Consider the following 72,089-nt stretch of genomic DNA (forward strand, 5'->3'; position numbering starts at 1 on the left):
GAGCTCACGAGCTCCTGCTTGTAAGTTCAGCAGCGAGAGCAAAAAAAAAAAAAATAATATGAAAAAAAAGTAAAAACAAAAAAAGAAAAAGAAAAAGAAAAAAAAATGGGTGCTCTGAGATGCCATCCCATCTGTCTTCTTAAAAGGAGAAAAATAAGAAACCACACATTCTTCTACTGACATGATTGAAAACGGCCCCATCAGCACTACCTATGACCAAAATCAGTATAAAAAAAAGAAAAAAAAAGAGTAGGGTGTTCTCAGTTGCCATCCCATCTGTCTCCTTATAAAAAGAAAAAGAAGAAAACCACACATTCTTCCACTGCCATGAATGAAAACGGCACCATTAGAACTACCTATGACCAAAATCAGTATCAAGAAAAAGAAGAAAAAAAAAGAGTAGAGGGTTCTGAGTTGCCATCCCATCTGTCTTCTTAAAAAAAGAAAAAAGAAGAAAACTACACATTCTCCTACTGACATGAATGAAAACGGCACTATCAGCAGTACCTATTACCGAAGTCAGTATCATCAGAACCACCCGAGCTTCGCCCCAATCAACATCATTCACCGCGTGGAGATGCGGTAATTTTTTTATTTATACCCTTCAATGCCCAAAGGCATTACATAACAGGCATTATCATAATGATGAAAAACAAGTAAAGATTATTTAAATGGTTATTTGTATATATATATATATATATATATATATATATATATCGTGCTTTTAAATCATAATAGTTTTACTATGGTGATTTGAATTAAATTGTTCACAAACAGGAAAAAAACCCGAAAATAGCTTATATTTACGGTTTGATATTTTTTTATGCTTTCTATGCGCATTCGGCTTGTAATAAAATAAATAAATCATAAAAAGGAAAGATTTATGTCAGGCTGAACACAAGCAAAAAGCAAAGCTCAGCTCAGCAAATCTAAACTTTGATATTTTTTTTCTGTTTTCCACTTTGTTAGGTAGATACGTAACGTTTGATTGAAAATCAACCAGAACGTGAAAGAAAAACAAAAAGAACAAATTATGCTTTATTCCAAGCAAATCAGAAGGCAAAAAGCAATAAAAAATATAGTTACTAGTTAGCCTAAATTTAAAAACTCTGTGTTCTAGCATGGCTGGTGTTATAACAGTAAAAAGGTTAAGTAAACTGTACTTTAATGTTACAGAACATTTTTTTTCTTCCGCATTGTTTTTAATGATCCGACAAATTGATTTTCAGTCTGGCATGTTTTAAAACATATGTAGCTACAAAAATTCACTTTTTTCTTGCCTACAGTGAATATAACCATATTCATTCGATTTATATGATTGCCATTTAAATCAAATAAATACCATGTAAAACATGCACTTTTAATTTATTTGTATCGTGATTTTTCTAACCATGGCCGTGGCCTTCGTGGCTTCCAAGTTGATATGCGCCACAGTGATCTGGGCCCCTTTGCTGGCGAGCACGCTGTGCGTGGACTTTACAATGCCGATACCACACCTGTACCTACAGCAGAGTGGCCGGAAAAAGGCAGAGGAGAGCAATCACGGTGTCGGTGGCAGCGATCTCGCAGCGACAATGCCCAACCTGTGCGACTGCGGATGTTTCGGATGACGACCGCAGCTGTCAAAGTAGAGGTCGCCGCCATGGAGTAGGTGTGAGCTAACGACACCGGCTGAAGCGCCATTTTGATGTCACCTGTACCTCGTAAGTCATGAAGGGGAGGGAGCCCACGTGGGCGCCACATGGACTAAGTGAACTGGGGTAGCATTTAAAATGCACCCGTGGGTACCGCGTCGGTGTGATGTTGGCATGCCTACTTCGGCCTGCTCGTTCAATATCCCCGGGGTCCAGCCTCGACTCTGCGAGAGCAAAGTTACCGCGGTTGTGGGCAAAGGGATGTCAAGCAGACTTGGACTGCCGAGAAGTACCCCCCTGGGCCTCACTTAGGCTACACGTGGGCATTCCCTATTTGGGCGGCCCTCGTATTGCCCCCGTGGGTTCCACCTGGGCTATCGGCGACATAAGTAACGCAGAGATGGGGTTTTAGGTGCATGCCCAACGTGGGCTGCCCGTGCAATGCACCCGTGCGTCCCACGTTGGCTGTAGAGGGGAACAGTTAGCGCAGATGCGTGCTCCAGACTGCCATGCCCACTTGGGCTACGCCCGCAATTACCACTTGGGCTACCCCTGCAATGCCCCTGTGGGCCCTACATCGGTTAAACGAGGACAAGCTTAGCACAAAGGTGGGTTTCAAGGGCATGCTCAACTTAAGCTGCCCAGGCGATGCTCCCGTGGGTGTGACGTCGGCTATACGGGGGCAAGCTTAGCATAGACGTGGGCTCCAAGGGGGCAAAGCGTGGGCGTGCCCAACTTGGACTCTATGTGCAACTTCAAAAAATACCCTTTCCGCTGATACTGAGCGTATTTACTGCGAGCTCTGGAAAATCCACGTTGGAGATCGGTTTATTCGGTATTACATTATCAAACACTGTAACGTCAAGAGGGAAAAAAATTGTAGGCTTGCAAAACTTTATTACTACCTTGCTAGTCAGCCTGTACGTTCAGAACTTTGTTTTGCATGGGGTTAAAAGTTTTCGGGACAGTATTTATTGCAAGGGTGAATTTCAAATACGCTCAATACTTATTTATTTGTTTTAAGATAGTAGTAATTTCTTCCGGGACCAAGATAGGAGTAGGACGGAAAATTGAGGTTAACACGGTATCTCTAACAGTCCAAGAATCGCAGTCCGCGCTGCCCTGCACAGCAACAAGCACCACACATTGATCAAACAGCTTCAATGCCCACAATATTAAGACATCCCTTACCGCTATCAAAAGTTAAAAAAAGATAACTGCAAATTCTCGGCTCCGTGCATTTACAACATTTCCTGCTAATAAATTCAAATACCTTGATGTCGACAAAATAAAAAAAATGTACCTTTTTTCTTTCACATTTCTTCCGTGCTTATTCCTCGTTATTCATGGCATGGTTCAGTTACATAGTGGTGCTCCTTAACAACAACCAAATTGTTAAAAAAAGTGAAAGCCGTTTACAACTCCCTGTAACGCCGAATGGGAGCGCAGCTCTTGAGGAGGAGGAGTGAGGGGGACTTAGGGGAGGGTAGACCCCTCCTCCTCCTCCTCCTCCCCTGATTCTTTAATATGCTCCGGGGGGGTCACGTGACCTAGGGGGGGGGGGTGTCACGCGACTTCGGGGAGGGGGGCTAACGTGACCTCGGGGAGGCGTGACCTGGGGGGTCACGTGACCTCGGGGATCACATGACCTCGGGGGGGTCACGTGACCAGGGGGTCACGTGGGGGTAACGTGACATTGGGGTGACCTTGGGGTCATGTGGGGGTCACGTGACCTTGAGGTGACTTTGGGAGGGGTCACCCTTGAGATGATTTTCGTTACGCCGACGGCGACGCCGCTCAAGCCGGAAACGGGCGCCTAAGAGCTGCGCTCTAAAAAGCTATAAAGAAATTCAGCTTTTTCTGTTTTTCGCGCAGTTGGAGCATCGGTAAATCGGCTTTGCTCATCAGGGGTGAAGTCGATTCCTGTATCCGAAACCGAGAGTATGTCAAAAGCAATACCCGTCGTTGCGCACTTTCCGATTTTCACTCGAGTTTTTTTACGTACCGACCCCAGAATTTCCACGCGTATTGCATTATTGGGCGCACTAACATATTGTATGCAATAACCTTGGTTTCCTCTGAAGCAAGCTTGAGCGTTCGTTTAATAAATCCTAATCTTTGGTTGGCGTTGCCAATAACATTATCAACATGCTTTATCTATTTTGATCTGAAGTTCTAGTGAAGAAAAGACACTCATGTTTAGTAACATTGGTTAAATTAACTCCCTGCAGCGTGTAGTTTAATCCCAAAGGCTGATACTTGTGATTTACGGTCATTCATACTGTTTATTGCGTGTTTAGCGACATTTGTCATTTTGGAAACCAATTATTAATGTTAGACAAATACGCATTTAGCCTAATCTGACCGAGGAGCGATATTACTACGATATGAATAATAGAGTCATCTGCAAATGATTTGGCTTGAATATACGAAACAACTATAATATCACTACTTTACAGCAGAAACAATAATGGCCCACGTACCAAGCCTTGTGGTACACCGACTTAAGTTTCTTCAGACATACTTCAAACCTATTTTCTTCGTTGCTTACAAAATGCTCGCGCTTACTGAGAAATGTCTCTATCCACTTAAACATGTTCCTATGTCCTAAAACAATTTTAAATTTAATTATTATCTTTCCTCACTGATCCTATCAATTGCGTTCTTGAAGTATGCATGTCTGCATGTCTCCTAACCTCAAAGAGCTCACATAAATAATGCACACCTTCTACAAGCTGGGTCACTGTCGATAGGCCCTCATGAAACCCATGTTGGTAGTCGCTCCAAAACTTGTTACAAGAAAGAAAGCGCCTGACATGTTCGGAAACTGTAAGCTCCAAAGCAGAAGTCTCCAAACACAGTGGCTAAGATGCCGGATATGTATACGTCGGAGTCTTGAGGGTCGGAAAAAGAAAAATTATGAACAAACAAAATCGCAATAAATAAACAGATAAACATTTACACGCAGAAATAAAGGTTAGAGTAAGTTTTACAAATATCCTCATGCGGATGAGTCTATATGCTTCAACTTGAAATTCAATATTTAGATTATTACTACGTTACACGACAGTTGTGGTCAAGACAACTCCCCAGACGTAAATCAAAGGGCACAAAATTTAGCACATTCGCGCAGTGTGAACGGCTAAGGAGAATGATAAAACTAAGGCAGACTATGTACAATAGTTAAAAAAGACGACATTAAGCACATTCTATATGTTAATTGAAAGAAATTTTAACACAGTTAAACGAACATGAAGAATGAGACAAAGAATGTGGATGCTGGTGGAGACAATGTTCAATAAATAATTAGGCGAAGGGACCCGGGTTATGATACAGTTTCTATAGTTTTTTCTTGTATCTTTGTTTTCACATTTGAAGTGTTACGCGACGCCATTTTTTTAGGTGCACTTGTTGCTCCGGTAGCAGCGGGTCTGCAGGAACCGGGCCATGGGCCATGCTGCACTTGAAGAACCACGGCCAGCCGCAGACCGGTCGAAACACTCCCGCTGTACAAGGTTTGGATACCCCTGGTCTAGGGGGACGTTGGGCAGTTCAACAAAACGCTTTGATTTTCCAAACCTAATTTTCACCGAAAGCACAAAAAGTTCACAATGAGTACTCGGTGACTAGGATTCACGAAGCGCTTCAAAGTCGTCACATTTTAGGTGCGTTACACTCCAAGTATCATCAGATTTATACAAGGTGTTTGCGCCCCTTCCGGGTGCCATGACAGGGGAGAGTATTATTTCGGTTCGCCAATGTATAGCTTGGGTTGTGCACGACGACTCTTGGCTCTCTTGGGAGTCATCTCGCGTGAGATAACCTCTAGAAATGCTGTGTCGTCCTGTCACAAATAAAGTGCCAATGGAAAACTGTCACAAGTTTCTTCAATTATTTCGAGGCGAAGGACGCGACCGACGCTGTCGAACCTGCGTGATTGCAGGAGGATGGCAGAGCAGACGGTGCAAGCCTACTTCGATGTGCTGCAAACAGATTTTGCGGCGCTACAAACGTGAGGATACGGCACCAGTGGGGCCTCGTCCCACCATTTCCGTGCAGCGATAGCTTTTAACCGGACTATTTCGGCAGGTATAAATAAAAAACGGCATGGTGCTCCAGGAAAAGACCAAAAAACTTGGATACTAAAGGAAGCAAGTTAAAACACTAAAACAGAGGTTCTCAAATGGGGGTCCGCGGGCCTCTGTGGCCACCGAAAGCATTCTAGGGGTCCGCAAAGCCCAGCCTCCTCAGTCCAGCCCGGCAATAGAATTTGTCTTTTCTGAGATTGAGAAATAACATGCCATTTTTCGAGGGAGTATTTTCGTGTATATGTCAGTCATAAAAAGATACCTCAGTCTAGCCGTTAGTATATCCAATTATTAAATCACTATCATAATTCACCTGTAAATTCCTTTTCCCCATACCACGAGCGGGGTCCTCCACCATCTCTGCCGATCCATAAGGGATCCGCGAAACAACAATTGTTGAAAACCACTGCAGTAGAAAATTGTGCATTACAGAGACTCGCGTTGAACTGAAAAAAGCGTAATAATGATCTTACACAAGTTTGCCTGCTAAAGCCAAGACACGGTCCGGCGACACTAGACGGCAGATGCGTGAATTATTGTGCACGCGAGCATCCTGTTGCCACGCAAGCATGCGGCTGCCACGCGAGCTACCCCTTCTGGTCATCTAGCCATTCACTCCAGCAGATGACAGCGTAAGCCTGTGTTACATAGCATTAAGAAGTTCAGGAGGCATTCGAAACCCGAGACAAAGGAGCAGATTACATAAGTGAGATAACAATCGCTTTATCGAAATAGAGTTTCATCATATCAAACAAGCTTTGCACCGACTCGCTGATGACGGATAACATGATGAGGCCTATATTACACGTTTTTTTTTTCTTGGAACAAACAACAGTTGCAACAAAATGGTGAGTTGGGCCAGTTGGTTCATAATGGAAAAAGACAAGCGCCGAAAGACCAGGACAAGGTAAGAAGACGACGACACAAGGCGCACTCGCAACTGAAGCAGTTGCGAGTGCGCCTTGTGTCGTCGTCTTCTTACCTTGTCCTGGTCTTTCGGCGCTTGTCTTTTTCCAACAGTTGCAAGTTGTCCTTGTGTTGTCTTACTTCTTAGTGCGTGTTGGTTTCGGCAATTCTATATTTTTTATAAACAAACAACCAAAGGCATGAATTAACATATATTATACACAATATTGGTAGTGATTTTGTCCCACTAAATATATTTCGTTGGAAAGAACTTACAGATTACCACGGGGATCAACGTTTTTTTGTAATGAATGCACAGATAAAGGCGACGCCTTAAATTATCCAAGGAATATCTAAAGAAAATCTTAGCTTTGTTCAGCATACATCAATTCTATCAGAAGTGAAATATTTAAAACAGTGTTAAGCCGAAGAGCTGGAAAAATACCCTAATATTCTGAATATATATTTCTTCAGTCTGTAATACAGAAATATTTTAGTCGAATCGTACCTACACCCAATACCAATTTTTGGTAATGGTTTCAGAGGATGCGCATCCCAATATCTGAACGTAGACTTCCAATTTTAAAATGGAAGGAGTTAATAGCAAAATGGCAGCTTGCATTCTTAGTAGGTTTATTATGAAATGTATCGCAAACTGCCCTGGAATTGTGTTGTTACATGACACGCTCTTGGTTTAGCGCTAGTAAACTCCAGACATTTCTTCTCGAGCTGTGCTTCCAGATCTCTCCACTCATCCTCGCCCCCATTGGGAACAACCCTTCCCAGGGAGTTCTTTCAAGAAAATAGAGTTCCCCAGGGGAGGTGTCCTAAGCGTAACTCCTTTTATTCTAAAGATGAATTCGATTGTCCTTGCTATACCTCCTTCCGTGCAATATTCTGTATGTATAGATGTTATTAAAATTTCGGTCTCGTCCTGCAATCCTTCAATTGGTGAACGTCGGGTCCAACTGGCAATTAACAAGTTACAAAAATGCGTTGACAGAAACGGTTTTTAATTTTCGCCATAAAAACTGCCTCTGTGTGTTTTTCTCACCGCCGCGGAGTTATGCCAAGAAGCTCTTTTACAAAATATATAGAATACCAATAGCCACAAAAAGTAAACACAAGTTTCTGGGGCTCGAATTTGATACAAAATTGACTTTTCTTCGACGTATAAGGAACTTAAAACTTATATGTCTGAAATCACTCGATATACTTAAAGTTCTATCACATGTATCATGGGTCTCCGGTAGACTATGTTGCTTACACATATACGGGCCGGTTGTTCGCTCCAGGCTTGATTACGGGAGCATTGTGTATTGACACTGCCCGAGTATCAGTCCTAAAAATGTTGGACCCCATTCACCACCAGGGACTGCGATTGGCTACTGGAGCATTTCGCACCTCCCCATACTTAGTCTGTATGCAGAAGCTAATGAGCCATCCCTTGAAACCAGGAGGTTTGCTCCAGGTTTTATAAATTCTATTCGACTTGGCTCTGTCCCTCAGTACCCTACTTGTGGTAACCTCGAACACATCAGGTTCCAGAGTACGTTTGAAACTAAACCAGCCGTTGTTCCTCCTTTTGCAAATAGGAATATGAATTCTGCTGGGTCTATTGGATTAGATTCCAGGTGTCCACTAGTTCGATTCTTAACCACTAGTTCAAATAGTCCACTGGTTCAATTCTTGACCCGTGGGATTATCATATCATTAATTGCGATCTTACACTGACTAAACATTTTAAAAAAGATACACCAAATGAAGTCATGAAGCAGGAATTCTTTCAGCTCAAAAATTAATATAAACAGTACGTAGGTCTGTATACAGGTGGGACTAAAACGAACTCGGTGGTTGGCTGCGCAATGATAGGGCCATTTGTAAAGCAGGTACTGACAGCTGAGCTCTATGGTCGGCTGTTAGGTGTTGATTATGCAACGAGAAAAATTCTTCGCCACTCAATTGCTTGCAAAAATTCTTTAAGCTCATTGAGAACACTTACATCACTGAAGCTCGTTACAAATCCACTTGTTCTAGATTTTCAAATAACGCTATCACTGCCTCATTCAAGCAGATTGAGATCATTTTCTGCTGGATCCCAAGTCACGTAGGCATCCCAGGTAAAGAAAAGGCCGATAGTGCTGCAACTTCTGCAAATGAGAGACAAATATACCTACATAAAATACCAGACAAAGACTACCACATCCCTTTAAAGTGTTGCATTCGATCTAAGTGGCAATATGAGAGGAATAGTGAAAAATATAACTGCATGCTGTAAAACCTTTTTCTATGCCAGTGGGAGAGCGCCCGGCATCGGGAGCGCTTTTACGAGGTGGACGTGTGCCGGCTACGGATTGGTCATACGCGTCTCACCCATGGTATCTCTTGCGTGGAGAGGATGTCCCTGAGTGTGAACACTGCAACATTCCTTTAGCAATATCACACGTCCTACAGGAGTACCCCAAGTATGACCAAGATCGTTTTAAAAACTTTTCTCAGATATATAAAGAACATACCCCACTGCACTTAGTGATTTTACTTAGCGATAAGCCACTGATTCTGCACGCTTTTGTGTTTAATTTTCTTAAGGACATCGGTCTTATACACCGACTATGATTTTAATTAGTAATCTGAGCTCATATTCAACCTGTATACACTTATACAATCTCAGATACATAGTTTGATTACATCACCAGCTACTATAGCTTTTTCTTCTTCCAATCCCTTACTTATACAATAGTTCTCACTCTTGGCGCATTTTGGCCTCAGCAGCCCTTGCGTCATAAAACCTCAATCAATCAATCCTCGTCACCGCATTGATTCCACCCACTCGATCCTCTCTACCTTTTGACCCCTCTCCACCACACTGACACATTGAACTATTGACTTTCCGCGTCACCGGTCTGTGTCCACAGAGTATGGGGAATGACGGGTAGCGGGTGAACCGAATTTATGGGAGGTCAAGTGACGTGAATTTTCCCGCTAAATCTAGAGGGAAAACTAAATTTCTGTATTGCTCACGTGGCATAATGCCACATGACGTATATTTTCACGCTAAATTTAGTGTAGTAATTTAATTTGTGTATAGGTCACTTGACATGAAGTCATGCGAAAATATTTTACCCCGGTAAATTTAGCGGGGAAACCGAATTTGTGTTAAGGTCACATAACGGAAATGTTTCTGGTAAACCAAAAAGAGAAAGAGAAGCTGTGTATAAGTCACGTGACACGAAGTCATGTGATGTCATTTTTCTTGCTAAATTCAGCGGGGAAACTGAATTGGTGTATTGGCGAGGAGATCGAAGTGTAGGAAGGGCTGTTTTATTATCAACATAATTATTTATTTCCGTCGTGCCTCGGAACAAATTTAGGCTTTTAATGTCGTCGCACAAGATTTAAAATTTAAGAGACGCAATTCATATACTTTCACTGATGATAGAAAATGAAAGTGCCTCAGAAGAACCTTCCGGTTTTGATGTGGTTGCACAAGATTTAAAATTTAAGCGACGCAATTCATATACGTTCCCAGATGACTGAAAATAAAAAAGGTCGAGCTCATCAAGGGAAACTCATAAAAACTTGCACTAAGCGATCACTGTAGAAAACGTTCATGCTTCTTAGAAAATTAAAGATAGATATAATTAATCTTGAAATTTTCCCGACTATAAAATTGCCCCCCTTCCTTCCCCCCAAAAAAGGTCTATATCATTGAAAGAGTCTTAAGCATAGAGCTCACAATCTATATACACTGTAAAAAAATGCCCGTGCGCTTACTTTCCCGCACAACATTCGGAGAGCCAATCAGCGCAACTTACGGAATCAGCTCAGCGAATGACGATGCCGAAATATATGCTTAGACCGGCAGTTCAAGAACACCGGCAGTTCAAGAATGCCATAGCTATTATTGCATAACTAGGGGTCCGTTTACTGTACTAATATTAACTACATTTTTTACCTATACTAAATTTATTGTACCCACTTCCCTCTCTAAATATTTTGACGCTGGTGGTATATAAAATAAATAAATAAATAAACATATTGAAAAGCTACAGCTTTCTATTCGAAAAAGCACAGCCATTTTGAAAGAGACACAATTTATGCCTTACACCTTAGCTACTAATTTAACAAAATATTGGAGGCTTACTACGGCTTTCCGCTCTTTTCCAAGTTAAAACATAAAACAAAAAATACGCAATTTTTTGTTTTTAATTTTGTTAGGAAATGGTGTCCCTGTGGTATTTGAGTGCACTGCGTACATCCCATAAATACAAAATAGGAACGAATACAAACACTAAAAAGCACTAGCACCCAACACCTCAATCACAGTCCCTTTGACTGCTCCAGGGTTTTAATAGCCCACAGATTGAAGGAATTATTTGGCCGGTGACCACCTCAGAACTTATAAAGGTTCCAAGTATCTGATCGTCTTCTTTGAGTCTGTGAAAGGGAAACAGTGTTTCGAAGTTCGTGGACTCTATCTTTTACTAAAAGCATCGGTACAACTAATAATAACTCGGCGGCGGCGCTGAAACACTATCTACAAAAACGGCAACTAGAAGAAATGTTAGCGCTTCACTGCATGGAACCACTTAGGGCGAAGCGACTCAAAGCAGTTACTCCACTTTAAAATATGTATTTTTTATTTATATATTAGTTTAATAGTTTAATAGGGTCAATAAAAGAACCATACTTTCTTGCAAAGTGAAAACGGAAAGGCGTGTCTCGAACGCCCGGCTTCCAGCACGCGCCCCATGCCTTCCGTCGTGCTTTGACTAATAGCGCGCGCGCCCGAGGTGCGTGAGACGCCGAGGCGTGGTCAAGTGTAGAAAGCTCACTCTGGAGACGGGACAACTAAAGCTCCTCCCTACCGTTCTCTACTTGACAAAGACTCTTAAGAAACTTAGTGGGTTCTGACATCTTGTCAATATGTACTATGTTCAATAAGAAGTAAGCAGAATGTTTAGCTTTTCTATTAACACTGGGTACAAAGATTAAACTGAAGACTTTAGACACGAAATAGAGAGAAAGTCTGCAATCTTTCTGATGACACTGTCAATAGAAAGTAAGCAAAAATAGACAAGGTAATGTTAATAGAAGGTCAACAGCTCTTCTTTTGACGCAGGCTAAAGAAGGCATCAGAAAGGTTTCGGCACAAAATCATTAAAGTTGTTTTTGACTGCGTCCACAGCATGTCGAAGTATAAAGAAACTAATCAGAGCAAACAAAAAGTCAACACGTTTTTAATAAGAACTGCAGAAATCATATTACAGGGGTAGAAGGTACCATGCACGGCTTTCATTAAACTGCGCCGCCCGAAATATCTACAGCGGCCCCTGTCATAAATGAACTACCCTTTCCGCAAAGGAACTTGATCACCTCGGACACTTCCTCTGGGCGACCTATTCTTCCCTGAGGAATTCTGGCAGCAATTCTCGCCTTCTGATCGGGGTTCTCCGTAAAGACCGGCTGCACTAACGGCGTGTCAATGGTATTTGGCAAAACGACGTTGACTCGAATGCCCTGCGAGGCCAGTTCCTTAGCCGCGACCTTAGTCATTGCTACGACGGCAGCTTTGGTCGCGCTGTAGACACCGAATCGGGGTACACTCCATTTAGCCCTAATGCTCGCAACATTGACGATGCAACCGTCACGAATATTTCCAGTGATGATAGCTTGCGCTGCCGCTTGGGTGACAAGAAACGTGCCCTGAAACAGAAAAGTTCAACATTCATCCTACGTAGAAAAAACAAAAACGGTCATGCTCATGTAGTGAGATAGATTATAATTAGGGTTTCGTGTTTTCGATAAATACCTATAGATCCCGAAAATCGGAGTCGAAACTTCAGCGCAAGGGTTTTGTATCCGGGAGTGGTAAAAGGAAGCAAGCGGAGGGTTGGAAAGAGACAAAGGTGGGGACCTAATATCTTTCCTCACAAAAACCTACCCTAGTCACAACCTGAACTAAGAGCACCAACCACCCCACGCACTGAAGAATAATATTTAATTTTAAATCGCAAATTTCACGCGCTCCGATATCGCCCCTTTCGGAGCGCGCATTTTTCGCTGTCAAATGTGGCTCAAGCTGGCCATTTTCCGCGCGCGGATATGTGGCAGCACATTCTATGTGGAGCGCAACCAATCGCGCCACAACCGATTCGTCAAATCTTCTTTGACATAGACTCCGTGGCTCGGATAATGCGCTCGCCTTGTGTCGGGTTCTACTTCTGTTGCTGAGAAGCGACAGCAGTGACTGGTCGTCGGAGACTTCATTCTGCTCGTCAACATCGAGTTTGGGCAAGTTAGACAGTCGCTTGTCTATTTGGAGCGGCTGCCACGGAGCGGTTTTCCTCCTCCCTTGCAAAAGTTGAAAACCGATCCGGATCTGTCAGTGGAATACATCATAATAGTCATCCTCCCCAAACGCTACCCAAACTAAGCTGCCGCTTTCAAACGCGTCTAGGAGGATGACCACACATGCGACTATTTTCAGTTAGTAAATTGGAACGTATGGCATAATTAATATCTTGTGGGTATCATCAAAAATTACTAACTCAACTAATGTTAGATTGATTTAAATCATCTAATACATTTTACGGCGGTCAAAAAAAAAAAAAAGACCACGAAAAAAAATGGGGCAAATACATCCCTATTTGACCGCTTTTGGGGGTTTCGTTTTCCTTACGGAACCCATTTTTTCGCCAGCGCTCCTGAATCCCGTAGCAAATGCGTGCAGCTACCACCAACCTCCAAAGCCCCCCCCCCCCCCCCAACTCCCCCCGCCCCCCCCCCCCCCCCCCCGCCCCAAGTCGTAGAGAGGAAAGTGAGGCACTCGCCGGAGAAAAGGAAATATGGACTGTTCGAATGACATCGCAAGATTATGCTTTCATATTTGGGATCACCTCCGCCATGCAAAGCATGCGTAGCAGACCGCGCTAGTTATGCGCCTTGGCCACGGGATTGCAGGGCCGGTGGCGCGGAGAGGTCCTTTTTTGACGAAACCGAAACCCTTATTTGGAAAAAAATCGAATAATAAAACATGTACGGACGAAGACAGGCAGTAAAGTTCTTTGAACTAGCAACCGACATTTAATCATGGTTGTTATGACTCTAAAACGTCCCTGTGTCTGCTTTCCCACATAACAGCCCGAGAGCCAGTCACCGCAACTTTCGGAGGCAGCCCAGCGAATGAACATACCGAAAGATATGTTTAGAGCAGAAAAACGCATTCTGAGTTGTGACGTTAGGGAATGCAAGCGTGACGTTTTGCATTGCCTAATGTCAGAACTCAGACTGCGTTTTTTTTCCTGTAAACCTATGTTCAACATCGCCATTCGCTGAGCTGCCTTCGTGAGTTGCCGGGATTGGCTTTCCGAGTGTTGTGCGAGAAAGTAGACACACGGGCTTTTTTATTTCGAGTATAGTTGAATAAGTTCACCTTCGAAACCCTTAAACGCGCCCAAATAGAGTATTTCATTCAGAGCTTCGTAAACGTTTGTATTTATTTTATACTTTCCTGAGATTAGTTACTCTAGTGGTTTTCTACGATGTTCACGAAGTTTATAATTCAAACCATTCCTTTATACTTTCTAAGAGGTTATTACTCGAAAGTAATTAATACACTAAATATATTGAATGTTACCAATTTTCCCAAATAAGCAAATTCGCAAAGACCAATATGACATTAAGCTTGTTTTTCGCGCGATATGTGTTTTTTGTAAGAGAGATTTGGCTTATGTCGGCTAGAAACCTGTATACACTACCGTATTTACTCGAGTAATAGCCGCACTGTCTAGGAAGAAACCTGAGGGTTCGCTTTTCCGCGGAGCACGCGGCTTGCCAATCACTACTATTGACAGTATGATTCCAGCCGTTTACAGCACATAGATAATGTCTTCGTGCGAAGATACCATCCGTGGCGATTGCATCTGTATGAACAATCGTGTTCTCTATTTGGTTATTCGCTATTTTAATTATGCGCAACTCGACGATTGGCTGTATATGTGTTCTGTTGGAAAGTAGACGCAAGTGTTTTGTACATAAATAGTGCCGCTATTACTCGAGTAAATACGGTATTCAATCTAGTAGGGTAATTAAATATAATAACCGAGTATTAAGTTTCAGAAAAGGAGGAGCTAGGCGTTTGTGAAAATATCTATAATTTTGCCTACTTTGAGGGGGGGGGGGGGGGGGGGGTCGTTTCTGTTTGCACTGACTCTCAGTTCAGTGTTAGCACTCGTCCCGTCTGTTATTTTAGAAGTACGTGTATATTGTGCTCTCTTTTCATATAGGATTGTCGGTACCGACTGAGCTAAAAACAGCAGCTGCGCGAGGGGCGTAACTCAAACAGCAGATGAGTGGGGACAGTGCCCTACTTAGCAAACGAGGACGACAAGGATCCTCACCCGTCGGCGCAGATACGGGATTTTGCGGCTAAGCGCTCCAGTAAAAAAAAAAAAAAAAGTGTTATCTTGGGTCGACAACTCACCGCAACTGCTGTACCTCTGAACTGCTCTACGTGCATGGTAGTGGTTGCGAACCAACTGAAAATTGTAGCCTCTTCTGAATTGCCGTAATGTTCGTTCTAATGTCTTTGCACAAGCTTGATGGTGCTGGCAAAAACCGGGGAGTGCAGAATTTGTTGAGCGCAAAGATCGCATGACGAGTTTTGTATGAGGTCCGCTTTACTAACACCCTGTTACTCGAAATTATGGTGCCTGGAGCGCGTACCCCGAATGGTTGTTTACCACGTCATAAAAAATGTTCCCCCGATTTTGGCATTGAGACGTCACACCAGTGTCTTGCTGTCCTCCGTTGCAATTCTGGCGGCGCCCGAACAACGGTGGCTGATGAGGCAGACGCCTGCTCTACTGCCAACTGCTCTTCAGCTTGACTGCCCTCGGAAGCTTCAGACAACAGGAGTTGGTATCAACGTGGTGACAATTGTACACCCATGTTCGATCGTACTTTTTGCCGAGACTTTTAACACCAACCAACAGGCCCACGGCACCCGAAAGCACGGCACTCCGGCTTTTGAATGGCCTTTGTTGCCACTTTGGGATCACTTTCGATGTACGCGAGCGCTAAGACACCGAACGCACCAGTCGAAGACGCTTTTCTAGGCACCGCGCTCGTACACCAGACACACCTCCGCGGTTTTTGTTTTTTTTATGTTTACATGATCAAGCTTGTGTAATATTTTTCCGAAACCAAAGGGCATTTATTTATTTTAAAGTTCACCTCTTGATGACACCAAAAGGTGCTGTTCCGTAGTTACATAAAAGAACAATAGAACAGACTAATTTGGAAAACAAACTACTTCGAGGTGGTCTTTGATGGCTAATGTGGGGTGACACTGTTTCTAATTTATTCGTAGTTTTTTAACTTTCTACTTTACTATAAATATGATACATCTAAATATATAAAAAGTTAATAACCTTAAGATTTACTCGAACAACGTTGTCGAAGTCGTCTTCAGGTGTCTCTGTCAAATAGCGCCTCGCACCCATGATGCCTGCGCAGTTCACCACGATGCTCGGGGGAACTTTGCACTCCCGCCCGACAGTTTCGAAGAGCGCCTTCACCGACTGCGAGGACCCAACGTCTACCTGGATGGCCAAGTGCTGAGAGATCTCTGCGCAACAAAGTTTACATTCAAGTGAATTCATAAACATGATATGTGATGGATCACAGAACGAGCAGAACAAATTTTATTATTTGCTGCGTAGAATGCATTTCATAGAAAGAGCTGAATTTTAAGCAACTATTTAAGAATCTTTTTTTCATCAAAGTACGCAAATGTCAAGCGCGAATCGACCCTTTTAATCATGTTTTTAATGTATTATCTTAGAGCATCAAATGAAAAATGGGCAGCCAAATGATATATCGATACCTTTGACTTACAAAATTGCTTGCTTTGTGGTTTGCTTTGAGGCTACATCACGCTCGAGCCTCTAAGCGATTCTTACGAATACATGAAAAAATAAAACATTGACGACGTGAACGGAAACAAAACTAATTTCATTTAGCAACAAGATAGAATGACGCAAAATATAAAACCGGTTGCCGAGAGTTTCAGCGTTTCCAAAATGAGAAACAAAAACTGGTGAAGAAAAGAGAAATTTACTATAATCTTAAAGTTTAAAAAGCACTTGCATCACGACAAGATATCAGTAAATTAGGCGTCTCGGGGGTAAGTTGTAGAACTACGAGGGGTGATCAGAAAGTTTTCCAACTCGCATATAACAAAAACTACCAGGGCTTGTCAAAAAAAAAATTCAACGTATAATTTTTTTTTTTTTACTAATGCATTTCTTCCATATGCCTTAAAGGGATACTGAATCGAAATTTGGATTTCGCAAAGTAAGGCTGCAGAAGTGTTGAACGGGACTCTACGAACTCTAAAACATCCCTCTTACATCGATATCTCAAACGGATGGTCGTACTTTTGCAAGAGAAGGGAGCGATCAAGCGAGTCTTTGACGTAACTGTCCTCCGGGAGAATTTGAGAATGAGGAGAAGCAGCCTCGCTTGTCTCCTCCTCGCTTCGGTTCACCAGCTTGACGGGACGTAGCGAGGAGGATAGAGAATGGGAATCGTGACGTGCCTTGTCTTGTCGGCCTCGTCGGCCGGGTTCAATCGCGCACATTTTTTTCCGAAAAAATACGGCGTTCCGTAAGATATATCGCCGTACGAGTGATTTTTTTTGGTTTTGCAGCTTCCCGCCTATCCGCCCGGCCTTGTTTAGTGAGCTCGAAATTTCGGTTCAGTATTCCCTAACGGCTTTTGATACCTATAAAAAAGAAAAAGACTTTCTTCCTGCTCGTCAAGTTACTGCTCTGTGGCACTCCGTGGTGCACTCAAGTCATCGATCCTTGTTCGTTTTGAGTGTCTTTCCAGATTCAAGACAAACAAAAAACAAAGGTCACTAGGGGCCAGACAGGACTTAGGGTGGGTGGTCAAGCGCTTCGGAAGCCTCTCGAATGACAGCCTGGGCAAAGCGAGACTTGTGAACGGGACCTTTGTCTTGCTGGAGGAGGACGCCTCTCGTCACCCATCCTCGTCGTTTCTTCACGAAGGCCTTACGCAGTTTGCGAAGAACGTTCGCAAAGTATTCGATTGTTATTGTCCTGCTGTTTTCCAGATAATCAATCAGTATGATCTCCTTTGCGTCCGAAAAAAACTGTCGCCATCACTTTCATTCCCGAGCGGTTCGTTTTCATTTTTTTTTATTGGGAGGGGGGGGGGAGGATTTCGAATGCCTCCTTTGCATGGACTGTTGTTTTGTTTCAACGACCCACTGGTAAGGCTACGTCTCATCCCCAGTCACAAGACGGACGAGAAAATCTTCTGCATCGCTTTCGTAGATGCTCAAAGGCTCCCTTGACGAATGCAAAGCGGTGCTCTCGATCCTGAATACCTGAATAGAGAGGTTCTGTGGCACCCATCCTGCCGAGATCTTCGACATACCCAAGACGTCATGGATGATTGTGCAAGCAGTTCCATATGAAATCTTGAATTTCGTAGCAAGTACAGACACCTTAATTTGGCGATTCATTAAAATGAGGCTGTCAGCTCGGGATGGAAGATCCAAATCGGTTGAAGTGCTGGGCCGCCGGGTCGTCTTGCACGTGCACACGACCGCGTTTCAACTCGATGAACGAACGAGTTACTGTAGCATATGAAGGAAATTTACAGCCATACAGATTCACCATTCTATTGCAAATTTCTTTGGCGGAACTCCTTTCTTTGCGCAAAACCTTTATTACGCTCTGGTACTAAAGCTTGAAACTGGGGGAGGATGCCATGCTTGATGACTGGTTCAGGCCACAAGCGAAACCGGAAGTTTAGATACTACGAACATGTTTGGCTAGAGCGATGAGCAAACGAAAGGTAATAGAAATATCACTGTCACACTTTTGGTTACAGCCTAGTTGCAAAACTTTCTGTTCATCCCTCGTATATGTGATAATGAAGCCAGTGATAATGAAAGTGGAGAAATGTTGTTGTTGGGGGACAATCCTCATGGCAAATGATTTATTATTTCCCTCGAATATCTGTTGTGCCCGCCCAGTATGCTTGTATCAGATAAATAAGGACTACATTAATAGCACGTGCGGCTGTGAACATGTACTGGTGAAAAGACTCATTTGAAGCCTATGGCGGTATTAAGTTCTGTTCTCCAAGTTGACGGTTAACGCATCTCCCAGTTTGTCCGATGTACAGATTTCCGCAGCTTGCGGAATATTTAGGTCGCTTTTGAAGTCCTCATTCTTCAAGTTGTGTACGCATTTCTCTGAAAGGATCCTTAAGCTGCAGCATTACAGGTTAATGAAATCAACTTTTCCTGCGGATCTACTTCGTTTCACCTTTAAGAGATACATTGTCAGGCCACAACTTCCGAAAGCTGTTGCTATAAAGAAAGGTCGTTTTGCTCCGCTCGCCATTTGAGGTCTATCGCCTCTAAGTTCGACACGAGTGTGGTATTTTCCTGCCGTAGCGCGCCTTAAGCAGATGTGTAAAAAGGTAAATAAAGAGCTACAGTCATTTCATTTCATTTCATTTCATTTATTATACCCTCAGGGCCCGAAGGCATTACAGAGGGGGAGAGCAACAAGAAGGTTAATGCAAATAACATAATACATATTTAGACACACTCAGTAATGAAGTAATTAGTTATTGTACTTTTAAAGAGCTCAGAGTCCGTGATAATGGCGATCGACCGGGGAAGGTGGTTCCACTCCTGGGATGTACGGGGAACGAAAGATGAATAAAACGTGGTTGTGATAGAGTTAGGAATGCCCACCTTATGTTGATGATCAAGACGGGAGGAAACATAGACAGGCTGAGCAATTAATTTGTCGCGCAGGAAAGAATTATGGTGATACATTTTATGGAATAGGGAAAGACGAGAAATTTTACGACGTAGGGATAAAGGTGGTAATGAGAGAGTTGTTTTCATAGAGGTGACGCTAGCGGTGCGGTGATAGTTTGTGAGGATGAAACGAGCGGATCTGTTCTGAACGGCTTCCAATGTAGATACGAGAGTGACTAGTCCGGGATCCCAGACAGAAGCTGCATATTCTAACTTGGGACGAATTAAAACTTTGTAAAGAGTTAATTTCAGTGAGACAGGGGCTAATGAAAAATTTCGCTTGATGTAACCTAACATGCGGTTAGCGTTAGCTGAAATATGCTGAATATGTGTTTTCCATGAAAGGTTAGAAGCTATATGTACGCCTAAATATTTGTACGAAGATACCGGTTCTAGATGAGCATTATTAAGGAAATAGTTAGGAGAGTCCTGAGACTGGCGAGACACACGCATGACCTTGCCTTTGTTAGTGTTAAGCTTCATAGACCACGAGTCAGACCAACGGTAAATAGCATTAATGTCTGATTGGAGTATACAGGTGTCATTATGATTGAGAATCTCACGGTAAAGTACACAGTCGTCAGCGAACAGAGACACGGACGAAGAGACACTAGTGGGTAGGTCGTTAATATAAATTAAGAATAGCAACGGCCCTAAGACTGTCCCTTGCGGAACCCCTGACGCAACTTTGACAAAAGAGGAGTTATTGTTATTCACAGTGACAAATTGAGACCGTTGAGTTAGAAAAGATTGTATCCATGCGAGAACGTTATTGTCTATGTTAAGTTTGGAAAGTTTTAGAAGCAGAAGATTGTGAGAAACTTTGTCAAATGCTTTGGCGAAATCCAGGAAAATGAAGTCCGCCTGGGATCCTCGGTCCAGAATGTGATGTAGGTCATTCGTGAAAGATAGCAGTTGGGTCTCACATGAAAATGTTTTTCGAAAACCGTGTTGGGCATTGTTGAAGAAGTTGTTAGATTCTAAGAAGTTGACGAGGTGAGAAAAAATTATATGTTCAAGAAGTTTGCAAGGAATGCTGGTTATTGAGATCGGACGATAATTAAGAGGGGAATGTTTATCTCCAGCCTTGTGAATGGGTACCACCTTCCCTACCTTCCAGTCTGATGGGAGAACAGCGTCTTGTATAGATTGTTCAAATAATTTTGTTAAAATAATTGAGGAGTATTGTTTAGTGTTTTGTAAAAACTTGGAATTAATGCCGTCCACTCCTGCTGAAGATGACAGTTTGAGTTTATCTATGATACGACCGACGCCAACGTAATCAAGAAAAAGAGGATCCATGGGCAAGTAATCGGCACTCTCTAGCGAAGGGAAATCGTGCATGTTATCAGTAGAGAATGAATTTGCAAAAGTATTATTTAATAAATTTAAACACTCATCGCTGGCTATACAATCACCATTTGCGGTTTTTAGTGTGATAGATGACTGCGTCTTTTTGTTTATTGTGTTCCAGAATTGTCTAGGATTGTTGATCAACATTGCGGGTAGGCTATGAGTCATGAATTCTAGTTTGGCGTTTTCAATTGCTTTTTTGTACACTTCAGCAGCAGTACGATAACGCAACCAACGGTGCTCGCACGTGGATAATTTTGCGGCGCGAAATAGACGCTTTTTTTTGTTTGATAAGCGTTTTAAGGCTCTGGTGAACCAGGGTGACTGAGAGTTTTCGATAACTCTCCTTAAGGGAATGTACTGATTTGTTAGTTTATTAACTTCGGTTTTGAAAAAGTTCCAGTTTTCTTCTACTGAGCGACTTGAGAAGAGTGATAAGTATTCATCGAGGAAAGTTGCAAGGTCAAGATTAATTTGATCAAAGTTAGCTTTGGCGTAATCTCGAATTTGCTTTACATTAGTTGATGGTTTCGGTACTGCTGCTTTTACATTAAAATGCAATATGGAATGATCACTAAGCCCTGGAAGATAGGAGGTGGGTGAAACGAGTTCAGGATGAGTAGCGAGAACAAGGTCTAATACGTTCGCCGTCAATGGGGTCACTCTGGTTGGTTGGGTAACTGGTTGCGTGAAACAAAAATCTAAACAGAGGCTAACAAAATCATTGCATTCAGATGAGGCAGATGAGGGTGTGCCTGTTGGTGGGTTATTACCTGTCCACACAATATCAGGATAATTAAAATCTCCCAACAGAAAAATTGGCGAACTGGGAAAGCGAATGACTACCAGATTTATGGAGTCCTGCAAAGCTTTAATGAAAGATGATGAGCACGAGGGCGGCCTATAGCAAACTCCCATGATCCACTTCATGTGATTAGTACCAAGACACACCCAAACTATTTCTAAATCACTAGCTATGTTTAAACAAAAAGAATCAATATGACTTGCAATGGCAACTAAAACGCCCCCACCGCACCTATCTTGCCGATCGTTCCTGTAAATATTGTACCTTTTAGGTCCATAAAAAAGTTCGCAATCACGCACCCTCCCAGTGAGCCAAGTTTCCGCTAAAACAACAACATCAGCAGCTGTTGAATCCACAATAGAACACAAGTCGTCTCGTTTTTTAATGAGGCTTCTAATATTTGTAAAAAGTACCGATACATCAGAGACAGGTGAAAGAGACACTCTACCCCTCGCGGCCTGTTATTGCGATGTTGATGGCTGAGATGAGTCATTAGCGGGCAGGGAATTCTGTGTGACAGTAACAACTGGCGTAGTAGAGGGTCCAACCTCGTACACATTTTCGGTGGTGAGATCAAAAGCATAGCATTTATTGTTAATGTGAATTCTGTTATGTCGAAGCTTAAAAGTGCCGCCTTTTTCTTTCGCGAAATCGATTAGTTTTTTTCGTGCGATACGTGTCCCAATTGAGTAGTCTTCGCTTACTGTTATGCGTTTTGCTTTCAGGGGGGCTCTTGAGAGAAGAACGTTATCTTTCAATTTGTAGGACGCGAATTTGACGATGACTGGGCGGCATTTGTTCTGGCAAAACGTGCCGATTCTATGGGCCCGAACAATAGCTTCGTCCGATACTTGTAGATTAAGCGACTGTCGAAATATGTTCAGAATTGTTTGTTCTGTCTGCGCCCATGTTTCTGATATTGTGTCGGCCATCCCGAAAAAAACCAAATTATCACTGCGTGATCGATCTTCAGCATCATCTAGGCGTGTTCTTAGGACTGTGTTCTCTTTCTGCACTTCTTCCGCCAAGCTTCGCGCTATGGTTACTTCAATCTGAAGATTAGGGACTGCAGCAGTTTTATTTTCAACCTCGTTCAGTCTCGTTTTTATTTCCGTTATGGCCCCCTTGATTGATTCTTGACTTTGTTTAACTTCGTTAAGTGTAGCAATTATACCCGATTGAGCCTGATCCATCCTAAGGGAGCGCTCGTTAACGGCTGTCAGCATTGAGTGCATCTCGTCAAACAGTTTAAGTTGGGCCTCGTTCATCGGTCCGGGATTAGATTCCACGTCTCCGGAAGTTTTTAGTAGAAGGTACACCACATCAACTGAGTCACAAACAGTTTTTTGAAGCACTTGTGAGCACGGAAACAGCAATAACCATATATCGCTAGTTTTTTTAGCGTATAACGAGGGAGGTGGACATACAGTCGCACGGGTTGCAATTTCGAACATGACAAAAAGTTTGTAGAGTGCGAAGAAAGGAAGGTTTATCCAATACCACTGCGCTGCGGCAATCAGTACATCGAAAAAACTGGAAGCTGCGTTAACTATCGACTCAGAGAACAAGCGTCGCGTGTGCGACAGTATTCAGGCGCAAATCCAGGGACTTAGAGCACTGGGTGCGGGCAAGGAATCCTACTGCGCTATGCTCTACCCGGTCCTTCTGCGAGCACTAGCGAGGGACGTGTCCCTGGACTACAACCGGAAGATGCCGCCGGAAGACACCGGGAACGCTACCGCAGCGCCGGGCGCCGGTGCTGATTCTCTAACAGAGAACGTTCACCTGAGAGCTCTACAGACTCTACTCCAAATTTATTCGAATCGAAGTCGAAAGCCCGGAAAGGATGTCAGAGGAACAAGAGGACGACTCTGGCAGTAACCCTGCAATTCGTTTCCCTAAACAAAAACTGCCGAAGAGACTCTCGAACTACACGAAGCTTCAACACTCTACCGCGGCGGCCTTGCATGGCAAGATTGAAGGCTTGGAGTGTTTGTTCAGAAAATCCAAGGAACACGCCGGACCTTACATCAGTTTACCCTTTCAACGTCGAGTCGAGGACTGTCTTTGACGAGCGCGTTTTCGCATTTGTGCTATAGTTGACATCTTGCTGGAGCGTCGCTTCGTCATGGACATTACCGACGCTTTCGACATACGCCCCAACGGTATCAGCTTTAGTGGGCAAGGCGGCACGGCAACGATGCGTTCACCAACGAACCCCTTCTTGTTTCTGCTGCAAATGTGTAAACCGTTTTACTGCTGTAAAATCAAAAGCAACTATTTGTGCTTGGTAGTGCTCCCTTGCCCGGGCGTGTTGTGTGAATGCGTGGCTGGTTGTTTTGATGCGTTCTGCTTTTTATATTTTTACTGAGCGGGGACGTAGAGTTAAATCCCGGACCTACCGTAAGTGAACAGTTGGAAACTATTCTCCTAAACCAACGGGATATGACGGCTAGACTGGCGTCAATAGAGCAAAGGCTAGAACAATCAGCTGTCAGTGCTAATGAACGGCTAGCTTCAATAGAGCAGAGAATTGAAGCACTTTCGTTTTCAGCCCAGAAGCTTGAACAGTGTGAAGCCACTATTGAAAGCTTGAAATGCCAGGTAGTGACGTTATTGGATAAGGTTGACGATTTGGAAAATCGCAGCCGCCGGATCAATTTAATTGTCTATTGAGTAAACGAGGAATATAATGAGACGCTTGCTTCAATAAAAAAATCCGGTAATTGAGGATCTTTTTAAATCGAAAATGGGAGTAAATGTTGCAAGGGTTGAGCGCATACACAGACTAGGTAGAAAGGTGGCAAACAAGTCATGACCGGTAATCATTAAATTTTTTTATTACAATGAAAACATTCTATTAATGAGAAATGCTCCTAAACTTAAAGGTACTAACAAATCAGTATCTGAAGATTACTCCCGTCGAGTTCAGGCGATCCGAAAACAGCTGTGGCATACGGTTAAAGATAACAGAACACCAGATGACAAAGTCTTTCTTCGCTAAGATAAACTTATCTTAAACAACGACATGTACGCGTGGGATCACGTAAACAACACGCGAGTTAAAGTTACTTCTGCACGTGCGGAAAAGTGACTCTTGAATGATCAACAGCGTCAGCTAAAACTATTAAATATCAATGCAAGAAGCTTGGCGAACAAAGTCAAGGATTTGGAGCGTATCCTGTTTGTTCATTCTCCTGATGTGGTGGTTGTAACAGAGACAAGGTACATCCTAATATAGCAAATTCAGAGCTATGCCCGCCTGAATATAACATATTGAGAAAAGACAGGGCTTCTAGGGGAGGGTGCGTAGCTATATTTCATAAAACGTCCTTGCAGGGTATGCCTGTATTTACACCAATTGATCATGAAGTGTTGCATTGTAAACCCGGGTACTACAATGTGTCATTCATGGTATGTGCTGTTTATAGACCGCCAAATACAGCTTTTAGTATGATTAGCGATCTCAATGATTACTTAATTCAGCACGTTAAGCCCTCAACTAAATTCGTCATACTGGGAGACTTTAATCTACCATACATTGACTGGCATTCACTTACTGTGTCCAATAACGACCGTGCGAGTGGAGAGGGTCTGATTGATTTAACGTTATCACTAAATTTAGTTGAAATAGTAACTTCCCCTACAAGGGGTGAATCACTGGTAGATTTCGTTTTTTAAATGATCGCTTGCTTAGTAAAAGATACAGCAGCGAAGTTTGTAAAGGTATTGCTGATCATAATATGGTGCTTGTGTCAATATTTTTAGGTCAAAGATTGCCACCTTTACCTGTTCTGTTAACAGTCCCAGATTTCAACAATGCTGACGACGTTTCTATCATTGATTTTTTAGAATTGTCGTTTGATAGGTTTGAACAAATGTCTTTTGAATGTGGTTCTAACATTGAAGCGTTGTGGTGCTACCTTAAGAATATTGTTAACAAGTGTATATTGAAATATGTACCCCATCGAAAGAAAAAAAGCAATGTTCATAATCCATGGATTAACAGAGATATCTTGCATTTGAAACGTAGAATTGCCCGAGTGAGAAAGACTTCTAGATCTAATAGGACAGAAACATGTCGCCAGCTTATTTCTGAACTAAATGCATCACTTAAACTTGAAATTTAAGAAGCAAAGAAAAAATATTTTAATACCTCGCTCCGCCTTTTCATGAGAAGTGCGCCACAAAAGTTCTTGCGCTATATCTCACCTAAAGATAAGTCCTCTGCCCAAAGTAATATTACCGCGACTGAGTTCAATTCTTTTTTTTTAAATGGTATTTACTACTCACGACGGACTTATCCCAAGCATTGAAGTTAACGATGCGGACGTAATTAGTGGCATTTTTATAACTCGGGAGGGAATTTTAACTTAATTTTAAGTAAATTAGACGATAAGAAAAGTACTGGGCCGGATATGATGACAAACACTTTTTTTGAAAAGGTACGCAGAATGGATGTCCAAATATTTACATGTAATGTTTTGTTTTTCTCTTGAGCATGCAGTATTACCAAATGACTAGAAGACAGTAGAATAATTCCGATACATAAATAGGGTGACTGGAGTACAGCATCAAACTTCAGGCCAATAGCTTTAACTAGCACCACGTGCAAATTGCTAGAGCATATTATTTTACAGATATTTCATGTCACTTAGATAAGCATAACTTAATACATAAAAATCAGCATGGGTTTAGAAAATCACTTTTGTCTAGAACTCAGCTCATAGAATTTACGCATGACTTGGCTGAAGCCATTAACGAGAGGGGACAGACTGATGTAATATACTAGATTTTTCTAAGGCGTTTGACGCAGTGTCTCATCCAAAGCTACCGGGAAAAACTTTCCAGCGTACTCAGAAACTCACAAATTATAAATTGGATAACCGCGTATTTATCAAACCGAAGTCAATATGTCCACTATAACAAAGTTGATTCGGACAAATTGCTCGTTACTCCAGGAGTGCCCCAGGGTTCCGTGCTTGGGTCACTTTTATTTTTGATTTACATTAATGACATTCCAACCAATATTGATGTCCCGATTAGATTGTTCGCTGACGACTGTATTATATATAAAACAATAAAAAGCCATATCGAAACTCTTACACTGCAGGAAGCTTTGGACGAGATACTGTGTTGGACTAAAAAATGGCAAATGAAGCTGAATTATCTGAAAACAGCCGTCATGACAGTCTCCTGTAAACAAAAAAGCCACTTCAATTTCGTTACTTATTTGATGGACAACCAGTGAAGCGGGTCGAGGAGTACAAGTATTTAGGACTTGTTTTTAACAATAAACTGAACTGGAACCAGCACTTGGAATTAACGGTCACAAAGTGAGGGGCACTTTGTTCGCGTGCCGTAGGAAATTAAAAATTTGCCGATTTTGACACTAAACTTATTGCGTATAAAAGTTTTATTATGCCTGTGCTATAATATGCTAGTTCAGTGTGGTGCCCTTTCACACAAAACGGTATTAATAAGCTTGAAAGTATCCAGAAGTTAGCTGCTCGGTTTATTTTTAACGATTATCGTCGAGAAACATCGTCCACTGAATTAGTTACTAGAGCGAAGCTTCAACCATTGCAAATGAGAGCGAAAATTGATAGATTGAAATTCCTGTTCAATATCCTTAACGGCACTCTTTATGTTCAAATCTCTAACTATACACAACCATTATCGACCGGGTCCTCACGTCTAAACCACACGAGAGCGTTAAAACAATACAGGTTCAAAAACGACTGTTTTAGATATTCTTTCTTCCTTCCGGCAATTCAAGAATGGAACGAATTACCAAATGATGTCGTCGTCAACGCAACTGTTGCTAATTTTGTATCTGCTCTTGAATTTATACTTAATTGAGTTTTCATTTATAATTCTGCATCTTGTTTACATGTTTGTACCCACTCCTATCATGGCTCCTTGAGTGGAGCCAGTAGTATTCCTGAATAAATAAATAAATAAACACCTGACTGCAACTCCAAAATTAAGCTCACTGAAAAAAAAACGAAGATTGCAGGCTGACAACAGATGCTTTCGTTGCACGAAAGCAAACCACAACGCGAGAATGTGCCGAAGCACGCCGTGTTGCACCGGATGTCGGGGACAGCATGCGCCTACAATTTTGACCCGGATTACGTACCGGAACTACCTTTCGCGGCTAACGAAACAGAAAAAAAAAAACACAAAAAAACGGGTCAGTCTTCACGCAAAAGGAAAGAACAGCAAGCCAGCAGTGTTCTCGCAGACGGTGACAGCATGGGCCAAGAATAAAAACAAAAAAAGACTAGCCCGACTTTTTGTTTCTTTTTTTGACAGCGGCATTCAACGCTCCTTCATTACGGAGGAGCTGTCTCGGAGACTCGGTGTCAAACAACTCGGGACGGAGATCCTCATGTTTGGCGTGTTCGGAGGCGAAAGCACCAAGCGTACGTTCCGGAGGGTGCAGGTGTTTTGCGAAACCTACGGTACAATAAAAGATATGAGATCGACGAGCTGGAAACACGTACCATCCGCGAACAAAATCTCCCGGGCCCAGATGAATCCATCATCGCGACGTTAGAGGAACTCGGTTGCCCAGTTGGAGACTACATGATCGGACTGGAACATCGCGGCGTCGACATCCTGCTTGGGTCGGATCACTACTGGGAGTACATCACTGGAAAGATTCACCGACTGAGAGAATGCTTGACTGCAGTGGAGACCGTATTCGGATGGGCGGTTTAGGGATGAGCAGGGTCAAGCTCCCAGGTTATGAGTTGCTCCCAGGTGGTCGTGTTGAGAACGGCGGTGCAAGAGCCCGAACTCATACCTAGCCTCAAGCAATTCTGGGATTTTGAGAGGACGGGTGTTATCGACGCATCGATGGACGATCCTTCGGACAACGACGTCATGCGACACTCCGATGCCAAGATCACCAAGACCAATGGAAAGTACGAAGTCGGCCTTTTATGGAGGGCAGACGTCAGGTTGGCAGACAACAAGGTTGCTCGAATGCCAGAGAAGAACTGCCAGAGCGCGACGAGGCATTACTTTCCGAAAAAAGAGTCCCCTGCTGACCTCATGTCACGAGGTTTGACCACATTTAGAGTGGGGCCTACTCCACTGTGTTGGCCGGGGACCAGTTTTTTGCCACTGCCAGCTAAAGAATGACCCAAAGAGGAGCGCGAGAAGCCACCTCGAGGTAAGTTCGAAGAAAAGGGACCCAGAGCTGACGTAGTGGACTGTATTTCAACTCCATCTGCATCGTTGATCGACGTCATCACATACAGCTCGGCTTTAAGACTCAACCGAACAACATCGTAAATGTTTCGCTTCCTTCACGACGTCAGGTCAACGGAAAAACGATCGGGGCCGCTCACTGCAGAGTAAATCCAAGAAGCTCGAAAATGCTGGCTAAGAGAGGCACAGCGATCGGCGTTTGCTGCCGAGCTTCGACGAGCGACCAACAGACCCTAGACCCCATCTACTTCTCTTCTCCGAGACTTCAGTACTTTCATCGACCAAGAGGGAGTGCTTCACATAATAGGTGAACTCCGCTCGGACAACATGAGATATGACGAACGAAACCCCCATCGTACTACCGAAAGAGAATCGATATTCCAAGCTACTTATAATCGACGCTGACTGAATGATGCTACACACAGGAGTGAGAGACACTCTAGTCCAGCTCCACGAGAGGTATTGGATCCTTCGAGGCCGCGAGCTGGTGAAGAAGGTGCTTCGCGCGTGTGTAACGTGCCAGCGATTTAGTGTTACTCCGGTGAGTGCCTCGACGGGAACGTTTTCATGTGCGAGAACGACGCAGGCTGAAACTTTCGAGGTAGTTGGTGTAGATTTTGCAGGGCCGCTGTACATACAGGCAAACGACGTCACCCGTAAGCGGTACATCACGCTGTTCACTTGTTACGGGACGCGGGCGGTCGACTTAGAGCTCGTACCAGACATTTCGACGAGTTCTGGCTTTCCGAACGTTTGTGTCACGAAGGGGACTCTGCCGGATCATCTGCTCAGACAACGTGGTAACCTTCAAGCGAGCCTGGAGAGACCTGGCAGAACTTTGGAAGATCCTACGACACTCAGAAGTGGTGAATCACTTCGCCAATGCGATCATCGAGTGGCGTTTTATTGTTGAGCGTGCTCCTTGGAGGGGAGGATTCTACTAACGACTGGTTCGATCCGTGAAGGTGGGACTAAGAAAAGTGACCGGGAGGAAAACTATAAACGCAGAAGAGTTGTCCACAGTCCTGTGTGAAATTGAGGCGGTGCTAAATTCACGATCCCTAACGTTCGTCTGCAATGAGCTTCACGAAGGCCAGCCGCTCACACCCGCGAGCTTTCTCACGAGACGACGATTGACAGCACTTCCAGTGGCTGAAAGAGAAGACTTCGAGCTGTCTCCGGAGGTGCTCCACCAAATGCGGAAACAAAGAAAAGCGTTCCTCAACAGATTCTGGGAAACGTGCAGGTCTGAATAACTGAGAGAACTTCGATCTGCCTATGAAACAAAAGGACGGGAATCACCACGTCTGGAGGTAAGCAGGCTCGTCTTTCTGAAGGAACAGCTTCCACTTTACTCTGGGAGATGGGGAGAGTTGAAAAGGTTTTTGTGGCCGAGGCGGCAAGATTCGTGCATGTATAGTGCGCTCGGACAGGGGCGGTCTTCTGAAAAGACCAATTCAATTTCTCTACCCACTATAGATAACGGAAATTTAGAATGGGGTAACACCCATTCGGTGGGGAGTCTGTACCAACGATCACAGACCGAAGACAAGGAAATGGGCCAGAGACGTTTTGAAAAGGAGCTCGTGGCAAGAAGCTGGTGGCCGGGGAGCGCGCGGCTTGGGAGCGCGTGGCCGGGGGCTCGTGCTTGAAACAGATAAGATTGACACGTCAGATCGAACTGCTTGTTGCTTGTACATAATGTAAGATAAATGTTGCTTTAACGTAACCAACGATGACTACCAGAAGTTTTTACAAAAAGTTTGACAAAAGATTTACATACAAAAGTATAGAGGGTGTATAAGCTCTTGCCTTGTACCTGTCTTTAGTAAATATTTCTTCTTTTTGTTATCAGGGCTATCAAATATTGTTTGATCAAGAGCTTTCAGGCTTGCCTTGTGTTTAGGTATGTCAACGATTACTTGGTTATTTATTCAGATGCTGTGACCGCTGACAGCCTCTTAGAAGTTCTCAAAGACTGTGCATCAGCACTAACTCTTACGCGGGAGGGTCCTTCAAATGAGGGATTACAGTTTCTAGAATACGGTTACATCCTCATCGTTTTTGTTGGGTCATCCAGCAGATCTCGGAGAAACCAGTTGTCCCTCTCACCAGTGCTTATTTAGAGTCAGTTAAGCATGACATAGTTAGGTCGCTTTTCAAGTTCTTATTTCCCATGTCGTGTGTGCATTTCACCGAATGCAGCCTTAAGTTGCAGCATCAGAGGATGAGAAATACAGGTTTTTCTGGGGACCTACTTTCTTCCACCCTTGACGGATTCATTCTCAGGCCACAACTTCCGCAAGTTGTGGCAAAAAAAAAATGTTGTTTCGCTGTGATTTCCCACATGCACAATGCCGCAAAATCTTTAAGATTTATTGCCTCCAATTTAGACGTGAATGTGTGTTTTTCTGGTCGTATAAGATATAAAAAAGGTAACTGAGTGTGAGTCTCAAAGGGTGTCATGTTAAGCATGTCAAAAGGCTCGTAGAGTGCAAAAAAAAAAGGTATATTCAATTCGGCTAAGGTGCTGCAATCGGTACATCGAAAAATATGGGAGATGCGTTAACCATCGACTTTGAGAACACAACTTGGTAGCTTCATAGCCTTCAATGAGTCTTTCCACCCAATTGTCGTCCACAGCCGCACGTGCGATCACGACACTATTTATTTCTCAGATACTAGAATACTAGGCGTGGACAACAGATTTCGGTAATAAATATTTGAATTACTTTCCATGGGAATTGTCAACATCAGCATTTTTGTACGGTCAATATCACTGACAAAGACGGGGTCGAATTTCTAACAACAAAAGTGACTAGACTACTGATACATTGTCGTGGCGCCAGTGCTTTTTAGACTTTTTAATGTATAGATTTATGGTAAATTTTAATTTCTTTAATTATTTTTTTTTAACTCCCTGAGAACGTTAAAAACTTTCGGGGAGAGGAGGGGGGGGGGGGTGTCATGTTTTGTATCGTTTTATGTTCTGCTAAATAGAAGTTCCGTTTACGTCCCCGTCCTTGATGTGTCATCCTTTTATTTATTTATATCTATTCATAAACACGCCCGCTTTTCATGATTAGAAGAAATTATAATTTTTGGCAATTGTTTCTTTTTCAAAATTCTAGTGATGTGTGAGTCCTTTTAGGAGTTCAGTATGCATTTTAGTTGTGTTTGTATGAGGAAAGGGGGTATTCGTTGCTTGCAGTAGGACTGTGTTTTATTTATCTCAAGATAACAGTAGTTCTCGACAAATTTTTTTCAAATTTCCGATAGTTCCCTGTCCTCCACTCGTAGATTTTTCAACTCATTTTTAATCACGAAGTTCTTGTCTGGCCTCTTTCAATAAGACATGATATATTACAATTAATTTTTAAGAGGACGTTGTATCTATCTTATTATGCAGAGGTAAGTGAACCATGCAATTTTGACTTTCTGTTTTCAATTAAATGACCGCCTACTAAATAGAGGACAGAAAGATTTCAAACAAATTAAAAAAAAAAGTTTAAAAATCTTATTTGACTTCAGTTGTGCAGTGAAAATGATTGGCGAAATGAGTGGAACATATAAATTTTCTCATATCATATAATAAATAAGTGATTCGTGTTTAATCCACTAAACAATGGACGTACACTAAGTGACACTGTTTGAGCGAACACGCCATTACCGGTTTGTCCTTTTTTCCTCTTAGTATTGAAGGACGATATTCTTAATTTTTGAGCCCTCAAACTGTCATAAGCCCTTCTATAGCTATAGTAGCGGAGAGTGCTTGGTTGGATTACTATACTAACCTAAGTGGTTAATGATCATGCCATCCTGTACCCTTCCGAACTAAAATGCGGCAACCTATAACCATACTTGCGGAAAGTGCTCGGTTGGTCTGCTAACCTAGGTTATCAATCTTGATGCTCAGCAACATTGAACAAAGGCGGCGTTTTTGAAACCGCCGGGGTAAAATGTTTTTTTGCCGATTAGTGTAAAGGTGGCAGTGCGACGGATATCTTCCAGAAGGTGTATAGGCATACCGAGACCGCTACCAGCGGACCACTTGGTTTCGGCGCGGAGCCTTTACCGTGGGGGCGATCAAGAAGCCCTTCCTCCGGAGCGCTCAACGACCCGTTAGGCCTACCAACCGGGCGTAGGGCGCAAGTGTTTTTTCGACACGGCGTGTCGGGGCACGGCTAAACGACGGAATCTGGCGGTGGTGGCTGGGGCGTCTCGGAAACCAGGCAAGGGAGACACCTAACATCATGACTCCACGGAGGAAAACAATGACAACCAGTCAAAGTCAAATGGAAAAGGCAAAGAAGAGGGGAAAGCGAGACAAGGCGTCAGTGGAGTGCGAAGGCTGTGAAAAATGGGTGGATATCAGCGAGACACCGTTCGAATCATGCACGGAGGCGGAGAACAGTACATACAAATGTAAGGAGTGCAAGGAAAATGAGGTGAGAAGAATCACCTTGGAGGAGGAGATCGAACGGCAAGTTAATGCCTTGAGAGAGGCAATGAGAGTGAAGCTGGAGGAGGCAAAGACAGAGAGAGCGGCCATAGAAAGTAGGATGTTGGCGAAGCTCGAAGAAGAGAGAACCTTGAGAATAGCGACGGAAGAGAAACTGAATGCAATAATGCAGGAGGAAAGGAACAAGAGAGAAAAATTAGGGGAGGTGTTTAATGAATGGATGAAGTCATGTGAACCAGAGCAAATGACGGTCAACGGGGCTGAAAACGCGCCGCAACAGCTGGAACCGAGAAACGGGGTCAAAGAAAAGATGACATACCACACAGACGGGAAAGAGACAGTTAGCTTTTCCCAAGAACGGACGGGAAGTGGAGATCTGGATAAGGAGCAGGGGAGACAGACGACTGGAGGCCAAACAGAAAGAAGCCAGCACAGGAACTACAAGGAGGCCCTCATGAGGCAGAGAGCAGATCCAGATGACGGGACAAAGAAACAGGACAAAGAGAAGAAGGTGGACAAGAGAGTCTTAGTGGTAGGGGACACCAATGCCTTCAAGATAAAGAGAGCCACACTGAAGGTGGTAGATTACGACAAGAAAGTTCACTTTGCAACTAAGCCGGGAGCACAACTGAGAGAGTCACTCGAGAGAGCAGAGAGGGATGGGAAAATATGGGATGCAGAGGCAGGAGTGGTGGTCATACATGCGGGAGTGACAGACGTGCAAGGCGAAGAATCGGTGGAAGAAATGGCAGCGGAGCTAGGGAAACGGCTTGAGGACTGGACCACGAGAGCCCCGAAACATTCTTTTATGGTGTATGAAGTCCCAGAAATCAAAGACAAGGGGGACCCACTCAAAGAGAGGTGCGCCAAGTGGAACAGGCTATCAAGAGAGATCAGCCAGCAGCTGGGACCGAGGGTGGAGGTGGTAAAGAACACAGGAACGGGAAACGACATGGAAGATGGCTGCTACAACAGAGATGCGGCAATTGAAGAGGGACAAGCACTGGGTAACAGACTAAAGAGTTTTTTAGGACTGAAATGCAAGGGGAAAAGCGTGACACCGATGAAAAGGCGACAGGAAAGAATGGAAGGCAGGCTGACTCTGGACCAGAGACTACAGCGACTCGAGGAACAACTCCAGAGGATGTGTCCCCCACAGGGACATGCCCACTAAGAAGAGAAAGTAGGAGGGATGGTGCCTGCAAAAACACGAGAGGCGGAAAACACAAAAAGGCACCTGACCGGGAAAGAAGGAAAAACAGACGAGCAAAAAAGAAAAAGAGGGAAGTGAAGATTGCCTTTTTAAACCTACAGGGAGGAAGGAAAGCAGGAAAATGGGAAGAGGCCTTTCAGATGTTACAAGAGGATAAGATTGGAATGTTCGCAGTCACAGAAACCCACCTCAGAGATGAAGAAAGACCCCCGGATTGCGAAGGGCTTTTTTGGGATGGGGTAAACAGAAAGGACAGTGAGAGAAGGGGAGGGGGTGTAGGATGCTTTAGCGGGCCAGGCTGGCAGAGAGAAAGTCCAGAGTGCAGAGAGCACATGTGGTTGACGGGAACACTGGCGGGAAGAAAGGTGGCAGTGGCAGTGGTGTACCTGTGGACGGGGGCAGACAGCAGGGAGACAAACATCAGGCTAATCAAGTGCATTGAAAAAGACTATCACAACATTGGGAGACCTACCATTATGGTAGGCGATTTCAACGCACACCTAGAGGAGTTTGATGGGAGAACAGACGGTATTGGAAAGCTGCTGCAGGACATGGCGGAACACCTGGATATGGTAATCGTCAACACACAAGATAAATGCATAGGAAAGACGACATGGACGGCCAGAGGGATGAGCTCTACAATCGATTATTGCCTGGTGTCTCCGGACCTGTATGAAAAGCTGAACTACATGGAGATAGACGAGGAAGGCGACAAGAGCTTGGGAAGTGATCACAACAGATTGCTGATCACTTTCGGAGGAAAGCCGACGGAAAAGAGAGTCAGCGAACCTATGAGACCACACCACATAACGCAAGCAGAAGCACAAACCATTGCGCAGAAACTGGAGGAAGAGGTGGAAACCAGGCAGGTGGAGACGTACGGGAACCTCATGCGGTGGTGGAAGGACCACCTGGAAAAACTGAAACGACCGACACGAGGGAAGCGGAGGAGAAAACGATGGTGGGATGTGGAGGTGAAGGAGGCCATTACAAGAAGGCAACTGGCAAACAGGACTCTGCGAGGGACCATCAGAAAACGAAAGGAGGAGAAGAAAGCCCCCCTACAGAAAGATTCAAGAGAATGGAGGGAGTACCAGAGCAGGAAAATAGAGGTGACAGCTTTGATTCAAAGCAAAATGGCCAAGGTAGATAAGAGATTTTTGGAAGAACTGAGAGAGGCAGGACGTGAGGCCCCACTGAAGTTCTGGCGACATGTACAGGGCCAAACAGGTCGACCTAGGGAGGATGCAGTAATCAAAGACGATGCAACGGGAAAGGAACTGGACCCTGGAGAGACCAACCGGTACATTGAGAGGTGGATAGGGGACATGTTCACAGGGGACAGCCGACAAATGGACAGTGAGGAGGGGGAGACGGAGGACGAACTGCAGGAGCAACCGAGCAGAGAGGAAATCACGGAGAGGGAGTTAAATAGAGCAGTCAAGAGGATAGGAGGAACCACAGCCACTGGAATGGACGAAATCCCAGTGAGGCTGGTGAAGGAGCTGGGGCCAGAGACGAGAGCACTGCTGCGCGAGATCCTCAACCAGATCCTGAAGGAGGGATGGGTGCCGGAGGAGTGGCGAACCTCAAGGCTCAGACTCATCTACAAGGGAAAAGGGCAAAAGTCAACGCTCGGAAACTACCGCCCCATAGCCATCACATCGGTACTCCACCGCGTGTTCACACAAATAATACGAGACCGACTGCATACATGGGCAGAGGCAGAAGGAGTCCTGGGGGAGCTGCAGAATGGGTTCCGGTGGGGGAGACGCCTTGAGGACAATTTATTCGTGCTGACGCAGGCCATCGAGATTGCCCAGAAGGAGAACCGCCCCCTTTACTTCTGTTTTCTCGATATCAGCAAGGCTTACGACACGGTCGAACATCGAAAACTGTGGACGCAGCTGGAAGAGCGGGGACTCTGCAGAGAGTGGATAGACCTCTTGCGAGAAGTGTACAGAGGGACGACGGTGGTGGCACAGTGGCAGCAGGAGACAACACATCCAGTGACCTGCTCCAAGGGCTTGAGACAGGGCTGCCCGCTGTCGCCGCTATTGTTTATGCTGTACATAGCAGGAATCGAAAAGCGGCTGCAGGAGAGTGGGGAGGGTTTCTCACTGGAATATTCGGAAGGCGGGGAAAGGAAGGGAGGAAAACTCCCGGGACTCATCTACGCCGACGATATGGTGCTGATGGCGGACTCGCTGCAGGGCCTGCAGGGGCTCATGAACGAGTGTGGTGCAATGGGAGAGGCCCTGGGGCTTAGTTTCAGTTCGCACAAGTCTGGGCTGATGGCCTTTGGGGCAGCAGAGGAAAACGGGGCCGCCAACCTGTCCATTCAAGCCAATCCTGTACCTTGGGTGGACCACTACAAATATCTGGGTGTAAACCTACAGAAGGGACACCACTACCTCCTAGAGCACGAGACGAAGGTCAAGGCGAAGAGCAGGAAGAACAAGGGCATAGCAACGGCCAGGGCCCTCTGGGGATATAACCGATACGAGGTAACCCGAGCGGTCTGGAAGATGGTGGCGGTGCCGGGGCTCACTTTTGGCAACTCAGTGTTGTGCCTGTCATCAGGTACCAGGCAATACCTCGAGGTCCGACAGAGGGAGGTGGGAAGGACGGCACTGGGAGCAAGCCGAACAGCACCGAACGAAGCCGTCCAAGGAGACATGGGCTGGTCCGGTTTTGAGGCCAGGGATGCCCGAGCCAAGCTGGACTTCGAGCGACGCCTCAGCCGGATGAGCGAAGAGCGCTGGGCCAGACAGGTCTTCAAGTATGTACATCTTCGGTCCGTCCCAACCCGGTGGGTGCGACGGACGCGCCAGCTTGCACAGCGATACGAGGTCAACGGCCCACTCCTCTACCCAGCCGCGGAGCAGCCGGAACTGCAGCAGAGCATCCGCACGAGGGTGATCGAGAGCGAGACACGGCGATGGGCGGAAGCGGCACGTCTGAAACCAGCGCTGGCCCTGTATGCCAGAGAGAAACAGGAGGTGAAGCGAATACCTTTCATGGACAACAGCAAGGGCAGTGCACTGCTTTCGGACGCCCGAGGCGGCATGCTGCGGACCCGCGTTTTCCGCGCGAAGTACATGGACATGGATGTGAAGTGCGTCATGTGCGCGCAGGGAGCAGACGAGACGGCGGAACACGTCATACTGGAATGCACGGGTATAAAGCCGGACGTGACGTACGAACCAGACATGGCGGTGGCGCTGGGTTTCCGGGGCGTTGACGAACAGTACGACGCCGACAGCTCGCAGCCAGTGGAGGTGACAAAGAGGAGACTGGAGTGTTGGTGGAGGAGAGCAAAAGAACACAACTACGTTTTTGGCTAGTGTAGCTACTAGCCAGGCTAGATCCAGCGCTGCTGAGATCCCCCGATACAAAGGGGTTAGCCCCAAATCCAATCCAATCCAATCCAATCCAATGCTCCCCAGTACCCCTTAGAATAAAATGCGGCCAACTATAGCTGCGGTTCTGCAACGTGCTTGTTTGCGCTACTGAACCAAGTTATAAGGTTTGGTCATCTCCAGTTGCCTTAGAAGCAAAACGCTGCCCACTATAACTAACTTTGCGAAAAGTGTTGGGTCCGGGTCATAACTTACGTTGTAAATTTTGATGCCTCCTGTATTATTCACAAGTAAATTACCAGCATCAGTAACGATACTAGCGAAAAGTACGCTTTTGGGCTAATCACATAAATGGTTAAGTAGACACTGACACCAACTTTTTTTTTGCAACGCGATTCAGGATAAGGTTAGGAGACTACCTAATTAATGTTTTGCTAGAGAGTCAGGCATGTTTTTATTAAAGCCCAAAAAAATCTGAACTCTTCGAAACCGAAGCCGAAAAGAAGGCACGAGCAGGGAAGCGCCGGAAGTCACATAATCATACTTGACCGCGTTTTCTTTTTTTTTTTTCGATTTTTTTAGTTTGTGAAGCGGACGACGACGAAGTAGCATGCACTGTTTGGCGTGCGATTGTTTCTCACTTCTATCCCTTTCGCTCAATGTTCTGCGCCTGCAGATCGATTGGCCGGTACCACGAAGAGAAGTTTTGAAGTAGCGGCTCCACGTCCGTCGTAACGCTGGTCCGTCGGACGCCGCCATCGGCGTCGGCCAGCCCGTGGTACGTCGTCAGATGAGAATGACGTGCACGTGCTTGTACTTCTCGTGATCTGTACAAATTTGTTTTTGTTTTTTTTAGTCAACGCATTTGCACTTTTTTTAAACAGGAAATCGGGGCTATTATTATTTTCTATTTTTAATACTGAGTGCAAGCATTATATGATTCACGACTATGAATATATTTGGTAAACATAGTTTGAATGCCACGTAACCACGGAGAAGAGTGTGAGCGCGACTAAAACCGGCCAATTATCGACCGGCTCTTTTCGGGCGGAGACAAAGCGAATGCCGAGCAGCAAATTATGCTCTGGGTCGTTGGGTTCTGGTCATGTTCAAATGAAAACCTCGGTGAGCATAAATACCCTGTCAGTGTCCCTTTAAGTTTGGTGACCGCCAGCACTTTTTAAAAGAAACAATTCGGCTAACTATAACTATAGTTGCGGAAACTGCTCGGTTGGAGTTCTCACCTTTGTACGATTTAAAAGTTTAATAGGGCCAACTATAACTAGTTGCAAAAAACGTTAGGTTGGGATGCAAGCCTAAATGGTAAATTTTGATGCCGGCGAGTGCAATTTAGAAGGAAAATACGACCACCTATAAATCTAGTTGCGGAAAGGGGCCGGTTGGGGCTCTAACCTAAGTGTTATATTTCTATGTCCGTCAGTACCCCTTCGAACTAAAATGTCGACAATTATAAAGATAGGATCGGAAAGTGTTCATTTTGGGTACTAACCTAAGGGGTAAACATTGAGGCCCACCAGTATCCGTCCAACTATACTAAATTTGTGGCAAGTGCTCGTTGTGGCTACAAACCTACACATTTAAGTTTGGCGCCCGCCAGTACACTTTAGAAGTAAAATATGACCAACAATCTCTGTGGTTGCGGAAAGTGCTGGGCTAGATTATTTACCTATGGGGTAAATTTTTATGTCCACCAGTACCTTTTAGAAGTAGAACGCCGCGACCTCTATGTGTTACCAAAATTATTCTTCGTTTGAGTACTACTCTAAGTGGAAAACGTGATGCCCACCAGTACCATTTAAAAGCAAAATGCGGCACCATTTAAGTGCTCGTTTGGGGTACTAACCTAAGTGATAAATTGTGATGCCCACCAATATCCTCTACGAATTAAATCCGACCAACTATAACAACTATATTGCCGAAAGTGATCGTTCCGTATACTAACTTAAGTGGTAAAGCATGTTGTCCGCCAGTACACCTTAGGGGTAAGGTGCGGCCAACTAACTTAGTTGTGGAAAGTGCTGGGTTACTTACTATCTCCAGTTGTAAATGTTGATGCCCGCCAAATTTAGGAATAAAATGCGAAAAAGCACTGGGGTCGTGTTGTGCCAATAGTGTCGCAGGGTGGACGTATTTATGAATGGTACACTCACGTGGGTGCTTCATAAAACATTGTGGCATCACACTCGGACAGCACTAAAGCCCCCTCCCCGCTTAGTGCAATGCATGAACGTGAGTTGAGACCAAAATGAAACTATTACAAGTTACCAGGCAGAGACTGGGCCGTGGTTCTCGCAGTTTCCAAGCTGATGTCCGCCACAACGACCAGTGCCCCTTCGCTCGCAAGCGCGTTGCACGTTGACTTCCCAATACCGCTACCTCCTCCTATGACTACAGCGGTTTGGCCGGCAAAAGGCAGACAGAAGCTCATCGTGGTGTCAGTGAGAGTTTTGTGGCAGCGAGACCGCTCGCAATGTGGTTCCCTCGGTTGAGCAGAATTTTACATTCCTTCTGCAGCTGTGTAAATAGATGTCGCGGTGCTTGTTCAAAGCTGGCTAACGATACTGACGCACCCTCCCGTTGTCATATGTGGAACTACTTTTCCAATTTTGCTGAAATACGATAGAGCGTATGAAATTATTTTACTAAAATGCTAATAACCAAATGCTAATAACCAGCTCTTAATATATAGAGAACACCTATGCATCCTGTGAGTATTTTTGCGTAACAAGTTAATTATATGACAATTTGTTCGTTTGCAAGAAAACGCTAAATCTGCTTGCATTTACCTACTCTATCACTTTTAAACTTGGGAGCAGTCTAATTTATATCTAATATTGCCTGTGCCTCAGATCGACAGGGAAAATGGAAAAGCTCAACGGCTTCCACAGTGTATTTAGAATGGCAGGGCTAAAAATATATTCTACAAAAAACAATTGGGTCCCAGAACACCTCAATACTTGGCCAAATCTGTTTTATATTCAAAAAAGCTGACATGGTAAACTAACTTCCAAAAACAAAGTTTTTTTTTTTTTAAGCACTATAAGGCCGACTTTGATAGTAAACGCAGATTATCTGTTTTAAGAAATATTTTAACAATTGAACATCTCGGTTCAACACACAAAATTTCCTTGATCTGACGAAAACTGAATAAAAGTTTAGCGACTTTCTTGGCTATTACAATTACGTACCAAAACACAGCTTCTAATGCACGCCTTTATTATAAAATTATTCAGCAGTAAGATTCTTTTGAGCGTATAATAACGCTCAAGCTTTGTTTTCCTGCACATTTGGCAAATACATGTTTTGTATCCCCTGTAAAGGACAATCTAACGCTACAGCTGGTCAACTTTTTTTCAGCAACGCGACCCAGCTATTATATTCGTGGATTTTCTGGCTGGAGTTCTATCTTACTAAATCTGTAAACATAAACGTTGTATTCTTGTTCCGCGAAAACGTAATATTTGTTGTTATTTTTCGCTTTTAGTCACTAACAGCTGCAAAACAAAGCGGTTGGCAAGCAGCAGGCATTTCTATTAAAGCTCCTCTGCCAGTGAGTTTTCGGTATGAGCAAGTACAGCGCGGGAGCGTCAGCACAAAACCTCTAATTTCCTTAAAGGGGTCAAGAAAAGAAACAAGTATTGACCTTATCTTAATTTTATTGTATTCAATAGAACCCAAAGATGTATCTCCCCAAGTTTTGCGTTTAAATATTGCGTCTGCATTTTACAAACTGCGTTTCAAATTCATACGTTTTGGAGATTTTGAAACAACCATACGACACTTCGTGGGAACCAAAGGTAACAAAGCGTCATCATAAGTGAGATATAAAGAAAACAGATATTTAACCTCATATATTGTTCAAATAACAGATTGAAAATTACAAAAAAATTATCACTTATTGACGTACTTATATTATTTACAGAATACCGCGTCACGCGATTGCCACCCAGTTTCAGTTTCAAATGCAATTGGGTCTTCTGCTGCTTGGTAACCACAGCAGTGGTGGTTCTGCTGGTAGCTCACTTGCTTGTCGTCTCCCGGCTCCTAATCCTCTGTTCGCGGAAGGTTTATGTTGTGGCTTGTTTTTATCGTCGTTTGCGTGTGTTGTAGGCGTGTGTCAGTGACCGCCATTCCAACCGTGTACGTTGTGAGATACTGCTGCAAGACGTACAGTAGCGCAGACTTCATGCGGTTTTATAACCTGCCGCGCGAGCCATATTGTAAGGTCCTGTGGCTTCGAGCCATTGGCCGCCATGGTCTGGATGACATCGGTGCATGCGTGGGTCAAGTCTGTTCTGATCACTTTTTTTTCCGGAGGACTAAGAAATAAATATTCAAGTGCGGCAAGCCAGTTAGAAAATATTTCTGATCTTATATAGATGAAATGCGGGAAAAATAAATAACGCAGATTAAAATGGCTTCATTTTTTTTTCTAGCCGGTGTCGGCGTCGGTGGGACCAAAAAAGCCCATAATACAACGCGCGCATTCACGTGTGACCACGTGTGATATCACACGTGACTTTACACCTGGCTGCGCGCTTTGCATTTTAAAATTTACCTGCTAAACTTTGCGAAAAAAAATTTTCCCCGAACTTCGGGAAATATTTTCCCGCCAATGTTAGCGGGAAAAGTTACCGCTAAGTTTAGCGGGTAAATCTCGTAATGCAGTGGTCGGCAACCAGCGGCCCGCGGGCCGGATCCGGCCCGCGAGGTAGTATCATACGACCCTCAGCCTCCCGGTAACCCCTACTCGCCCCCTACGCGGTCAGCTGAATAAAAAAAAAAAATAAACTTGACTAATTTGCTGCCCGTCTGCGAGCAGACTTTTTCAAGAATGAAGTGCATAAAATCCAACTTCCGCTCACGAATGACTGACGAGAACCTCCACAATGTTTTGCGACTCGCAGTTGGCAGCTTGAATGTGGATGTTCGTAGTTTGACGAGCGCAGTTCAACACCAAAAGTTTCACTGAGAGGAGTCTCTAGGTTTTCGTGGAAATGTCGTATCTCATGTTGTTTGTCATGAAATAAAGAAACTGTTCATTTTCGATTTATGTACGTCAATGTAAGTTCGTGCAAGTGCTTTTTTTTAAATTTAACTCCCCCCTCCCCCCCCCCCCCCCCCCCCCCGCTTCCGCCTTGGCTTCGCGGCGACTCGGCCCGCTTCGCCAAAAGGTTGCCGACCACTGTCGTAATGCATCGCGCGCCGCCACATGGGACGTCTCGTGGCAGCGCGGTTGTATTGCGGGACCGCCCACACAGGCTTGCACCTACTGGCAACGAGCGTGCGTTTATATGAGAAAGCTTCGCAAACGGTACCCGAACGCGCTATCGCGTTTCACTCTTAAAGGCGAAGCTTAAGCGACCCCAAGTTTTTTGTGGTCTTGATCTCAGCATGTTACGGATGGCCAGTACATAAGTGTTCATATTTGTGATGCAAAATTATCAATAAATTGACTATCGATATTATCCATAGTTTTGGAAAAACTATCGATAGTGCAGCAGAACTATCGATAGTCGACTTTCGATAGCACTATCGATAGTTTTTGGATAATCGACTATCGATAGTTTTTCGATAGTTGACTATCGAAGTTCTATCGATAGTATTTTTACTATCGATAGTCAGATTTATGGCGACTCTCGATACTATCGATAGTACTATCGATAGTTTTGCACCACTAGTTCCTATGAAATCGCCGGTAACTAGGCACTCCTACAGGCATGTTCCCACACAATAGGGGTAAAAAATATTTCAATGTTTTCTGTTAATGAAGTAATGAACCATTTTGGAAAATGATCTTGGTATAAAGTTAGGAATCCCATTTTTTAACATTAGATATAGAGCTGATGCATTCGCACAACACAATTTCCGCTTGAGAAATGTATCGAAACAGTGGATAACGATGGCCAAGTGGATCCTAACTCCTTAGATTTTGCGAAAGCTTTCTACAGGGTGTCGCATCGGAAACTCTTCTTCAAACTTAAGCAGATACTCGATAACGGTTACCTTTTACGTTGGGTTGGTTCCTATCTTACGAACCGTCTACAGTGCGTGACTGTTGGGAAAGCGGAGTCCCTGGATTGGCCAGTCATGTCAGAAGTACCCCAGGACTCGGTGCTCGGTCCTTTTTTTTCTTTTTAGTGTTTATAAATGGTCTGCGTGTAGATAAGCACGGGAATCAGTGCCGTCTTTTCGCCGACGACTGTGTTTTGTTTGCCGAAGTGTCATGGACTTTCGATCAATTATGTTTGGACAGAATCCTAAAATTTGTGTTTTCCTGGTGTCAAGCACGGCAGATGGATTTCAACATAAAAAAAATGCGTGAAAATGACAGTAACTCTAAAGAAGCCTCCAATTTCGTTTTGCTATTCTATCAACTCAGTACCGTTAGAAAATGTCACTTTTTTATAAATATTTGGGCATTACCATCACATCTACTTTAAGCTGGTCTGTTCGCTTAGAGAACAACATCGCAAAAACGTCTCGTAAACTGTGGAGCCTTCGAAGGGCTATGCGATATTGTACCCGGAAACTAAGCTTGTTGCGTACACTACTTTGATTCGTCCATTATTGGAAACGCGGACATTTCATCGGACCCGTATTCACAGTCATTCATTGACAAATTTTAGAGAGTGCAAAAAAGGGCACTGCGATTTATATATAATGCATACAGCATGCATATGTCTGTGTCTTCCCTTTATGCGTTATCCGGATTAACCCAGTTATCGACCCGCATAAAAGTGAAGCGTCTGAATTGTTTTGTATAAGTTAATACACGATAAGAATGGCATGAAGTTCGAAAACTATCTGGTGTACAATCTCAGTCGAGTCCCTTACAGAAATGTCATATATGACCCAGATATATTTGATATAGGGCCGTATATGGGCATATAAGTAGACATATACGGTCATATATTGCCATACAAGGGCTGAAATCAGGGCAGATATGGTAAGGTGACACCATATATGACGACATATATTGCCAGATAAAGTCATATATGGTGCCAGTGGCTGCCATATATAACAGTATAGGATGCCTGATACTCCTGTATATAGCACTATATGGTGCCAGTCAACAGGTAGATGCAGGTAGCACTCGGCGTCGGCCGGTATCGGGACTACGCCGGTCCGCCCATGCTAACAGGATGGCAGCGGCTGGCCATGGGCACCGGGGAGCCACCGGCCCCGGCCGGCGTCGGGGTTTCGTCTTGTTCATTGGCCAGTCCAACTGTAGAAGTTACAGTGACTGGCCGGCATCGGGTTTTTGCTGTCTTTGCTGGCTAGTCTTTCCTTGGAGGTGCCAGTAACTGACCGGCATCGGTATTATGCTGTCTTTGATGGGCAGTATTTACGGAAATTCAGTAACTGGCCGGCACCGGTATTTTACTGTCTTTGATGGCCAGTATTTACATGGAAGTTCAGTAACTGGCCGGCATCGGTATTTTCCTGTCTTTGATGGGAAGTATTTACATGGAAGTTCAGTGACTGGCCGGCATTGGCGCTTTGCTGTTTGCAGGCTGGCGAGCCCCGGGAACGTCCGTTTACTCGTTCTATTTTCGTTCTACATCGTTCTCGTCGTTCTCGTCGTTCTCCGTTTACTCGTTCTACATCGTTCTATTTTTTTTTTTGCCTTTTTGACTATGCAGTCACGTCATTGAGATTCCGACGAACTGCGGCGATTCATATGTAGCGAGTGGAAATGTTTGCGTTGATCAATCCTTCGTAAATGACTGCCGACGCTGGCGTATTTGATCCCACCATGGCAAGGCTGACGTGTTTTATCGCGAAAACACGAAAAAAAAAACAATGCCGTGAGGAAAATTTGCAGTCCAGGATTTGAGAATCTGACCCCCTATGCCACGAAAATGAAATTTTACAACGCCGAACGACACTTTTTTTCAGGAAGTTAGTTTAATTAGATGTACTATACTTAAGGTCTGGCGTTATACGCACGTGTTTGGCTCTGATAAAAAATAAAAACGGTATAGCGGAGCCTCGAATGAAAAAAGAAAAAAGACGCGGCATGATTGAGCACGCGCTTTGAGCTACAAAACAATAATAAACATTACTTTCCAGGAACTACAAAAGTAAGAGATGTGTTTATTGCTTATGACGCTACTAGAGGTACGTAAATCTCCTGAGAGATCATTTTAATGGTGATTTTGATCTAGTGTGAAAATATGCTATTTCAGGCAGGAATTGACTGTTTTATGTGGTAGTTACCATATAAAACGATCATCTAAGAGAAATATTTTAAATGTTCACATAGGCCAAACGGTATCTGTCTCTTTAATAGCTTATGTTATACGACATACCGTACCAAAGGAACGCGAATATAAAAACTTTTTTCTTTACTCAAAAAAGCGAGAAACACCAATGCGTTCTGGATGTACACACTGCTGCGTTTTTGAATGTGACCCCTTGACACTACGAAAAATAAATGTCACAATGCCGAACGATAGCATTTCTGAAAGCTAGTTTGATTATCCGCGCTGTACTTGAATCTCAGGAATAAAGAAGTGTTTAGGCCTAACAATAAGTAAAACTGCGGAGCGCAACCTGTATAAGTAAGACCTGGCGGCACGCGGGGAATAGCGCTGATCTACGAGAACAAAATTAAATACTACTTCCCGGAAGTCAGAAAATTAAGAGACGTGCTTATGAGCTATGAGCTCAACTAAATTACTGCCTTAAAATGGCGGTATTTTTGTTTCAATAGTGGGTGAATATGGACCGCTTTCATGACAAACTTTGGCCTCATCACTGTGGCAGTTTTATCACTTACATTTTCCCATTTTTCTCTAAATGTACCCATTATTATTAATTGTATTTCTTCGTTGAAAGGACTTGCGCTGTTTGCCTACTACACTGACCCACCTATTAACACGGAGGGAGCGAATCATCCCGGCAAAACAAGAGGGACAGGGTTTCTGAATTGCATCGATTCAAATGTGGGCTCGCACTTTTTATTTTCACCTTCTGCGTGATTGTTACCCCGAAGAACGTTGCCGACGGCAGCATACACATAGAAAATATATAAAATATAAAAAAAACTAATACACAAAGGTGAGAAAAAATTTTAAATAATAAAAACAAATTTAAAACGGTGAGAGAAAAATATTTAAGGTAATAAAAAGTAATACAAAAAGGTGAGAAAAAAATATTTAAAATAAAAACTAATACAGAGAGCTGAGAAAAAAATATTTAAAATAATACAAAATAATATAAAATAATACGAAACAAAACAAAACAAAACAAAACAAAACAAAACAAAACAAAACAAAACAAAACAAAACACAAAAAGGTGAGAAAAAATATTAAAAATAATAAGAACGAATACGAAAAGATGAGAAAAAACATTTAAAATTAAAAAACAGTGCAAGAATGCAAATAGCGCTTACCGCGATTCGAACCAACGACCACAAGCTCAGAAAACGAGAGCGTCAATACACTACGCTACCGCCGCCCGGATGACCTTCGCTCCTTTTCTAGAAGGTTGCATGTCTGCTGAATTTGTTTTTCCTCATTGCAGGCTTAGTTTCGTATTTAATATTTTGCAACATGTTCAGGACTTATTCATAATATTGTCGCCAAATTGACATGCGAAATAATTTATTATTGCTGTGTCTTTTATGAGTTTTATATAGCAGTTTGCTGATCGTTTTATTTCAAACGTGTTGAAGATACGAATACAACGTCATCGAAGCAACGGCCTCTCTTTCGCACGTTTTGCCGGCCGTGTGCGTTTGAATGCCTGTGATCACGGCCGGCTAACGGTCGAATTACCCGATGAGTGGTGATGCGTGAAGTTTGCCTTAGTTTCAAATGTGTCCGACAAAGACGGAAGCGACTGTGGGACGTGGAACTACGTCAAATCTGCTCAACAGCCAAGATCATGGCACGGGATCGAAGTAAGTTTGTGTTTTGTTCGTTTGGGCTAGATTATTTCCTGCGTTCAACAGGCTTGTCATTGTCTGTTGATCGCTCGCTTTTACCAGTATTACTAATTGTGCGCGAATGGTGTTATGCGAGGCTGTTTTTCTTTTTTCCTCGATGCAGAGGCTGTCTACTCGCTTAAGGTCGATCAGTTGCGGCGGAACTCTTTGGGAGACGGATTGGGGGTGGGGGGGGGGGGGGGTTGATTTCCTCCCTCCGCCGTATCGTTTACTGATCAGCTAGAATGTCTGGAAGAGCGCGGTGCCCCTCCATCGCCGATGCCACTCTCCGTACTTGCCTGCTGAGAGCTGGACCCGACAAAAACAGCGATTGATTGATCGAGCAAGTCCGTAGCTTTCGCCACCCAGTCGTCTGCAGACGCCTTCATTTTCGCAGTTCGTACCCAGAAAAAAATTGCCAAAAATTGGTGCCGCGATGAATTCACCCCGTGGTGATTAATGCATAGCATACCACTTCCGAACGCAAGAATTTGTGCCCGCGAAATAATTTTTGACGCTGGCATTTATTCCTCGCGAAATGTCGAGCTCTAAAGATCATTTGCTGTACACGTGTTTCAGATGATCCAACGTACGTGTAACGAATTTGACACCTCCAGAAACACTCCGGCTGCTTTATAGGGCACGGCGGGACCACCACGGACGCATCAATGAACCCCTTCTTATTACTCGCACAGGTCACGCTGTGGACTGCACTTGATTGTGCATCACGGTGCAATGCGCCAAGCAAGTTCGCTGCGTTCATCACCGAGCAAGACCACGTGGAAACAGAAGTGGGATGTGGCTTGATGACTCATCCACCCTTCCAAGCTTCGACAGCAGCGCCATCTTCAACGGGGCATATAGCCATGCACGGTCTTCAAGGCTTCAGAGGGCACGGCGGGACCACCACGGACGCATCAATGAACCCCTTCTTATTACTCGCACAGGTCACGCTGTGGACTGCACTTGATTGTGCATCACGGTGCAATGCGCCAAGCAAGTTCGCTGCGTTCATCACCGAGCAAGACCACGTGGAAACAGAAGTGGGATGTGGCTTGATGACTCATCCACCCTTCCAAGGTTCGACAACAGCGCCATCTTCAACGGGGCATATAGCCATGCACGGTCTTCAAGGCTTCAGAGGGCACGGCGGGACCACCACGGACGCATCAATGAACCCCTTCTTATTACTCGCACAGGTTCGTAGAAACTATGGAAAATGTTTTCGTAGTAATAATAGAAATATTATTGTCCTGCCGTGCCTGGCAAAGTGTTTTTCGCTGATTGATGAAGCTCTAAGTGTTCTGATTCTACTTGCCGGTGACGTTGAGCGAAATCCCGGTCCTGAGGTTAAGCAACTTCTTCAGGAAATGCGTTCAGCTCTACAGGCTTCAATCGACAAAGTTTCTTTGCAACAGTCCACAATGGAAGAAACAATAAAAACTAGGTTTGCTGAGTTAAACGACTCGCTTAAAGTCTTAACCCAGCATACCGAAGAAATTAATCACTTAAAGTCAGAAGTCTCGTCTCTTAAGAAAATAATTACTGAGCAACAGCAGAAAATGGAAGATTTTGAAGATAGAAGTCGCCGCCGAAACCTAGTAATCTTTGGCCTCCCAGAAACGGAAGGCGAAATCCCTGCTCGTTTAAAGCAGCATGTGTTGGAAGATATTTTTTGTACTAAATTGGGTGTTACAGTACAATCAGTAGAAAGAGTGCACAAGATCGGCGTAAAAAGAGCCGATAAGACAAGACCCGTCATGCTAAATTTTTTTGACTACAACGAGAAAATGCATGTTTTGCAGAGTTGTCCTAAACTAAAAGGTTCAAATATATCAATTAGTCACGATTACTGCAGAGCTACACTTAACAAGCGGTCAAAATTGTGGCAACATGGCAAAGAGTTCAAAGCCCAGGGCCGCAAAGTGACTCTGGACTACGACCGCCTTCGGGTGGATGACACGGTTTATATTTGGGACGATGTTAACTCGTGCCCAAAACAGGTTCACTCTACCAATTTCCGTCCGAAACAAGTTCGCCAATCCAACTCTGCTCAGGCATCTTCTTGAAACGAGTTTAAAACGCTTCGGATAAGTGTGCTGAACGGAAGAAGTATTGCTAACAAATCCCAACAATTAGAAGAAGTTCTCCTCCTCTACGACCCTCACCTACTGGCGGTTACAGAGACATGGCTGTCACCAAATATTACTGATTCCGAAATTATACCCCCCTCACATAAAATAGTAAGACGGGATCGTGAAGGACGTGGTGGAGGCGTAGCTATAATAGCAAAGAAAGAAGTTGATATCATTAGGCTTGAAAACATTCCGGAACACGAAAGCATTTGGTGCGAAATCCGTTATCGAAATATTTCTACTTTATTTGGCGTCGTTTACAGACCGCCCAATAGTCCTGTATCATATATTGAATTGCTGGCAAACTATCTTGATCGCATGCTCACGCCTAATAAAAAATGTGTGCTCACTGGCGACTTTAACCTACCTGGGATTGACTGGAATGCGTTAGCTATCTCGGGCTATCATGACGTCGAGAGCGCACGCCTGCTTCTTGATTCTGCCTTTTTCCACGATCTTAAACAGATAGTCACTGTTCCCACTCGAGTCACAGAGACAACTCAGTCAATCCTAGACCTTATTTTTATCAAAGATTTTCCCGGTGACTGTACAGTCTCTACCGCAAATGGAATCGCCGATCACAAACTGGTAAATCTAAATTTGCTTATCAAAAAAACAACACCAACGCCCCCCCTTAAGACTTTCATTGATTTTTCAGCTGCAGACGATGAATCAGTTCTTGATTGTTTACATTTTTCTTTCACGAATTTTGAGCGTATCGATGACGTCTCTCTTCTATGGGAAACGTTCAAAAGCCTCGTCACGTCCTGCATAAATCAGTTTGTTCCGATCCGTCGAAAACCAATCAGAAAACACAATCCATGGATTAACCGTGAGATTATTCACTTTAAGAGGCGTGTCAAACGCAAACGAAAGGCAAAAAATAAAAATAGCTCAGAGCTGAACGTCCTGAATGATGAATTACTCAGTAAAATACGCATCGCACGTGATAATTTTTATGGGCAAACTCTTACTACCTTTTTATTAGAATCACCTCAAAAGTTTTGGCGTTTTCTATCTGATACTAGTGAACGAGTCGAACAACTAAGAATTAATGGTATTGTGTCAACTAACGGTAAAGAAATTGCAAATGAGTTCAATGCCAGTTTTCACAGAGCGTTTACTACACCCGATTCCCTTTTGATTGAGAATGACAATTATGCCTCTTCATCCGCTTCTGTTAAAATGCCAGATGTGGTGCTCAGTCAAGAGGGCATATTTTCGCTTTTGTTGAATATCAATGTAAAGAAATCATGCGGTGCTGATGCTATACCTAATTCCTTTCTTCATCGCTACTCGGAAATAGTCTCCGAGTACCTTTACTTGCTTTTCAGTGCCTCACTTAATCAATGTTCCTTACCAGCAGATTGGCTAACGGCTAGAGTAGTTCCAGTATTTAAATCAGGTGACAAATTAGACGCCGGAAATTACAGACCTATTTCTTTAATAAGCACATGTTGCAAGTTACTTGAGCACATAATCGCTAACCATATATCTCGTTACCTAGAGTCGACCAATTTTTTTGACAAGAACCAACACGGATTTCGTAGAAACGTTTCCACAACGACTCAGCTAATATCTGTAGTCCACGATTTTGCAGCCGCGATGGACAATCGTCACCAAATCGACGCAATTTTTTTAGATCTATCTAAGGCGTTCGATCGCGTGCCTCACAATCTGCTCATTGATAGATTGAAAGAGGCAGGACTTCCTGATAGGCTGGTTCGTTGGATACAGGCCTATCTACAAAACCGCTCTCAATTCGTTGAACGTGATGGCTCTAAATCTGATAACCTACAGGTCTTGTCGGGTGTACCACAGGGCTCCGTGCTCGCACCGTTACTTTTTTTGATTTATATTAACAACATTTCCAAAAATATTGATGAATGTGTTAGTGTTAAATTGTTCGCGGATGACTGCGTAATGTATAGCCTTGTCAAAAGTTCTTCCTGTCAGACTACATTGAATGAAAACCTTTGTAAACTTGCGGACTGGTGCGACCTTCAGAAAATGAAAATTAACTTCTCTAAAACCGTCTCAATGACACTGACTACTAAAAAAAAGCCCCTTTCTTACATTTACCATATTGGCAACCAGTGCATTCAAGAAGTTTCCTCTGTAAAATACTTAGGTCTCACAATTAAAAACAACCTAAAATGGGACCAGCACATCAACAACATATGTGCCAAAGCGTTCAGAAAGCTATGCTTTCTTCGAAGAAAACTCAAAGGGTGTCAGTCGGCTGTGAAACTTGTAGCTTATCGTTCTCTGGTTCGCCCAGTTCTAGAGTACGCCTCTATTGTGTGGGACCCGTATTTGGTGAAAGATATTGCGGAGGTGGAGCGGATCCAACGTCTTGCTGCAAGATTCATCCTATCTGACTACCGCACTTCATCATCAGTAACTAACTTGTTAAAGCAGCTTGACCTCGAACCGCTCCACCTTCGCCGACAAATCTCTAGGCTGAAGTTTCTTTACTTACTTTATAACAATTCATCTGGTCTATCAAGTGACACTTATCTTCGCCCTGTGCCACAAAGGTCAGCTCGACTAAATCATTCCAAAGTCATATGCCCATACTATGCCAGAACTAACCTTTTTCAGAAGTCATTTTTCCCTAACACAATTGAACAATGGAACTGTTTGCCGTCATTGCTTATGGAATGTACTCATGTCAACCAATTCGATCATTTGTTAACTAAACTCCTTTTGTAACCCTCCCCTGCTTGGGCAGCGCCGCTGCCTGCAGTATATGTAAATAAATATGGTGAAGCATATATTCTCTTCCTACTGTTTTTTTTTTTTGAGGCTTTGAAGTATTAATTACAAGCTTCTAGGGAAATGTACATGCATGTCCTCAATTAAGGTAGTGTCTCACCAGTTTTTGGTATCTATATTAGTCGAATACACAAAAGTTATACGTTCAGCGCGTGTGCTTGTCTTTCTGGGTATCTGGTGTGTGATTGTTTCCCTGCACTGTCACCGTAGAATATGCAAAAATGAATAATGACATTGGCATATTTGTCGTGCCAAAGCCTGTCACAATTTTTTCGAACTCTGATCTCCACGAGATCACAATACCATTGTTTCTGTTGTAGTGGCACGGCAGAGTCTATAATTATTTTGCTCCAGTCTTTGTAAGGGGGACGCTGTAATTCGATTCTACTCAATTATGGTGTACTAGATAGCACTATACTTGCAGAGCTAGTCTTCGGTTTTTGTAGTTCCATCGAAATATATTTCAGCTTTTAAGTTACTTGTTATTTAGCATGTAAATTCCCAAGCTTATCTAGATTGAAGGCAGCAAATATCTTGCCAGCACTCATGCTACGTGTTTGAAGTATATTGCGTTAACATAATTGACCCAACCTTTGATTTTTATTTGTCAGTGCCTCAAGGGAAGCAAAAAGAAGGAGTGGATCCCCGCCCCTGCCCGCCCGTTTCGATCTGGATGAGCATCGTACCGGCGTGCGGTTGTGTGTCACTACTGCGTGGTGCGCGTTAAAGACCCCAGGCCAGCGGTTGTACCGCGCTGGCTAAATTACTCTACAGCTGAGACAGCAGACGCCCACTGAGGCAAGCTAACTTCCGACTGTATAAACATACACGCAATTTTTTCTTTCTTTTTCTTTTTTTGAGGAGTGGGATTATGTAGAGAAGCTAGTGGGTTTTTCTATGGGTACGAAGCTGTCCGAAGTAAGGTCAGAATGGAAAAAGCACCAAGTTCCGCCTGGTCCCAAACAGCCACAATAATGAACACGGAATTCAGAAGAATAGTAATACGAAGGACTTACGCAGGCAGCCACACTTTTTGAGTTCGCAATGACATTTGATTATGATCACAAATATTCCTGCTTTGCTCAAGGTCGCCTTGTTTACACACCATATCGGTGATCTTTAGCGCAGCAGGAATATTTTTATCAGAATTGAACGTCATTGTTAACTAAACAAATGTGGCTGTCTGTGTAAGTCCTTCGTGTTTCTATTCTCTTTACTTCTGTGTTCATTATTTCATTTTTTTCTCATGATTTAATCCTTTGTGTTCTCGTTTCTTATGTGTTCATTATTTTTTTTATGAGGTTTTAGTTAAAGATATGATGCCCTCGTCATTTCCTAGTCCGGGTAGCAGTGGTGACCTCGTCGTGTTGAAGGAGCAGTAAGGACCGTTTCATCTTGTATTGCTTCCGGCGAACAACGGTGTCTGTGTACGTGTGTGACGTGTTAATCACAAGGGATGATTTGGCGATTGAACGGAAAAACAAGGCGAGCGAGGAGCGACTGGGGGCTTTGAACATATCACATGGTGCAAGGAAGGACTTCAACGACGAGGCTAGCAAGGAAGGCCTTGTCAAAACTGCTGTGCTCGACCGGAGAGTTGAATCAGGACTGTGACTCTGTGAGTAGGAATCAACGACTTTGAAACTTGCGTATAGTTTACAGCTTAATTGTTGCCTTCCGTTTGTTTTATTTTAATAGGTGTATTTGTGCTATTACATTTTTAGTCTATTTTAATATTTGTCCGTGCTATATTGCAGTTTTGTTTCTTATCATTTTTTCTTGAATGGGGGAAGTACTTGTTTAGAGTTTTGGTGCTTTTATAAATAAAACTTTTGCAAACCATATTCTCGGTCTGCTCCCTCGACAACCAATCCCGCCAAAGGGCTGTTTACTTTCCGACGTCGAATGATATGTTACAATGTTTCCGAGCTAGCGATCGCCTGCATTCTATATTTGTAGCATATATATTTGTCAGAATGACAGATTCCGAACCAGAGCAATAAGGATTGGTCAGTGGCCTATTCTGTAGATATATCTACGTAAGCACACGTTTGGCAGTGTGGGATAGCAGCAAAATGTATATTATGTGGATATTCATAGAAATGCATTATATGATCCCATGTCTGGACCTGGAAAGTATGGTACCTGCCCCATGGCAATAATTTTCATGTGATGCTAGAAGGAGCATTACGTGAAAATTTCTTTATATGGGGTGGGTACCCTATCTGCCAGACCCAAACACGGGATCATATAAAGCAGTCTATATATGGTATATAAGGAATTGGGCAGATATGGGTATATAAGGAATTGGGCAGATATGGGTGTATAAGGAATTGGGCAGATATGGGCATATAAGGAATTGGGCAGATATGGCTATATCCATCCAGATATGGCCTGATTGTGCATATCTGGCCATATCTGCCCAATTCCTTATATATCCATATCTGAATTTTTTAATATAAGTCCAGATATGACATTTCTGTAAGGGGTGACACGGCAGAAGCATGACGATCTTCTGCGAGAGTTTCAGTCTAGAAAAGACATTTTGAACTATTTTTTTCTTTCCGAGAACTGTCCGAGACTGGAATGGCCTGCCTCACACCATTACAGGCAGTGCCATTTTCAACTCGTTTGTCAGTGCCTTAGATGAAGTTTTAAATCCATTTGACTAATCATTTGCCAAGTGTTACCTCTGTTTATTGGGAAGCGTTTCTACTATATGCCTTTCACTTTTTTTCAACTATGTTTTTTGAAGCCATATATAACTAGAGCTATGCTGTTGTATATGTCACATATTCACTCACATGCCTTGGCCCACAAGAGTAGGCCGGCATTATTATTTAAATAAAAAAATAAAACTGATTAAGATCTCGTTTGATTAGCATACTAAAATATAAATATCAAACAACAAAACACTGCCTAACAAAGACAGGACAGCTGAATGTATAAATATGTATAGGAGGACCGCGGTTTGATAACGTTAACGAAAAGGCAAAAGCCTTTTCCCTGCGGTAAACTTCATTTTAAACATGGAACTCACCGGCAAGCTCTATGCTTGTGCCTGTAATGCGGGAGCTGCCAGTTGAGCACAAATACGCCGCTGCGTCGGCAACTTCCTTGGGGACCGGTAATCTTTTCATTGGAAGCGAAGCGATCAGCGCTTTCCGATTTTCCTCTGGCGTGATGTCTATCATGGGTTCGCGTCGATTCCGGCAGTAAAGTCTTGACTCAGCTGTTTTTACCGGCCAGTTCTTGGGCTAGGGACTTTGTGAATGCAATAATGCCACCGTTGGAGGTTGCGAAGGCGATAGCGTTAGCCAGACGGCTCCCGCACTAATAGTGCACCTGGAAGGCACCCTGAAAATAAAGACAATATTTTTATAGTGAAGATTAATGTCAGTCAGACGGACTATCAATGGCCTGGACAGAGTAACTGTATTTGGGCAAATGTTTTCCAGATTTTAAATTCACAACCTGTGGAAGATGAATCCAGGTGTCTTTTTAACTTATGGGGCGTTCCATCCTTTCATGTTGATTTGAGTGTGCTTCAAAAGGTTTTGCATTTTATTTAAAGCTAAATCAAATGCTGATATCTTTGTGCCAAAAGTTGTTCAGGTTGTTGAAATGAGTTTTCTTCACAGTTATAAGTTTATTTTACTCAAGTATCAATAGGCATTTGTGTCGGTTGCGATTATGCAATTTTGTTTTTACACTTTTGTTCCTCATTGTAAAACACAACTAGTCAGCGACCTTTTTTCTTTGAAGTTCTGTCAGCCATGTAATGAAGTATAGGTAACGCGACCGTTTAAAGCTTTGTGGAAGACTTCATATATTGTAGGGGGGGGGGAGGGGTGAATAACTTACTTTTTATTTTTTCTAAGTGCCTTTCTCTGCAAAACATTTATGCACTGCGAAAAGTATAATTACGTGGTAACTGTCGTAGGAGACGTAAAGCATACAAATATAATAGACGTACCAAAGCGATACATCTGCAAAGGACTCAAGCGGGTCGCCTAAGTGGTTGAAATAATCCAAATTTACTTTCGATTAAAAAGTGTTCAATTCGATGACTTGATTATTTAACAAGAAAAATTATTGAATGCAACTTGACAAACCGAACATTAGTTGTCAGATATATCAAATTTTTAAACCGGCAAATGTTTCTTACAGTTTCAATATTGGTCTTGAGTTCTGTAAACTATATTAGATTAGAATTAGACTTACAAACTGAACATCTTCTTAATATACCACTTTTGGTGGAACAACCCCCTGGTGAAGACTTGGTTTGATGATTTCTAGCAGAAGATTTGTGGAAACCAAGGGCGTCATTAAGAGGAGGAGGGGAAAATTTACTTCGCATAAAATTATGGGTGGAAGCAAACCACAATCAGCACAAAAGCGATGTTTCGCAAGCCCAATCGAGGCGTTGGCTTGTGCCACGCCCTCGCGACTTCATGATTTCTTGCTTTTAAACCTTGAATTCAGAAATTGGTGGAGCGTTATAAAATTTCAAAACCATATTTTGCACGTAAGCAAATATAATGTCTTTCACTCTTTGTTTTTTGTAGCATCTTAGTTTGGTTATAATCTCGTATTGGATGTGTTGGGGGCACCACTGTGTAAGTTACTTCAAGCACTATTTGTTTTTCTTTAGGGGTAGGTGGGGGGCGGGGGGGACTGTTTAAGTGATAAATACGGACGCAGATGCTAAATTTAACTTTGAACATTATACTAAAAAGCTATTTTTGGAGAACAGAGAAATCAGTCGGTGCGTGGAACACAACAAACCAAAACGCAAAATGTCTGGGCACGAAAGTTGGACTTTATTTTGTTCATATGGTGTATGTAATGACAGGTTTTTATAAATGGTAAGCACGTAATTTAACTTACTCTAAATACCAAGCGTACCTTCCTTATTTAATTCCTATATATAAAAAATATCAAAGCGCTAACTATGTCATGGCATGTATCGTATGTCCAGTCGCTGTTGTTATGGTCGACATGGCTTTTGGGGACGTACGTGTTAAGCCTTGCAGAAAGTATATAACTAAATTTAATACGCTGCTGTTAGAGCGTGAAAGGGTAGTGGTATATGAGCAGCTTATTACTGTGGTACATTTGTGCTGCACTCTCACTTCATTAGGTTTTTGACCATACCTACGACGAGCACACAATAGGAGACATGTTGCCACGCGCGTCTGCAAGCAAACGCACGCGTAGCCAAGGAAAAAAAAAGTGCGCCCGTAGCCGAATAGTTATCGTGCTTGGCTCCAACGCAAAGGCCTAGTTTCAATGCCTGGGAGCAGGCGCACCTTTTTGTTATTTCTGTAAACGTCACGTTCCAGTGAATTCGAGAACCCTGTTGCTTACTTTAGTACATAATGGTCTACGCGGCGAAACTTCTGCGCGGATTTTTCCAGAAGCCAACGAGTATACATAAAATGCTCCGCGAGGCGAGCTGCAGGCAGTCTCGTCTCAGCGCTCGATCCTGCTCTTTCGCCGACATCGAACCCTGCGACGCTAACCTTTTTCTTTTTTGCTTTGGGCACAATTTCACCTCATTAAACGTTTAGTTTCTCCAGTTATTCGCCGCCTCATGATTTGCCATTCGTGACGACATCTCACCGTTTAACGTAGTCAACAATTTTTTACTGAACCAGATGCCCAGCTAGTCGAATCTGGTTAATATAACTAACGTAAAACAAACAATAAAGACTAATGCCAAAATGCCGCGCAGTAACACTCAAAGTCCTAAGAAGAAGCTTGATACGCTATACTTCTGTCGGATCATTAGGAATATACTTCTCAAAAGGAAGCACGGTCGACTCCCCAAATACATTTGAGAGATTTTATTTCAAGTTGTTAAGTCAAGTGCGAGAAGACTCGCAAAATAGTTTCAGCCATTTTATGATCCACCTAGTAATAATATAATCGTTTATTTTCACTCCAAAGGAGTGTGGAGAGCAGGGGAAAAAGATGCAGTTGCAGCTTGACAGGCCCCTGCCCCCCCGCACTTGACATAGAGTACACAATAAAATTCAAACTAAATAATCACTCAAAGAATAGCAGAACATTTAAAGTCTAACCGACGAAGAGGTGGAGTGACAATAATACAGACATAAACGCACAAAAATATATATACCGGGTCAAGTAATAATCAAGTAATGATAACGCAAATATTATAACGGGTGAATCAGCCTAAATAACACACTATACAATGAACACGCCATACATACACACATACATACATCACATACATGCATACATACCTAGTCAAGTAAAACATAAGGTGATGAAATTGCAGACATCATGATGCACAAAAAAAAAACATACATACATGCTATACAACAAGGTCACATAAGAAAAATACTGCAGCGAGAAACCTGTGGGAACCACGTGTTCACCGCATCCCTATCTAGGCCTTGCTCAGGCAGGCCGTGGGGCGTCGCCACGTGGGGGCGCGTCCCGGATGCGAGGATGAAGCCGTATTCCCTGGTGGACGGCTTTCCCTCGCCCTTCTCGGGTGATTTGCTTAAGGCACACCCCTCGGGATCATGACTTGGACGCTTCCGCCCCTCCGGGGAGCCACCTACATCCCACCCACCCCGGGCGCGTCCGTCCCCGCAGGCTATACATGTTTGCAAGTGCGGGCCCAGGGCGTCGTCATCTTGCCCAGTGGGGCGCGCTTGGGCGCGGCCATAATCCGATTATGACGCCAAGGCTTCGTAATCGGATCAGGACGTGTCTAAGCGCACCCCAGCGAGCAAGATGGCAGAGCCCTGACGCCGGGGTTGCAAACGTGTATATAAGACGACCCTAATCCAACGGGCGGGACTCTCGCTGGGGAACGCTCTGCTCGACGGAGCCTTCATATCCTTATCTGATCCTCCCCCTCGGTGATACTGTCAATAGCGGTAGCGCGGACTCCGACTGGCGATCCTGTCAAAACAGACAGCGCCGTCATCTCCACCACTGTTAGCCCTCGGGCAAGCGTGTGGCATCTAAGTCAAATAAACACGTCTTTATCCGGACCCAAGGAACCTTCTGTGTTTCTAAGTGGTAACCCCCATAAAATGGGAAACCCACATCTGGCGCCCCAAAGTGCGGCCTGTCCGGCGACTGCAAACAAAGCAGCACTCTCGAAATGACAGCGAACCAGACCAATTTCCGGCCAAGAACTTCGTGGACAGAGGGAGAGGCGAATGCCCAAAACCCGATGCCACTCAACGACTTTGTGGCCACGCCAGCCACGCACGGACACAATGAGCAACTGTCCTTTCAGACCAGTTTCCCTAATGGGTATGACTCGCAATGCCCAGAATGCAACCGTGGCACTCCTTCTCGGAGCGCGCCAGCTTTCATCGCTGAGCCGGGCCCACCCGCGACTTTCGAAGTCAACACGGGTCCGACGAGAAAAGAGACAATGACGCAACAGCAGGCAAATGCAGCCTCTTACAGCTTCGATCTCTTAAAGGGGTACTCCGCCGATTTCTTCATGGTCCCCGATTTGCTTGAAATTTTGCTAAACTTGCCAAACAACATCGCCAAAATAGTATCGCAAATAGTAGGTCAAAATAATTTTTTTTCACGAAGTTATTGAATTTACAATTTTGGTCCTCACCTTGTTTTTCAAACTGAAAGTCTCTACTGCCAACAACGAAAAAGTGACGTCAGTGGAAGTGCAGGGGTTCACTTTTTGGACTGTAGAATTTGTTCCCAACTGATTCGAAGCAGTTTCATGTTGTCAAATGAATGCTTTGGAAGCTCGCTCCAGTCCCCGCGCTCCAGCACGGAACAAATGATTGGCATATTCTATTTTCTGGACTGCTCGCCCGACTGGAAAGCTCGCCTTCCACTGACGTCACGGCACTGAAAAGTGCGGGAATATTTGAATATTGGTTTTTGCATACTTTTCATTTGCCGATTTCGCAATAACTATTATGAAATTCGCAATACTAAATAGCATACCAGAAAGGGTAAAGGCCGTGGAGTCAGAAAATATAGTTAGTTGAGGTAGCTCGAAAAATCGCCGGAGTACCCCTTTAACCTCAGACTGGCCGTCAGCTTCTCCGCACGGAGATAACACTGACGCCGTCTACGAGCCGCAGCACAGCACAGCTGCTACAGCACAACAAACCACTTGGCGGGCCCATACAGAGGGAACAACCCGCCAGCCGCACATGCGGAGAGCGATTCTCACCACAGAGAACACACGCTAGGCAGATATCACACCCTGCTAGAAAACGCAGCTCGGGTGATCGAAAGCCTGACCGGCGCACTGCAAACAGAGGTTAGGCCCCCGCCGTCGACACGGCCACCGGTCAGAATCCCTATCCCGACATACAGAGGCTACGGAGACCGAGTGAGTGCGGCAGACTTGCTCGAAAACCTGAAAAAGTACCAACAGGCCATGGGAATGTCGGACCACGAGATACTTGAACGCATCTTGCCAATCTCGTTGGTGGACCAAGCGGCGCGGTGACTCCGTCTAACCGGAAGCCAGCTGTCGTCGATGGAGCAGTTCCGCAAGGCATTTCGCCAGGAATTCCTCCCTGCAGACTACGAACGCAGGATGAGGCGAGAGCTCGAACAACGGACCCAACACCCAGACGAGTCACTGTTGGAGTTCGTTAGGGCGATGCAAGAGCTCTTTGAGCTAGCAGAACCCTCAGCGCCCAATGCACAGCGGGTAGAGCGAGTCATTAGACAATAGCACCCGACTTTATCTCCGAGGCAGTCGCTTTCGCGACTTGAACGAACTGGCCTCGGAGGCTAGGCGGATTCAAGGAGACATTCTTGCCACACGAGCGTATCGCCCCCCACCCCCAGCATCTGCGGCACTCGAGCCGCGCTGCGCGTGGAACGGGGACGCGGCGTCCCGAAACAGGAGACACGAAGCCGCCCACTACGCAGACGAGCGAAGTCGAAACACGTACGGTATATCAGACCGTGCGCTCGACCCGTACTCCTATGAACGGCGGGCAGCAGAGACTGCGCAACAGTTCAACAGGCGAGATCCGACCACAGAGTTACCGACGCCACGGGAGGAAACGCGGCCAAAGCGTCCAAACACACAGGACGAAGGGCGCGGCGCACATCAAAGCGCACGACAGGACTCAAGAAAAGTCCCGCAACGACGTTGCTTTCGCTGTAATAGCGCCAACCACCTGGTTCGACTATGCCCAGAACGGCAGAACCCCGGTCCCCAACAGTCGGGAAACGAGCAAGGCCGCCGATAACCAACCCGGCGGCTCGAAACGGCACGGAGCAAGAGACTCTTTTGCCTACAGTCTACAGAATAGGCTTTCCGACCGGCGCGCTAGCGCCATTCATAGCCCTGACGATTGTCGGTCGGACGTTCAAGGCACTGCTGGACACAGGAGCCAGCGCCTCGCTTTTCGGCGACGAAGTGTTGACCCACCCCTGCAAACCTCAGTGCATATGAGGGAGGGCAACACGGCCTTTCGACTCGCGTGCGGTACCGCCCATTCAAGCGGTACTGAGCGTTTGGTTGCGAGATGGGAGAATCGAGTAAGACGGCAACGCTTCGTTCATCTCCCCAGTCTTTCCGTTCCGATTATCCTGGGCAGAGATTTTCTCGCCAAAACAGGGATCGTGATCGGCATGAGTAGCGGTGGCTACCGAGAGGGCACATTCGCACCTCTGAAACCCTTCTGCGAACCGCCAACGCCAGAAAAACCACGTTGATGGGGCAGACAGTGAGCTGCCAAAACAAGGCAACAGAATCACAAAAAACCGGGTATCAACCCCTCAACATGTACCCCGACGCGGTTGCAAACAAGCGCCGTAGCGTCGGAGGTCACTCACCCCCTGCTGACTGAGTCATGCTGCGGGTCAGGGCAACAAGAGCCCGTTTGTCGACCTTATTGCGACGCTATGACGCCATGTTCACAGAGAGTCCCAGGTGCACAAACGAAGTGCGACACCGGATCGACACGGGCGATGTGCTTCCTCGGAGGCAAAACGCACGACCCGCCAGTCTGGCTAAACGAAAAGCCATCGACGTCGCCTAAGACGAAATGATCGACACCGGAGTTGTCCGGCGGTCAAACAGTCCCTGGGGATTTTCCGTTGTGCTGGTCCCAAAAAAGGACGGCAGCTCACATCTCTGCGTAGACTACTGGCGTCTAAATTGCGTAACGCGGAAAGACGCATATCCGCTACCGAGCATTGACTCGATCCTTTCCAACCTCGGCAGCGCACGGTATTTCACAAGGTGTCGTCCCAATCCGGCTGAAGCCTCAATTCGGCTATTGCCTCAATTCGGCTAGAAGTTTCAATTCGGCTGGGCGTTCCAGTTCGGCTACATCCTCAATTCGGCTAGAAGCTTCAATTCGGCTAGAAGTTTCGATTTGGCTGGACGCTTCAGTTCTGATAGAAGTTTTAATTCGGCTGGACGCTTCAGTTTGGCTAAATCTTCAGTTCGGCTACAAGTTTCAATTCGGCTGCATGCTTCAATTCGGTTAGATCTTTGTTTCAATTCGGCTGGACATTCCAAGTTGATCAAGCTAGACATCCAAGCATAAGGTGCCTCCAATTTTTTTTAGAGATACGTTAACTATATCTGCATCTTGCCTTAACATTGCAACCTGCAAGCTCAGATAAATAAGTTCAAGTAGCTACAAAGGCTTTGGGCACAGAAACATTTGTGTTTGTGTTGTTTGTTCTGTGGAGCTGCTGTGCAAAGACCAGGTCTCTGATTCAAAGTAATTTATTTACTTGCCCAAAGAACGCATTACAGCAGTCCAAAGATTGCTTCTTCCAGTGCTGGCCGCTGTTCACGTGAAACGGACAGGACGCCTTGGCAGCTCCTACATCAAACTGAGTTGAAGAAAAAAAGAAGATACCTGCATCAGTTATGAGACAAAACAATGTGGTAGGGGTTCAATCCAATGATTTACATCTTCAGGAGGCTAAGACGAATGTAACAGTGGACCTGTAATTTTTTTCAAGGTCACAAATTTGCCTCAAAATTGGCAAACACACAAGTAGCTATGACATGACCTCGTAACCAAAACCTTACGTCCACAAAAAAATTGTTTAGCGACATTTCATTTTCAAATTCGGTCCTCATCGTATTTTCCAAGTGAAAGTTTCTACTGGCAGTATTAAAAATATGTTATGATGGAGGTTTGGACAAGCTGGTGTTGCATACTCCTCCACAGCGCAAAAAATTCGCAACCAGGCACAGGCACACACAAAGGTAAAGATATTCATGAAGCACTGACTTCCAACTCAGACTTGTATTTTTTCTTCTCTACATGCGCCTGTCTCTTTAAACAATAAGATTTTCTTTTGTTATTTTTGGTTTCATCTGGAGGCAAGATAATCTAATTCTTTTTTGTAATAAATTTAGACAAGGTTTAGTGACACAGTTTTCTTCTTACCTCGAAATCTTTTCAATAATTTCCTCAATTAGTTGATTATTATTTTTACCTATTATGGGGTAGTTTTTTTTCAGTTCTGCTTGACATCTGCAATCTTGGCAATGTATGCCTAAGTGTCCAGAAGTGATTCGGTTTATGTTGTAGTTGTGTTCCCCTAGTCTATGTGACATCAGTATATGTGACGTCGGGGGTGGGGAGGGGTTGGGTTTTGGCAATAGAACTTGTTTTCAACTGATTAGAAGAATTTCGATGGCAACAAATGAAGCCTACGGAACCCCAACGTTTCCTCAGCGGCACGAAAGAAATACGTTCCATTCTGTTCTCTGATGTGGCTGTGCTCAGACTTGTACGTAATCCGTTACAAGTAACGAAATTACTTGTAATCCTTTACATTTATCAGTATTTTAGTAACGGATTAATTACATATTTTCTAGAGTAATTTTAAAGTAATTCCGTTACATTTTTTACGTAACGGATTCCTTGTAATCCGTTACATTTTTTTTTTTTTTGTCAGAACCAACCCCCCAATTCTAAATAAAGATTTTTTTTTTTTGTAAAGTCGAGTGCAGTGACACTTTCACGCGAATCGATCAGCGCAAAGAGAGGCTTGGCACTCTTCAGTTCCGCAAACCCTTTTTTTGGAACACCAAACCCCTGAATCTATCTTTTTTTTTAGACCCTAACATCAATGTTAATAAATCAAAATGAACAATCCTACAAAAAAAAAGTGTGTGTGTGTGGGGGGGGGGGGGGGGGGGGGCAAGTCATTTCCGCTTTTTTTTAGTTCCTTTGTTTTTTGTTTGCGATCGAAGACGGGGAGGGGAGGACACCAAGTGACTGTGCGCCTCTTCGAGAAGCTCGAGGCGGTAAGTGCACTGAAAAGAATTAATAAAGGACCATTTTCATAATGTCACAACACGAGACAACGCTCCGTCTACCCTACCCTTTTTGTGAGTCAGCTTTTTGCGAGCACTTATAAAATGGTAATAGTCTTCCTTTCCTCTTTTACTGTTTTGCCCCAGCAGGACGCATCTTATCTCAAGCAGATATTTTTACATATAAAATATAATGGTAGCTGACGTAGACTTGATATTCTGGGCATGAGGAGAGAGTGAAAATCGTGAGTGGGGCCATAGCGCGGCTTACTTAGTACTCTACCCTTTGCTGCTCGTGGCATCAGCGGACGTCTATCTGGAGAACACCGGAGTGAACTGCAGTCGGTCCGTGCTCTGTGCGATTTTGAAGGGCACCAAGAAAAGTACACACGGCAAACGAGCGCTTACAATTTTTTTGTTTTAACCGACGCTCTAATTAATTGTTGTTATGAGTGTCCTTTTTCGTTTATTACTTATATTTGTATACTGGAAACTTTTTTTTATTAACCAACGTCTCAAGTCAGGCTCGAACTGTTCAAAACCAAAGGAAGAAGAATATCGAGCCAAACCTTATTTATTATTTATTTATCCCCTTACTGTTACAACTATGTTTTGCTGTTGATGACTTCTAGAGCTTCGAGATTTAGACAATGGAAAATTTTATTAGATCGGTCCGATGACTCCGATAATGATTCCGTCACTTCGCCGCCGTCTTTGCGTATGCATCATATCGTTATCGAAAGTCTGACGAGACTTTCGAGAGTCCAGCTGTTGCTCAAAATACTCAAGGTCGTTAAATGGTACAGGTGGCAACAATAAGAACTTGAATAACCCTCTTCCCTTTGTTTCTTACTTGAGGACAATAATGTTAAAAGTAACGCACGAAAGTAACGGATTACTTTTTGGGGTAACGGTCAGTTACTTTCGTGGGAGAGTAATTGTAATTGTAATAAATTACAATTTAGCCTCAAGTAATTGTAAATGTAATTCCTTACTATCTTTCAGTAACGTGTAAAAGACTGGTTGTGCTAGCCATGCCCCAAACAAATAAGAGTTTAGAACGAACCATTTGGGCTTCGTAACGTGAAGAGGGGTACAGTTTCTATCATGAAGGAAGCCATTAGCCCGCAGATTTTGCGGGACAAGCGAAGGTGGCGGAACTTTCTAGATTTCACCCTTTACCCTGCACAGCCATGACGCGCAGCACATTCCCGTGGCATTTACGGCTGTGGGTAGCAAGTATGTCAGAAAGCCTTTAAAAAGGTGGGTAAAACAAAGTTTTTCAGTGACCGAATCGAGGAGACTGATAGCTTAATCTACCGACACCTGGATAAGTAACCCTGGTTTGCAAGTTTTGTAATGGGAGAGTTGGTATTAACTAGGGTGCACTGCGAGTTGTAGAGCATCTAGAGTCACACTGCCATATTCAGCTCAAGAAACCTCATCTAGGCACAGGCAAGTCCTTCTGTAATAATAAAGATTACAAATTAATTAATACACTTGTCTCTGGTTACTATTTCTGTTTCTTTTGACTTTTTGAGAATCGGGAAAATCAGCAAGCAAATTTAATATCTGAATTATTCTGAAAAAGTGAGAATTTAATCAAAACAAGCTCTGAGAGACATCAAATTTTCGACAAAGGTAAGCTCCAAAAAACACCCTCCAAATGCCACAAGGGATTAATTCTGGAAACACAGAATGCCGCTTATAGTGACGCTTCTATATGTCACGCTAAAGGTAGCCAGGCAGGCTCTGGCGCAGCTTGGTTTTGACCTTCCTCGCAAAGGAAAGTTTTGGCATTGCATATGAGGCGATACTTGCCCAAGTCTAGAGGTTACCTTGGCAGGGTAATGGAAGCACCCATGCTCACAAGTACGGTAACTGCCCAGGTCACCTTGACCTGGGCAGTTACCGTACCTACGACAGACGGTGGTGCCTCTCTTGTGCCAGCACAAGGCAGGCACCACCGTCTGTCGTAGGTATGATGTGCTGCAATGTCTGGTGACATAAAAAGCAGCGAAACAAAGCATTTTCCTGTGAAACAGTATCCATAGCTGCAATCTCCATACCAGCACATTGCATGAGTAGCTAATCTCATTGTGAACTTCTTTCTACATTAGAAGCAGAGTTTAGCCTGAAGGCATCAGCATATTTCGGTTCCACGTATAAAAAGTCACTCATACAGATTTAAGTCGAACAAACATATTTTACCACGTCCGTGGCTGCGGCAGAAAATACCAAGAAAGGCGAGATAAATCGACGATTGCATACTTCAGATGGTCAGAAATGGGCGGAAAGTGCCCTAGACACTTTCCTCCCATTTCTCCTCCTGTGAACAGCAAGGTCGAGGGAACCCACCAGAGGTGCAACCGGTGGTTTGTACGCGGTGCTCGAACGTGATTAATTTACAATGTTTGGATACCATCCTTTCAGTCATGTTGCGATTATATTGATACCTAAAGAACTGTCAAACCCCGATTGAAAAAAATTGTACCGGCTCATTCACGGCTTTGTTAGCTTTGGTGGCTCCCATTATAGAATACAGGGTTTGTTCACCAAATAAACGACGCACTCCCGAGCTTCATCCAGTTCGTCAATGAAGGCTTTGTTCGTGTTCGAAGCTAGATCTTTGCTCAGGAAGCACTTCAAAATTACAAACAAATCTAAATCGACTCTCAGCAACCCTCATCTCATTGAACCGCGGTGCAGTTTTCGCCCAAAGGAGCCACAAGTAACGACTCTCGAGAACAAAATAATTATCTATAAAAGCTACACACAATGCATGGTTCCAGCATTCGAGCACAAGGTATTTGAAGGTCTTTCGGAGAACGCTACGAAAGCTTAGTATTCCAACAAGAGCTTAAACGTAAAACAATTTCAGTTTTCCTCGTTATCTGCCTGAACTGGGCGGAGCCACCCGAACGACCCGATCTATGCAAGATCCAAAGCATCTGTCGCAAACTGCTCTGGGCAGCACGCCGGAGGAGCCATCTTTCTGACTGTTTGCACGCTGGCTCACATTGTTTCGACACACATGTGTCTTGCATTTAATGCTTTGATGGCAGCCTTTCACTTCTAAGAACAAAGCGTCAAGTGCTAGCCTGCTTGTCACTAACACTGTTCACACACACAGTTGCTCAATGCGAAGTGTAAACAAGTATGCCCATGACATGCTGGAAAGGACAGCCTGCCGCCTAGGCAATACGGCCATGCATGTCCAATCAAAGCTCGCAGGATGCTGTACATAGACTGCGCGATACTGTTAAGCACTAGACACAACAAAGAATTAGATGCACCTTGATCCTACGAGAAAACTCGGATGACACGGAGTATAGTAAGACTTGCAAAGCTTGTAACTGGGTTCATGAGCTTTTAATCACTCCCGTGACACACAACTGCACACAATGCGTTATCCGAATTTACCTATTGGAACAAGGTACATTAAATTTTTTTTTCCGTTGCCAAATTGAAGGGAACGTGTGACAACACTATCCTTTTGTTTTACCCTAGCATGAACTAGCTGATAATGGCACAATTGCAAGTGAGTTGCTTTCACTGGTGTCCCTCCTGCTCGAGCTCTCGTACAACCAAATCGCAATTAAACGCAGGGCGCTCGCTCGCACTTGTAACCACTCCGGCTAGTCCATGCTAAGACGTGACAAAGCATGGCAGGAAGCCTGCCACTAGAGCACGTCGGCCGCCGGGCACGACTAGCGAGTGCAAGTGCCACGAGAATGTTCCGCAAAAGCTGCGTGACTTAAAAGAACCCAGACGAAACACCGTTCGTTGTGCCATTCAGTGGTGCAGAGGTAGAACATCGGGCTCTTAATCAAAAGGCTGTGGGCTGAATCTTCTATAGGGGAGGCATATCACTGATCTTCTTTCACTAGCTTAATAAGTGAACCCTATATCTGCTTATATTCTATGTTCTTCTAATTCGATGTGCTTCCATGACCGACTGGGTAATCCATGTCGATCTACAACAACTGGATCGGTCATTGCATTACTCAACCCTAGATATATAACACACCATATGATAAAATGAGCATCCCGCAACGCTTACCATCGAATCCGTCAGCTGCAATCCACTCGGAAGCAAAATGGCCTCCCTGTATGTTTCGATTGAATCGGTGCTGTGTGCGGACTCAACGTTCTATGTGCGAGCCTAGCAACTGTGCATATATTTGCTGAGTGAGTACTCTGGGCTGCACCGGAAATTATTTTCTCGCGTGCATTGTTCTCATCAAGAAGGGCGTCACAGTATCACCGTTCTCCTAAATGGCATGGATGCAGCGCAGCGTTCAATGTGAACCTTTCGTACGCTACAAAAATATTACCCTCTACTTGCGCAAAAAGAGAAAACACCTTCGGAATTTCACTAAAAAACATATTCTGAAAACATGGAACCCTAACTATAGCCACTCCAGTGTATTATATACTAGGGCATCGTCATAGAGGTTCTCAAGGAGATTGGGTACGGCCTTTTTTTCGAAATTAATTCCTGGCATTGCATACTAGGCAATACCTACTGTAGTCTATGGGTTCCCTTTGCAGGGAGATGGAGGCATCCATGATCACGCGTACGGTAATTGCCCATGTCGCACATCATCATGGAAGGTCTTCATGAAGCAGGCAAATGTGTCCTGTCGATGGAGACCCACACATATCCTGCATATGCGGGTAAAGTGCCTAAAATTTAATTTAATTACAACTACAACTACTTCTCTCCACAAGCATCATGTCATGAAAGCTTGTCACTTTTCATAGATGGGGCCCGCTAGCACAGCCTGGCCTTTTTCGGCCAGCCAGGGCCTTGAGAGTGTTTTGTAGCACCCCGCCACATGCCCTCAAAGTTGAACTTGTGTTTCCGAAGAACTGCCTACTACCAAGAAGGATAGAATTGTAGCAGGGGGTCATGATGTTAGCTCCGTAGCCCCCGCAACCCAACCTCCATTATCGTCTGCCCCTTTTCCGTCTACTTCCTCGCCCATCATGACCCGTCACCCCTTGTGGTTGACTGTTGTTCGTAGGGAAGGACTGGCTGGCACTGGTGGGATCTGCGCCTCTACTCATCCCGATTCCCAAATGGGGACTGCGGCTGCCCGGTGACATCCGTCGGCTGCTTCCTTTTTTCGGTAATTTCCTTCGGTTAAGGAACTGTTTTTTGCAGATAGTCTTTACGTGTTGAACTAGCTTACCTACCAATTTTATCGGCAATTCATCTTGGAAGTGCCTGCGCAAAGCGGGTGTCGCTATGTGTGGTGATGTCAAACGCAGAGATTGCCTGAAGAATTTCGAGGTTGCTCAAACGATTTGTGGATTTGTTTGGACACACTTTATGAAAAACAAATCAGCGGCAAACGGCTCATAGTCAGATCTTCTATACTACCAACCGCGACACTTCCCTGATGACTCGCTAAGTGCTTGGATATGGTCAAAAAACTTCCGAGTGAAACATATTTCTTCAAACTACGGATGCAGAAGGCTCTGGTTCTCGGGGCGCGATGACCCAGGTCCCCTCTACAGCCGGTCGAGCGTTCGGACGGCGCTCGAATGCGTGCTCAGAGTGCCGTCTAGTGTTACTTTGGTGCCATCGGAAGGCACTCAGGTACAGCCTGGATTAAAACAGTTCGCTTTTATTGTTATTGCGGTCACCGTGTAGGCCACTCACTGAGGTGAAGAGGAGGTGAGACGGGGTCCAGTCACCACCGCGATCAACGACCGAACTCCAGCGGTTCCGCAGCTCGCTGACCCTCGCAAAACCAGGAGAACTGCCCACAAAGTCACTTTACTGCGAATCATATTATGTTATGGGACTTACCGGTGAAACGTAAGGCGTGCGGAAGAATAACCTCAACGGTCCTTGTAGCCCCGCACACTGCAAAGCCCCATCCTTGCCCCTCCGACGCGCAATGCCACATACTTTATTCCTAGAGCTCGCCTGTTCATCGCAGTTCGCCCAGTCTGCCGCTCTCGGCTGCGCTCGCTATCTCCCTTCCGCTCTGATAAAACCCACAAGACAGAACGAGTGCACTGGTGTGGTTGGTGGGCCCGTGGTTTCAGAAAATGCTTTGTGGCCACTTCCCGAACTTATGCTACCATGCTTTCGTGGATACTCACCCTTGATGAACGAACTGCGAAGTCAGACCGGTCAGTGATTCGGTATTACTTTCGCTGCAACCGGAGGCGTTGATTTCAAAAGCTCGTTCTCGAAATAGTTGCCTTGTCTTGAACAAAACCATTCAATAACTCAAAGGCCGCAACTACGTCGCACACCACGCTCTACCTGCCCCACATGCGTTGCGCCATCTTGGGTCCCAGCGTTGCCAGGTGAGGAAAGCAGAAATCAGTGGATACTGGATGGAACTCAATCGAACTCCCTAAAATCAGTTAATAAAATTATGTACTTTTTTTACTCCCAGACTAATCTTTTAGCAAATATCGTAAACTATAAAACAGCAGTTTAGCTAAAACTGTATTCCCAAATTCAGCTATAATTAAGAAAAAAAACCTTTGCTGGGTGATTTCAGATAAGATCGACCAAAGGGTGGCTGGTCGACATTTTTAAATCAACTGATGTTTTTATATGACATTGTCTAGTGTCTGGTATAAACGAATCCGCACTTAGTTTTGACCAGAAAAAAAATTTGGAGACAAGAAAAATCGTAAGGCAGGGAGAGGTGGACAGTTGCAATAACGCGCACTGATGGAGGGGGCAAGTTTGAAAGTGAATAATTAAAACAATAAAATTAGGAGAATTTTAAAACTTTTTACAAACAAAGTATGGGTACAACTTGCTTGTAATATAAAGTAATAATATTTATTAAAAATTTATTTAGTTTTCTAAAAATTGCCAAACATGCCTGTTCGAATGACAAATGGCAAACTTTGGAAATCTGTATCTCATGAAATAATTTAATCATTATTACATAACTTGCAGACATTATTTTACTAATATATGGCTATTATTGAAAAACTAAATAAGGTATCTGAGTGAAACAATAGTTACAATATATTTAGGC

General features: G+C 44.1%; 1 protein-coding gene across 1 annotated transcript; it reads left to right on the forward strand.

Annotated features, from left to right (window-relative positions):
- Positions 1–32,998: 32,998 nt before the first annotated feature.
- LOC120844030 lies at positions 32,999–34,859 on the forward strand. The gene has a single exon (XM_040215603.3). It carries the CDS (start codon positions 33,132–33,134, stop codon positions 34,512–34,514), a length of 1,383 nt encoding a protein of 460 aa, XP_040071537.2. The 5' UTR covers positions 32,999–33,131; the 3' UTR covers positions 34,515–34,859.
- Positions 34,860–72,089: the final 37,230 nt, after the last annotated feature.

The sequence above is a fragment of the Ixodes scapularis genome, unplaced genomic scaffold (assembly GCF_016920785.2).
Source record: "Ixodes scapularis isolate PalLabHiFi unplaced genomic scaffold, ASM1692078v2 PGA_scaffold5__190_contigs__length_132052651, whole genome shotgun sequence".
Taxonomy (NCBI): domain Eukaryota; kingdom Metazoa; phylum Arthropoda; class Arachnida; order Ixodida; family Ixodidae; genus Ixodes; species Ixodes scapularis.

Excerpts from the sequence above, each read along its gene's own strand:
- LOC120844030 (XM_040215603.3), top strand. The coding sequence starts at position 33,132 with ATGACTCCACGGAGGAAAACAATGACAACCAGTCAAAGTCAAATGGAA.